The 66,632-nt window shown below is 36.8% G+C and overlaps 1 protein-coding gene across 1 annotated transcript; it reads right to left on the bottom strand.

Annotated features, from left to right (window-relative positions):
* Positions 1-7,875: 7,875 nt before the first annotated feature.
* LOC149831031 (Transducin/WD40 repeat-like superfamily protein) lies at positions 7,876-65,539 on the bottom strand. The gene is made up of 13 exons (XM_090013622.1): positions 65,391-65,539; positions 65,163-65,275; positions 63,975-64,127; positions 33,841-33,971; positions 31,498-31,722; positions 31,172-31,350; positions 14,440-14,540; positions 10,510-10,671; positions 9,505-9,554; positions 9,364-9,421; positions 8,482-8,602; positions 8,289-8,408; positions 7,876-8,171 (listed from the first exon to the last, which is right to left on the bottom strand). The coding sequence occupies exons 1-13, from the start codon at positions 65,398-65,400 to the stop codon at positions 8,059-8,061; spliced, it is 1,536 nt and encodes a 511-aa protein (XP_089869748.1). The 5' UTR covers positions 65,401-65,539; the 3' UTR covers positions 7,876-8,058.
* Between the last annotated feature and the right edge of the window lie 1,093 nt (positions 65,540-66,632).

Raw genomic sequence — 66,632 nt, 5'->3', positions numbered from 1 at the left:
AAGTCATGCACAGGATCTTGGAGACTTTTCCATTCCTTTTCATGAGATGAATCACGACTTTATGCGCAAGATTCAAAAGAAAGAAATTGCAGAAGCTTTAAAGAAAATGAAATCAATAAAGGTAGTTGGACCAGATGGTATACCTATCGAGGCTTGAAAATGCTTGGATGACAGTGGTTTAAAATGGTTGACAAATCTTTTTAACAAGATTTGACGGACAAATAAGATGCCTAACGAGTGGAGGAAGAGTACTTTGGTGCCTCTATATAAGAATAAGGGTGACATACAAGATTGCACAAACTATCGTGGTATAAAACTCATGAGTCATACTATGAAACTTTGGGAGAGGGTGATTGAGTCTAGGTTGAGGAAGGTTGTCATGATATCGGAGAATCAATTTAGTTTTATGCCTGGAAGATCAACTATGGAAGCTATACATCTTCTTAGACAACTTATTGAGAGAAATAGAGAGAGGAACAAAGATTTGTATATGGTTTTTATTGATTTGGAGAAGGCATATGATAGAGTACCTGGGGACGTTCTCTGGTGGACAATGATGAAGAAAGGTGTTTCTCTCAAGTACATTAGTATAATTAAGGATATGTATGAAGGAGTAGTAACCAATGTCCGCATTTGTGGAGGGGTGACAACCAATTTTCCTATAACGGTTGGGTTACATCAAGGATCTGCTTTAAGCCCTTTCCTATTTGCTATAGTGATGGATGAGCTTACGAGATCAATTCAAGAAAATGTGACGTGGTGTATGTTGTTTGCTGATGATATTGTTTTGATTGATGAGTCTAGAGCTGGGGTTAATGCTAAGTTAGAATTATGGAGACAGACATTGGAAGCAAAAGGTTTTAAGTTGAGTAAGAGTAAGACAGAATATATGAAATGTTGGTTTAGTAAGCAACGAAGTAGTGATGGGAGTGTAGTGAAGCTTGGTGAGCAAGAAATATCGGTGGATGACTATTTCAAATATTTGGGATCTATCATTCAAAAGGATGGAGAAATTGATGGAGATGTAAACCATAGGATAAAGGTTGGGTGGATGAAATGGAAAAGTGCAACTGGAGTGTTGTGCGATCGTAGAATGCCATTGCGGTTGAAGGGAAAGTTTTATAGGACGACAATTAGGCCCGCTTTACTATATGGTACGAAATGCTGGGCTGCAAAGAGACATCATATTCAAAAAATGACTGTAGCTGAGATGTGTATGCTTCGATGGATGTGTGGAAATACAATAAAAGATAAGATTCGAAACAAGGAGATACGTAAGAAGGTAGGTGTTGCATCCATTTAAAATAAGATGAGAGAAAATCGTTTACGGTGGTTTGGGCATATTCGGTGAAGGCCTAATGATGCTCCAGTTAGAAGGATGGAGAAATGGCAAAATATATTAGTTAAAAGAGGTCGGGGTAGGCCTAAGAAGACTTGGATGGAAATGATAGGAAAGGATATGAATGCTTTGAACCTCACCGAGGACATGGCATTGGATAGAAATGATTGGAGGAGAAGGATTCATGTGGAGGACCCAGAATGATTTTCTTTTTTCGTTAATATCGCCAACCCCAATTGTTTTGGGATGAAGGCGTAGTTGTTGTTGTATAATGCAGCCTGTCCTTACAGACAGGTCAATGGATTGGATTGAGGCATCGACTCATACACACAGGTCAATGGATTGGATTTTAGCCGATATCTGACCAAAACATGCTCCATTTAGCCAAATTTGGTAAGCCAAAACCATATCAGGTTTTTAATTGAATTTGATATCTGAATCCGAATACATGTAGAAAATCGGTTTTCCGAATTCTACTGCATGTAAAAAAAATCCGATTTATGAGCTTTTTTCTCGAGCCCTCTTAGCCAATATCTGATTAGTTGGATTTAGTATTGACTACATCTTACCCAAATATGAACTTTTACATCCATTTAGGGGAACAGAGAGAGAGAGAGAGAGAGAGAGAGACGAAAAGCGATCAACGTTACTTAAAAGTGAAACTCAACAAAGCGTTGAGACCCACAAGCACAAACACAACAGCATAACATGAGAACACCAATAACACACAAAAAAAATCAGAAAAAACCTGAACACAAAACAGAAAACTCATCCAGGACCCCAAACATCTATATGAGGATCGGTTGGTGGCAGAGGCAGGTCTTTGAGATATATGTGTAAGATAGCATACACATCAGCCAAGACCCTATGGGTCAAACGGTTAAGGTTGAACGCGACATCCCGAAAAGTAGCATCATTTCTGGTCATCCATATGAACCACCACACTGTAAATAACCAAACTCTCCAAATAGTCCTCTACTTCTTTTCCTCTCTAATTATAGCAGGGTCGAGGATAAGATCTAACGCAAAGCAGCCCTCCTACACAACAACTGATGGAGCCCTCCAAGTTTTAGAAAACAATTCTTGAAACACTTCACACGACCAAAAAAGATGTTGTGTAGTTTCTTCAGCCTGTCGACAAAGCACACACCAACTGGGAAACTGAAAACTCATCATCTTGATATTGTTATGGGTTTGTATCCGGTCATGAAGAATCAACCAAGCCAATACCTTGGTCCTCGGAGATGGTCCCTTCGCCCATAAAGCATTGTTGGGGATCCAGCCCTGACGTGGAGTTAAAAGAGAACGGTAGACCTTGTGGACTTGGAAAACTCCCGCATTCGAGACTGCCCATTGAAGCCAAGATCCGTCTACCCCCACGTCCAAATCCCTGTCAAGAAACAAACACAATGCCCTAAACCACATTTTCCTCAAATGTGATGTGTATAGTCCACGAGCCCCCCGACGAACAACAAGCGAATCGATTAGACCATATTTTAGCCGGAGAAAGTTTGCGCATGCATCCTGTGACGTATGAGCCAACCAACACTGCTTCATAGCTAATGCCACACTCCTTTTACGCAAAGCAAAAATTCCTAAGCCAGCCATAGTCCTTGGCATAACGATGGAGTCTCATCCCACCAAGTGCTTCTTATAAGGTCCATTTACACCACGCCACAAAAACCTTGACAGGACGCGCTTAAGCTGGTGCTCAACATTGACAGGCATGACACAGACCGACATGAAAAAATCAGGAATTGCTGACAAAACATGCCTGATCAAAGTAATTCTGCCAGCAAGAGACAAATATCTTGCACGCCAAGACTGGAGCTTAAGACACACCTTGTCAACAACCGGTGCCCATGATGTTTTAGAGGTTGACTTGACTTGTAGGGGGAGGCCCAAGTACTTGATCGGCAACGGCCCTAAAGCGCAGTTGAAAAATTTTTCCACCGTGTTTTGACTGGTCGGATCGCCATTCAGAAGCGTGACCGAACACTTATTTTCATTTAGCTTCATCCCAAACAAAGCTGCAAAAAACATAAGAATAAGCCTAACGCGAAGCATCTGCTATAGTGAAGCCCTTCCAAAAACTAGCATATCGTCTGCATATTGTATAATATGACCAGAAAAACCATGGATATCCAACGACTGTAAGAAGCCCCTTGTCTGCGCGCGTCTAAGAATCACCGCAAGTCCTTCTGCCACTGTATTAAACAAAAGCAGAGATAGCGAACATCCCTGCCGTAGGCCGCGCCGCAAAGAAAACTGCTCACCCTTTACCCCGTTAATGGACCCCATGGCTTGTGCATTGGTAATAAGCTCTGACACCCATATGGAAAAACGGCTACCGAATCCCATGTGATTCACCACTTGCGACAGAAAAAGCCAGTACACAGAATCATATGCTTTATTAAAATCAAGCTTCAACATGAAGTAAGGAGTACGACTCGCGTGCATGGAGTGAATGACCTCTTTAGCCAAAATATATGCTTGATGAACTCTTCTATTAGGAATAAAAGCAAACTGAAAAGCAGAAAAAAGATTAGACACCACCGATTTGAGTCTTGATGTTAAGACCTTTGCGACTATACGATACAAGGCTCCCATTATGGAAATGGGACAAAAGCGCATAATATCTGTGGCGGTGCTTTCTTTTGGAATAAGAGAGATTAATCCGACATGACACTGCCTAAGCAGTCTAGAGTTACGATGAAACTCATCAAGCACTGTACACAAATCACTCTTCACTACTCTCCAAAATACTTTGAAAAAATCTATAGGAAAACCATCTAGTCCCGGTGCCTTCCAACCCAACAAATCCTTAATTGCGTTCATGATTTCTGCTTCTGAAAACCTACGTTGCAAGGTTAAGACCTGATCCGGTTGAAGAGAAAGAAATAACTCATGCCCAATATTACCCTTTGTATTTGGCGGAATAGAATAAAGCTTCTTGAAATAATCAGAGACCGCTGACACAAGATTCTGCCCTTCCCACAACACCCCGTCAATTGTGATCGATTGAAGGATACTTTTTCTAAACCGATCAGAAGCAAATGAATGGAAAAAACGAGTATTTTCATCCCATGCCGCCAACCATTTTCATCATCTCTCTCTCTCTCTCTCTCTCTCTCTCTCTCTCTCTCTCTCTCTCTCTATATATATATATATATATATATATATATATATATATATATAAGTTAAAGGTTCTTTCTTAATTTCTCTCTTTCTCTAATATTCCCATATAATTCTCTCTTTTACTAAAATACTTTCAAATCCTAACAAATTTATTAAATAACAACAAAAAAACTATAACATTTACCATGTCATTTTTTGGAAGATGTTGCTTGACGTGGGTATATCCTATCAAAACAAAAGAAAAAGATAAACAATTTAATAAGCGACTTTCAACCCAAAACACTCCATTCTCATTTTTAAGTTGGTACGATACAACCAATTTTTGGTCATTTAATGCTCCTCATCCCTCCTTTATCAGTAGTATAAATAGAAAAATGCAACTGGACAAATCTGACTTAAAACACCAATCTGAATCCAACCCAAATCCAAAAGTAATCCGAATGAACAAATCCAAATTCGGCTAGAAAGCACATTTGGATTTTACTTAAAGAATTTAAATCTAGAAATAATATGTCAAACTCAAATCAGATATCCGACCGTTATTCAATCCATCTTGGAGCTCTAATCTAGTCCAGTGGCTGATGTATTGTAGCCTACTAGGCTGGATTTGGCATGACCGTAATGGATTGAGTTAGGCTGGTTTGGTTATGAAGCTAGTGGACTGTGTTAGACCTGTCAGACTATGCCCAAGGCATCTTGTGTTTAGGGATGTAATCGGTTCAGATTTGGTTTGGACGTAACCGATACCAGATCCGACTAATCAAATGTTGGTTAAAGAGAACAGGATTCGGTCCAATTTTTTACACATAATCGGATTCAAATATTTGTCAGATTCGATCACAGAAATTCAAAACTATATCTGCATCTGATTCTAATCGGATATTGTTGTGACACCAAATTTAATTAAATGGAGTTGGATTAGGTCGGATATTGGGGAAAATCCGATTCATTGACATCCGTACTTGTGTTTTTGGGTTTGATGGTGATTGGTGAGCCCCCAATAAGTGCTCTCTCTCTCTCTCTCTCTCTCTCTGCAATTGTTCATCCCCTACCCGACAGCAACATATATATACTAAACAAAATCCACTTTTTGAGCCCCCACTGGATGAAAGGAGGGTAGATTTTGGATTTCAACGTGAGTCTTGGTCGACAAGAAGTATTTTATAAACTCAAAAACTTGGGTCTTGTTATGTTATGATTAAGAAAAAGATTGCTATTTTCTAGCTAAACATGGGTTAGAAAAAAAAAACTGTACCATCCAGCATGAGTGATACCAAACATTTTTCAGCCGAGCCGTTTGGATGACAAGGTCCGAAATTTGGGTTTTCATCAACCCAAGTTTTGCCTTATCCAGGCTTTTGGTAAACCTGGTTTCCCAAAAACCAGCCTTGTTGGGCTGTCCGGTGACCAAAAACCTGGTTTTTAGGTTTTTGGTCACAAAAATCAAAAGAAAAAAGGTGGGCCATTTTCATGCCAACCACCAGCAGGGAAATGGTCTGGCCTGTGTTGCCGACCTTAGGAGTCACCAAGCAATCAATTTATCGGCGGGTGGCTGGCTGAAAAATTGTCCGCCTTCATTTTAAGGAAAAGCTCTAAAAGAAAAAGAAAAAAATAGCTGGCCAGCATTTCTTGATCGGTGATCGGTTGAAAAATGGTTGGCCAGCCATTTTTTTGAGAAAAACAAAACAAAAAGCAAAATGGCCGGGTATTTCCCAGTCACCCACCGGCCAGGATATGGCCGGATGAACATTTCTTCAAAAAAACAAAAAAGGACATTTTTGGCAAGCCACTGGTTGGAAAGTGGCCGACTCAAGTACGGTTGAAAAATGGAAGTGGTGGACAACGCTGGGGAGATGAATAGGAACACACTCCTCCAATAAACCAGGTTTGCAACCAGGGGGGTGGGTGTTTTTTTCACTTAGATAGGTTTTAATGAAAACCGGGCCAAGTAACACCAAGTTTTGGTATCCAAGCAAGCCAAAAACTAAAAACTTGGTTTTTCTATCTTAGATAGGTTTTCACCCAAATCCATATTAGAAGCTTGGTTTTGGGTATCATCAAAACGGTACCTTAAGCTTTTCCAACAAAGCCATAACACGCCATTAGTTGAAAAATGGTGGATTAGTACCCTGATGGTAACAACTTGGCCAATTTTGGACATATGACTAACCAAAATGGTTTAAAAATATGATAAAAAAAAATGACCACACAATACAACAAAAATGATGTGTTTCCCAAAATGTATCACAATTTTTGAATTCTCCTGTGTTCAAATTCACAACTTTTGAGTTTAAAAGAACCTTTTTACCTTTTGTATATGCAGATTTTCTCCTCCCGATATGCAAATTTCCTTCAAAATATATAAATATGCAAATTTTCTCCTAAATATATAAATCCTCTATCAAATATGTTATTTTTTTTAAAATATGAGAATATATAAAAAGGCTTTAACAATGCTTTTGATGCGTTACTAAAAGCTTTAATGACACTTTTGCAAATACCAAGCAAAAAACTCTTTGCGTGACATGTGACATTCATAAACATAAGTTGCAAAGGACATCAAAATGTGTGAACTATTAGAGTGTGAAGCCTGATTTATACCTTGATATAAATTCTTAATTTTATTCGGATCCAACTTCATGATAAGTTTGTGAGAGGTTGCGTAAGGGCAGCATTTAAAAAAAATGCATATTTTGGGTGACTTCGCAACTAATGGTTGCAAATGTCCCTAAAATGTGCAAGCCTCCTTTTAATAAAATCACATTAGGGCCACAAGCAAGAGAACATTTGCAAATATGTAGAAGAAAATTCACATATTTAAGAATAAATTCGCATATTTTGTTTGGATATTTGAGAGGAAGTTGGTATATCTAAAACAAATTGCTCGTGTGAAGGGTAAAAATATCTTTTTACAGTATTGTGAATTTGGATATCAAGTGGATTTCGAAAATTGTAAGACATTTAAAAAAATGCATCATTTTTGTTGTAAAATATGGTCAATTTTTTAATAAAAAATGTTCACCTTACCATTTGCATCAATTCGATAGATTTAAATAGATCAAGTTCCAACAGCCATGGCTCAGGACAAGAGGCAGTAATCTCTCTCTCTCTCTCTGAGATGTGCATGAGTGCGCACACAAGCATGTCCACACACGCTTATCAATCTCTTAACAGACCCTATTAAGAGTCCGAGTTCAGTTCGTTTAGAAAATAACCAAACTCAAAAGAAAAGTTATACTGAGCCAGAATCAAGTAGTTCGCTGACAACCCCCAGCATGTTGCATAGCCCTAGGTAATACTTGTGGATCTAAAACACATATACAAGGACATGATCACATGACAATTAACTTGTTTATTATCATCAAGCCCACTAACCGAGTGCATCAGCTAAATTTAATAAATCAAAATTGATTTCCTTTCATCAAAAAAAAAAAAAGATTTCCTTCTATACAGGTATACCGTGACATGGTAATGCCTAATACTCATTACCAATAATACATGATATACTATGTACAAGCACAAAATTGAGATTTATCAAACAGAAAATGACTACTCTACCTGTCAAACATCCTTATAATATATCACGAGCCATGAATGTAAAACAGTCCATCATGGGATCCAAGCCAAGCTGCCCAGCTATGAGATTGCTCCAAATAATCCATACAGAACTCTCCTTCGTTTGATGCAGGTAATTCTGCATAAAGGGACACATTTCTTTGTAGTAAAGAAATATATAACATCAAATCCAGGATTTAATCTGCAAATTCTGGAAAACTTTAAAATGAGGAAAGAAGAAAAAAAGAGGTGCTACCATGGGCATTTTGAAACAGTGGCCAGCACATTGTCACAACCGGAGAAGATGAAATTCTTGAGCCATAAAGAAGTTTCCCTGATTTTATACTCCAGATACGCATATAACAATCCTCTCCTCCTGAAACAATAACGCCTGATCAATTCTCCAAGGCAAGCAGACAACGTAAATAACTGCATTTGACAGAACTAACCAGACATAAAAAATGTTTCTGTTGGATCAACTCCAATCTGTAAACGGTTATGGGAATTCACATGGCCCTCATAACACTGGACAGCACCTCTTTCAAGAAGGCGACTGTCAAAAAGGCTGATCTGTGGATCACACAAGCATTTGTATAATCATCATCCAAATCAATTATCTTTAAAAGCATCTAGGCAAAAGAAAAACATACATAAAAAGATATAATTGAAAATATCCAATTTACAACTGCAAGCATTTCAACGAACCCTGATGAACATAACCAGAAGAGCAACAGAACCAAATCATGACGTCATTCAAGAATCTGAATTTTTAATAGATAGTCAAGTTTTGAGGAACTATACATAAAAAACTGAGCTAAGTCTGCAGGATATAAGTACAAGATAACAATGTGATGCAAATACAGGCAATCCTGTGTGCAAGCTTTGCAAAGGACATGGGGACACAGGTGATGCGTGGATTCCTACTATGATTACTATCACATGGCATATTTAGAAGGTGGTCATATCTGTTATTATCTAGAAATTGTCTCATGGAACAATGAATGACCAACAATGCGGATGTAGATTGTAGACTGAAATGAATTAATGAAGTTCAATATGCTGCAGTTTGAGAGTTGGTACCAATAAGTTATATGCAAAAACGCTGCAAGGAGCTATTGGATGGGACAATGAATTATAGCAAGTACTGTAAACAAGATTTTCACAAACAGCCAAATATGGTACTACTAATTATGTGTGCTGAATTAAACAGAGTACTAAACTTGAATAAGGAAACAAGTTCGAAAAAAAAAAAGGTTATGATAAACAGTACAAAAGATCAAACTGATCACATCCTTGAAAAGCTCACACAGTATTAGGCTAGAGAAACTAACCGATCCATCCATGGAGCTTGCCAAAAAGTGGTTACTGTAGGAATAAAGAACTGCCAAGCTGCAAAACATTGGCCTCCAATTAAAGCAGCAAAGGATGATTGAGAAACACCTAAAAATAAACACAAACAAAATGTCATTTACCTACAAACAGCTGAGGGCATGAACATTGCCCCAAGAGGATTTCCTTTAAGCTGCAAATTTTAGACTAATAAGTTATCATCAATTAAAAAAAACTTTTCACACTAATATGCATGCAATAGAGATCCATATGATATATATATATATATATATATATATATATATATATATATATATATATATATATATATATATATATATATATATATATATATATATACATATGCTAAGAGCTTTGCAAATTTTGATTATAACAATTGACACCTGATATTTTCATAGAAATAAGCAATTCCAGGTCAATAAGTGCTGTTGAGGAGCTAGGAATCACATGCTTGGGAAGGCTACTGCATGGATACTAGCTCCGCCGGTTTGGGTTACAACATGCAATCATGTCACACAACCTGGACCATGAATCTTGCACATTGTTCTCTATATGTGATGAGCCCTGTAGTCAGCTTCACACACATATAAAACCTAATTTTGCTCCTTCATTTTTAATGTTAAAAAAAATTGTGCAACTTATCTGATGGAACCTATGGTACCAATAAGACCACAATCTTGATAAGCTGTCTCAAACTACAGCTGACTCCAAATTTTCATGTCAACATTCAGCCAGAATTTAGCTGGTTTTCCAAACATATCTTGGGAACCAAAAGCACACCTAAATTTCATCCAAAATTGATTCATGAAAAAAAACTTGTACAAAGTTCTAGATAGAGTCCCCTTAAAAAGATCTCAACCTTATTAGGTCCAAATTCCATCTGATAAATAAAACTATAAAAGAAATGCTGCTAACGTTGATATTAAAGGGATGAAAGACAAATTAGCTCTTACACACATAAATGGCATACACACATATTCATGCGTATGTATGCAAATATATGCATGCATGAACTTATTATGTATGTGTGCATGTAACAATAAGATGCACTGCCACTAGGAAAGAACATACTTAAGACAAAAAAGACACGTGCATGTGCATGATTTTAATAATCCTACCCATCTTACCGAGGTCCTCAGGCACCTGGAAACTCCTAACCCAGGACCTGGCAACTTCTGACCCATCAATGACCATGATCTACTAGAGTTTCCAATAGGATTTTGATGCTTTTGGCGAATGTCCACATTTATAATTGCTCCATTTCTGAGACCACATAAAACAATGTTTCCCTGCAATAGGAGAAGCAAAAGATATCTGGCTAGCCATAGAAGAAAAAAAATCCATGTGCACTACCTGAACATATGTCAAATGGCAATCCTCATTTTCCACATGATGGAGAACTTGAGCTAAGCAATGGAAAATGAAAATACATTTTTGAGAAGTATTTTTGTTCCTCCAGTTGGAAAAGAAAAAGATTAGCTAACCACCAAAATGCTAGAAGGGGTAAAAAGATAACTTTTATTGAAATATGAGATGACAATGTTTATTGGACTTCAGTGTCCAATCATTTAGGACTATCTTTAAGCTACAAATAATTCTTGGAGTTATAATTGGTTGTATGACCATAGTTCTTAGTACTTACAGTTGTAATGAAACAACAAGTGCTAGATGCCCCTTATGAGCTTACAAACATACAAAGAATGCACAAACAAAGGACCAATTATGGGTCAATACAAAACACAATTACAAAGCAAGCCACTAAAGGGAAAGAACAAATCATAAAAAAAATAAGTCTTATTGAGATTAAGGTGCTTAAGAAAAGCATAACACAACAAGGGGATCAAACCCCTTTATATAGGCATTAGGGGCCAACAAGGAGCCGTTGGGAGTCCAACGACTATAATTATAGCCTATGCAACCATTCACACCATTTCAGTCGGCGTACCCATGTTGACGTGTGTCGACATGGGGGCGGGTACGCTGTGGGTCGGGTCCTGCACTGCACCGGGTCAGGTCCAACGCAGACCCGAACCTTTTGCTTAAAATCCCCCTTGGTCAAACAAAGGTCAAAGGGGTGGGGCCATTTTGATCCTCCCCCCCCCCCCCTCTGATCTCCCAAAACCATCCTCTCTCTCTCTCTCTCTCTCTCTCTCTCTCTCTCTCTCTCTCTCTCTCTCTCTCTCTCTCTCACACACACACACACACACACACACACATATCTTCCCCTTCTCTCTCCCTCTAGTCTCGGCTTCCCCCTTCTCTCTCTCTCTTGATTCACCTCTCTCATCTTTCTCCCTTCTCTCGATTTACCCTTTCTCTCTTTCTTTATTTGCCTCTTCACCCTCTCTGTCTCCCTCTCTCTCTCGATTCCCCTCTTCACCCTCTTTGTCTCCCTATCTCTCTCATCTTCTCCATCTCGTTTCCCTCCTTTCCCTCTCTCTCATCTTTCTCTCTCACGATTCACCTCTCTCATCTTTCTCTCCTTCTCTCGATTTACCCTTTCTCTCTTTCTTTATTTGCCTCTTCACCCTCTCTGTCTCCCTCTCTCTCTCGATTCCCCTCTTCACCCTCTCTGTCTCCCTATCTCTCTCATCTTCTCCATCTCGTTTCCCTCCTTTCCCTCTCTCTTATCTTTCTCTCTCACGATTCACCTCTCTCATCTTTCTCCCCTCTCTCGATTTATTTGCCTCTTCTCCCCCTCCCCCTCCCCCTCCCCCCCCCCCCCCTCTATTGATTCCCTTCTTCCCCCTCTCTGAAATTGTTAGGTATTACTATTATCTGAGATTGTTATTAGCTTGTTATAACTTGTTTCTTCATTTGTTAATTTATTAGTTGTAGCTTGTTGCTTCTCGGTTCTTAGTTGAATTTTGATTCTTTGAAAAAAACTTGTTAGCATAGTACTAGTTTAGTTGATTGTTAAATGTCAAATTAATTTATGAATTTGATTCTTTGAATTTATTTTGTATTTATATGATATTTAATATATATATATAGTTGTATCCCCGTATCGACATTTTTTGGAATTATCATGTCGTACCCTCTATACCCGTACCCAAGTGACATATCTTTTAGGTCTCCCAAAAATGGGCTCCTGTGTTCTACGAACTAGCTCAAGATTTGCTCTTCTTAGGCTCATTGGGTCTGTCTCACAAAGACTATGCCATACAAACACTTCACTTAGTAATTAGCATGCATGTCTTGGGGCTGTTGGGTACTGGACCCATCAGGGTATACCCAAATCCCCACCCATATAACAAATTGTCGGGTTTGGGTTCGGGATCGAATTCGGGTTTTACTGGGTCATGAAAATGGAATCCCAAACCCGGACCTGCATAATTTAAAAAATTTACTTATACAATTTCAGGTCAAGTTGGATTCGAGTCAACCCTAATATTATTCAGGTCGGCACTTTTTATGTACATACCCAGGAATTCGGGTTCGTGTACCCGATACAAACCCGACCCATTGACAACCCTAGCATGTCCCATGTCGACACGTCATGATGCCAAACACAACACTACAAACACGATGAAACTTCGGTCAAACCTTCGTTGGAAATTGTCAACATTGTATCCTTAACTTCATCCATTTTTTTCACAATTTGATTGTTTAATTATTTGTATTCTTTCTTTAAAAAATTGTCGCTAATTACACTCCATTTCAATTGTCAACTTAGGATTGAATTTTTAATGACTATAATCACAATGATTTAGAATTGTTCAAGAATTTGCACTTAAGATTGCATTTATGCTTTATTTTTTTTAGATTAAAAATGTTGAAATGTAGTGATCACTATGTCACACGGACTCGGCTAGGGAGGCGCCGCACCCGAGTCGACACGCCCCGACACGGGTGCGGACACGGGTGCGGCTTCGGACTCGGCCTGGACTCGGTCAACGCCGAGTCGGACTCGGTCAACGAGTCGAGGCCGAGTCCGTCCACTTTTTGGACTCGGTCAACTTTGACCGAGTCCAAAATTGTCCATTTTTATGGCAAAAAACAAAAAAATGATCTTTTTATATATTTTTTTAAAATATATATATATATATATATAGCATGAAAAAAGCTAATTATCATTTAATTCTCTCTCTCATAAGCCCCATAAAAAAATTATTCTTAAATATTATCATTTAATTCTCTCTCTCAATCTTAAAAGCTAATAAATTCTCATCCACGAGTACCAACACTTTTCATCCACCGAGTTCTCTCTCTTATAAAGGCTAATAAATTCTCATCCACGAGTACCAACAATTTTCATCCACCGAGATCATTTAATTCTCTCTCTTTTTCAAATCTAGCTTTGAAAAATTAAAAGTTGTTAATGCTTTTAATTAATGTTATAATTTTAGCAAAAGATGTTTAATGCATTTACCAGAACATGCTTTTAGTTAATGCTTTTAATTAATACCTTGATGATGTTTTATTCCCATGGTAGCTAAGACTCAGCCGAGTCAATGATAAACTCAGCCAAGTTTGGTTCTAACCCAGTTATACTACTATTTTAACTCGGTTAATTCAGGATCTGAGACAACTCGGAAGAGTCACGAGCCGAGTGTCCAAAATTTATATAGATATATGCACACACAGGATATATTATTATATATATATATATTTTTTAAAAAAATATTTATATATATAGCCGAGTCCCCGTGTCCAAAATTTTTAAAATTGTGCCGCACCCGTGTCGCACCCGCACCCGCACCCGCACCCGCACCCGCACCCATGTGACATAGGTCTGAAGTGACAGGTTCCCATGGAATGGAGAACATTTTTGGCAAAAAAAATTAACACATTCTAATCTTGAAAATGTTCTCTAGTGGGATACAAATTCAAGTGAATAAATATTTGGTTAATCCAAGGACAAATGGTGCATGTGGGACAAGTCAAAATCCTTTCAATGCTGCCAAACAATAGAAAACACCACTCTTTACCTCAAACCTCTTCATCTACCAATATATTACAAACACATGTATCAAGCCTACAAAGAGTAATGTAATGCATATAGATAAATGAATCAGGTTTGAAGTTTCAAATAGTTCATAAGCAATAGGAGATACCGAATGATCAAATTGCAGAGAGAGAATATCACTTTTACTTCGACAAACCCATGACAGCGCTCGTCTTTCAAGGTGAACAAGAGCAGCTCCTTGATTGGTCCCTATCCAATAAATCACAATGGAAATTCCCATAAAGATACAAAATCAATTGCTTAACGTTCACAACATAATATATTAATGCTTAATTCATGCATTAAAAAAATGGTCTTTTTTAGATTACTAAAATAACAACTAATTTTGAAATAGACATTAGCTACTGGACCTTCGGAAACTTAATAGTACAAGAACATGAAGAGGCATCCATGGTCACACCAAATAAACAAAGAAAACCAATTCAACTGAAATAAAAAGGTCAAATCAGAGCAAAAAGGCAGATCTGGAAGTAGGCTGGTCAAGTCAAAGGATGACATCAGCAATCATACTGTCACACCTGGCAGTTAGCTGCTAATCTGAGACCATTGACAGACTTGAGTATGGGAGAAGAGGAGGAGACAGAAAGGAAGGAAGAAAAGAACGAAGAAGAGAGGAAGGAAAAGCAAAGAAGCAAGGAAGAAAGAAAGAGGAGAGAAGAAAAGAAGAAAAATAAAAGAAAAAAAGAAGGAAAAAGAAGGGAAAGAAAAGAATACGAGAAAGATTAAACAATGTGGGACAAGATACTAATCCAGAAGTTTGTCCAACGCAATCAGTGGATGTGTATGACTCTGATACCATGTAAATCTAGTATTCCAGCTGAGAAGATGACCAGTAGCATGAACCCTTGTTTTCTTGCAAATGAGGGGTAAACATGTGCCCTTTATCAATTATGTAAAACCCTAAGGCCCTTTTTGGATGACAAGGACAATACCTGGTTTTTGGCAAACCAGGTTTTGCCCAAAAAAGCCAGCCTTTAATAGGGTAAGTTACAATGAGTATCAAGATTACATCAAGAATAACGGCCAATAAAAAAGTTATCACTAAGAATACATTACAATAAAGGATATAATAGAAAATAATATTACAAAGATACCTAAACTGGGTGGCTAGGCCAATTTACGAAAATGTACCTTGGGCAAAATGACCAAAATACCCTGGTCGACCTAACATTCTTAACATTTAATTGGTATAGAGGCCAAGATTTATGTTAGAAAAGAACATGCAAAATTTCATGTGATTCAGTTGGGTCATAGATGTAGAATTACTATAGAAATCCATACTATATGTTTTATAGGTGTTGCCAACACCACCTTATACTTCTGAAGACAGCCAATTAGGTGAAGACCCCAGTTTTAGGCCATTTTAAATCATAAAACTTTCTTGTGCAACAGCTCACATGCCAACTGACCAGTCTTATTTTCTTAAAATCTGTCATCACGATTCATCATTCATGATATAGCTTCTTGTAATGGTTTTGGAATACAGTTAGCAACAACGCTATAAGACCTAAACAAAGACATGCTAGGAAACAATATTGCATAGTGCAAGAGAGACACATAAAAGTTTTCCATTTTTTAAGCATAATCATAAGATCATACTTTTTGGCATAATTTTCCCACTGTGAGGGGGAGAGTTAGGTGATAAGGGAAGTTTCAACATTCTTTCTTTATCTAAATACATTTTATTAGCATTATTTCTAGGGAAATTCAGGTTATACTTAATTAATGTGCTAAAAAATATAACATTTCAGTGTAATAGTGTTCTCTTCTCGTCTATTTCCTCTCTACATTTCTCGCTTTTTCCACTTCTCATCTTTCTTTGCTAACTATCTAGTGCAAATAACCAGCAAGGAATAGAAATAATGGCTTTGATCCACAACGAAGGTGGTTGGCCTAAACTTTTAAATCCTCATCACACAAATATTGTTTATATATATATATATATTGAATGTTATGTAATAGGTAATGCTCTCTAAGGGCATTTTGGTCTTGTTATTTTCATGTAAATAGTATCTGTCCACTAGGGACAGTATTGTATTTTTGTTTTTTATTTTATTTTTGTCTTCATTGTTTAGTGTAGGAGTCTATATGACTGTTGGGACTGTTCCAACAGTCATATTTAAATATGACTGTTGGAACAGTGAATGCCTCTCTTAAATTCTCATCTTGGTTCTATATATATAGCTTTTCTCCTCTTTGTAAGATAATACTGTTAAAATGTACCTATTATATATATATATATATATATATATATATATATATATATAAATTCTGTATATTACATTAATACCCGATAGGGGTATTTTTGTAATTTCACATAGTTGTTTTAGAAAACAACTATTTTTGTTTTTTCATAAATGTAATTTTTATTTTTTATTTTTTCAAATTCTTTTTTATTATTTTTGAGGACCTAAAGGGGCTCCAACATAGAAGTCATTGGAGCCCCCAACGGTCACAAATGTGACCGTTGGGGGCTCCCAACGACTCTATGGGAGCCCCCTTTTGGCTCTCCTTTTGAGGCCCTTTTGGCCCTCCTTTTTCCTCCTCTTCCTCTTGTATAAATAGGGGTGAACCCCTTGTGTATTATCATCTTGGAGAGCTCCTCTCTCTTTTCAATAAGAGGCTTTGTATATTGTTGCCTTCTTAAAGGCTTGTGCTTGTTTTGTCCCTTCGTGGACTTGTGATATTGTCTCTTTTATTCATTGTTGTATGTGCTTGTGTGCACCCTTTATATTTCCGCAATATCTCGTTACATGGTATCAGAGCCACTCGACTCTTGAAGGAAAGGTGTGGTTCGTGTATCTCATATTTTAGTGAACATCTTCTCACTTCTTGGCAACATCATGGAAACAAAGATTGATCTTTCTTTCAAGCTCAATGGAAAGAATTATATGATGTGGGCATCGGCAATGGAGAATAATCTCAAAGGAAAGAAGCTTTGGGGATATGTCATGGGGACCGTTCCGGAACCCAAGCTTATGCTCACGAAGATGGAAGAAGATCAAGAAAAGGCTCTTGAGGGAGATGCTCGCCTCAAGGCCATTGAAAATCATCAAAAGGAAGTGGAAGATTGGGAAAGCAATCACGCAAAAATCCTTGCGTGGTTTATGAACAATGTGGAGCTTAAGGTATGTGCTAATATAGCTAAATTTCGTAGAGCCAATGAGGCTTGGTCCTTTATGAGGGGTATGTATACCCAAAAGGATCTTGCAAGAGCATACTTCTTGCAAGAAAAGATTAGAACCACCAAGCAAGGTGATTCTAGCATTCAAGATTACTATAGTGCCCTAAACCCACTATGGGATGAATTGGCTCTCTTAGAGCCAAAGTGGGTCTCTATGGAAGATATTGATTTAAGACAAAAACAAATGGAACAAGAGCGATTGTTTCAATTTCTTTTTGGGCTACGTCCCGAATTTGAGCAAGTGAGATCCTCACTTCTCCATAGATCTATTTTTCCTCCTATTGAGGATGCTATTGCCGAAATCACTCAAGAGGAGACAAGGCTTGGCATGAGTAAGCATGTTGATGAAGTCCTTGCCGTATCCAAACCGGGTAACAATGTTAGAACCTATAAGCCTCCTCATTTTGGGAAACAAGGGAACTACAATGGAGGAAGAAAAATGATTGTTTGTCATTATTGCAATGAGCCGGGTCACATTAGACCCGCTTGTCCAAAGCTTATGGGAACCTTCAAGCCTAAAGTAGCCTCTCTTGAAGAAACCACCAAAGAAGATGAAGGCAAGAACAATGACATTAAGGAAACTCTTGGACAAATATCTATGGCTCTCCAACAAATGCTAAAAGTTTCTTCCTCAACATCGGGTGCGGCTATTGCTTCAACATCATCACCCGGTACGTATTCTTGGATCCTTGATTCCGGAGCTTCTTTTCATATGACCCCGCATGAAAATGCACTTAGAGATGTTTACACCAATTCAAAGGACTCTTGTGTCTCAACGGCCGATGGAACTTTTTTGAAAATTTCAAGTATTGGCTCTTTTAAAGATTCACAAAATTTTTGTGTTCCAAAAGTAAGAGTTGTTCCCAAATTAAATTTAAACCTTTTTTCGGTTTCCCAAATTGCCGACCATGGATGTGAAATATCTTTCTCATCTAATGGTTGCTTTGTGCAGGATCTCCGGTCCGGGAAGCGGATTGGGCAAGGCCATAGAAAGGGAGACCTCTATTATATGGACCATCTTGATCTCCCTACAAATTTTTTTTGTTCTTATGTCCAAGAAAAAAATATGGAAACTTGGCATAAAAGACTTGGTCATCCAAGTTATTCCAAAATGTATCTCTTTCCTTTTGGAAACAAATTTTGTAAGGAAAAAGAAATTAATTGCAAAGATTGCATTTTTGGAAAAATGAAGTCTATTCCATTTCCAACTAGAACTTTTCTCTCATCAAGGCCTTTTGAATTGGTGCATTCGGATGTTTGGGGTCCTTCTCCGGTTATGTCTAAAGGGGGCTATTCATATTATGTTACGTTCATTGATGACTTTACTCGGTATGTTTGGATTTATTTCCTTAGTCATAAGTCGGAAGTATTTACTTTCTTTAAAGATTTTCATAAAAAGGTTCAAAATCAATTTCAAAGTAACATATCTATTTTAAGATCCGATTCCGGTGGTGAATACTTATCTCACGAATTCCAAAACTATTTAAAACAAAATGGCATTTGCCATCAAAAGTCATGTCCTAGGACTCCGCAACAAAATGGCCTAGCGGAAAGGAAACATAGGCACATTATAGAAACCGCTAGAACATTACTTGTATCTAGAAATATTCCAAAAAAATTTTGGGCGGAAGCCGTTCTTACCTCAACCTATCTAATCAATAGAATGCCCTCTTCTAAGTTAAAAAATGCTTCTCCCTATGAGAAACTCTTTAAGTTTTCACCCGATTTTAATCGACTTCGTATTTTTGGTTGCAAATGTTTTGTCCTACTACATAAAAGGGATAAGTTATCTCCAAAAGCAATTGAATGTGTATTTCTTGGATATGGTGAAAATCAAAAAGGGTATAGATGTTATGATTTTAAGAATGATAAACTATATGTTTCAAAAGATGTAACATTTCTAGAAGAAGAAAACGGTTTTGATAAAATAGAAGAGACAAATGAAATTGATTATATATTCCTACATGATCTTATTGATGACATACAAGAAGATTCTCTTGAAAACATAGATGACACTCATGAGGTATCCCCTCTTGACATAACACTCTCAAATGATAGTAATTCAAATACAAATGTTCATGATAGTGATACCAATATAAATGTTTACTCAAGAAGAAATCAAGAAAAACCTATTAGTGCCCTTGAAAAATACTCTCAAATTTCCGAATCCACTGAGGAACCACAAGTTAGGCACTCTTCTAGAACATCAATACCCCCAAATAGGTTTGTATCCTATGATTCTTTAACTCCCAACTATCGGGCATGTTTGATAACTCTACATTCTTATTTTGAACCGGCTCACTATAATCAAGCTAAATCTATACCTCATTGGGTTGAAGCAATGCAAGTTGAACTAAATGCTTTAAAAAAGGCCAATACCTGGGAAATAGTTGATCTACCCTCACACAAAAAACCTATTGGTTGCCGTTGGGTCTTCAAAGTTAAAACTAAAAGCGATGGCTCTTTAGAACGATATAAAGCCAGATTAGTTGCTAAGGGTTACTCCCAAGAATATGGTATTGACTACGAAGAAACATTCGCTCCCGTAGCTCGAATGACTAGTGTCTGAACCTTAATAGCTGTCGCATCAACCAAAAAATGGCCTATTTATCAACTTGATGTAAAAAATGCTTTTTTAAATGGAAGTTTAAGTGAAGAAGTTTATATGGATCCGCCACCCGGAATAAATATTAAGCAAGGTCAAACACTTCGGCTTTTGAAGGCATTATATGGTCTTAAACAAGCCCCTAAGGCTTGGTATGATCGTTTTAGTGATATCATGATAAAGTTAGGATTTCATTCTTGTTATACTGACACTGCTCTTTTTGTTAAAAATGCAGGTTCTAGTATCGTAATTTTGTTGCTTTATGTCGATGATATGATTATCACTGGGAATGATCAAAGTAGTATTATTAATGTTAAAAATATGTTGAAAGATAATTTTGATATGTCTGATTTAGGTTTTCTCAGATATTTTCTTGGAATTGAGGTTGCATATTCTCCTAGAGGATATATTTTGTCACAGATGAAGCTTGCTGCAGATATATGTTCTAAGTCTGGGATTTCTGATGATAAGAAGGTAGAGACTCCCGAGGTTATTAATGCCAAATTGCGGTTAGAGGATGGGGTTCTTCTGGAAGATCCCACACCTTACAGACAACTCATTGGGTCTCTTACATATTTGACCATCATCAGACCAGATATCACTCATGCGGTTCACTCAGTCAGTCAATTTCAGCATGCTCCTACAACCGTGCATATGAGTGCGGTTCTCCGAATCATCCGCTACATTCGGAATACCATCAATAAAGGGCTATTTCTATCCTCCTCTTCTTCTTTGAATCTTCTTGCTTATACTGATGCAGATTGGGGAGGTAATCCCAATGATCGCGTCTCAACTACTGGTTTTTGTGTCTTTTTAGGGGACTCGTTGATTGCCTGGCGATGCAAGAAGCAGCAGAAAGTTTCACTATCATCCACTGAAGCTGAGTACCGGGCGATGGCCACCACGACAATGGAACTTGTATGGCTTCGCAGTTTGCTTAAAGACATGGGAGTTGATATTACTGAAGCCTCAAAGCTATGTTGCGACAACAAGAGTGCCATCTATATTGCGAGCAATCATACTTTTCATGAACGTACGAAACATATCGAAATGGATTGCCACTATGTTCGTGACGAATTTTTACGAGGAACTATTGCTCTGCCATATGTCACTTCAGAATATCAGTTGGCGGACTTCTTCACTAAAGCTCTTCCGGCTCCTCGCTTCATGTTTCTTCTTGGCAAACTTTCCGTCATTCCCCCGTAAAGTTTGAGGGGGGGTGTTAAAATGTACCTATTATATATATATATATATATATATATATATATATATATATATATATATATATATATATATATATATATAAATTCTGTATATTACATTAATACCCGATAGGGGTATTTTTGTAATTTCACATAGTTGTTTTAGAAAACAACTATTTTTGTTTTTTCATAAATGTAATTTTTATTTTTTATTTTTTCAAATTCTTTTTTATTATTTTTGAGGACCTAAAGGGGCTCCAACATAGAAGTCGTTGGAGCCCCCAACGGTCACAAATGTGACCGTTGGGGGCTCCCAACGACTCTATGGGAGCCCCCTTTTGGCTCTCCTTTTGAGGCCCTTTTGGCCCTCCTTTTTCCTCCTCTTCCTCTTGTATAAATAGGGGTGAACCCCTTGTGTATTATCATCTTGGAGAGCTCCTCTCTCTTTTCAATAAGAGGCTTTGTATATTGTTGCCTTCTTAAAGGCTTGTGCTTGTTTTGTCCCTTCGTGGACTTGTGATATTGTCTCTTTTATTCATTGTTGTATGTGCTTGTGTGCACCCTTTATATTTCCGCAATATCTCGTTACAAATACTTCTCTTGAGCATTCATGCTCAATAAGATGAATACTTTTTATATTTTTGTGTTCGTCTCTTTAGTTCTTTGATGTCTTGAATGCACTTAGTGCTTGTGTAGTGTCTTTGTACTCTTGTATTGTCCCTTAGTTGGACTTGTGTATGTGCATGTGCATTTTGTGCTTATGATCTTATAAGCCCTTAGAGGCCCTTGTTTTGTATTTTCGCATATTTCATTACATGGTATTAGAACCAAGAAATTTTTCTTGGTATTTTGCCTTTTTTTGGGTCTTGAAATTATTTGGTTTGAGTTTGTGCTTCATAAAGGATTTGTAATCGTTGTGTGGTTTGGACTCAAGGGAAATCTTGACCCGGTATGTATCTTATATCTTTAGTGTTACTTGGGTCATTTATCTTATGCATTATGCATGAAAAAATACTCATTTTTCTTATTTTTGAAAAATTATTTATTATTTTTGTTAAAAATTAAAATCTTAATGTTTTTAAAAATATTTTTGGATTTATTTTTATTAAATGTTTTAGAAGGTTTATAATATTTGTTTGATCTTGTGAAATTATAAATGTGTATGCTTTTATGAGACCTAGTTTGAATCTTAGTTTCTCGAACTCACTTTATTTAATATGTACGTATATGATCTAGTATTCTTGAGCATGTATTATTGGCATTTAGAGAATTTATTTGAACACTTCATGGTTATAAATGTCAAATCATGTTTGTATTTATTATTGAACTTTGTTTTGTTTCTTTTTGAAAATTTGTAAAATATTTTAAAATAATTGAAAATGGTATTGTGTGTCATTCACAAGTATGATCTTATGATATCTTGCTTAACTTGTGTTTGATTTTTTTTTCTTTCTTTACTCTTGATGTATTCTTATGTGAAACCTAAAATAGATTATGAAGTATTGAAAATTATGTGGTTAAGATCTTAGTGATCATGGATATCTTGCTATTTTTTAATTTTGAATAAATAATTTTTATACTGATATATGATCCTTGTGCACTTGTGATTGTCTTACATGATGAATGAGATTATCTATTCGTGTATAAGGTATTAAACATGATTTCTTATGGGAACCATTCTGTTAAATTATGTAATCAAACTTGTAATTTCGTATATATATTTTATATATATAAGGTAATACATATACATATATATAATATATGTATATGTATTTACCAATTATATATATAAAATATATATAGTCATAGTAAGGGTAGTTTAGGAATTTTACACATATTCCTTTTCGAGAATATGTTTTTTGTATTTTCTTTTTTTTCTTTTTCTTTATTTATTTTTGCTTTTTGCATTTAATGCATTGTACATGCATTGGGAGGGGCCCAACCCACTAGTCGTTGGACCCCTCCAACGGTCACATTTGTGACCGTTGGAGGGGCTCCAACGACTATGTGGAGCCCCTCCCAAGGCCTCCTCCAAAGCCCTATATATATGGGCAGCTCCTCTTGTATTTCTTCAAGGGATTTGGGATTATAGCCCAACCTCTTTAGTGTTTATGAAACTTATGGGTGCAAGTGCACATTTGTGATTCGGTGTGTTGTGCTTGTTGTGCACAAGTGTTCTTGGGTGTGTATGTTCACACATTTATTCTTAAGGTTGTTGCGTTATCGACTAAAGTATCTTGTTGAAGATACTTTTACATGGTATCAGAGCAAGGTTGAAGAAGAATAATTGTGATTCGCCTTCTTTTGCATTCCTCGGGAAGCGTGCCTTCAAGTTTTTTGAAATCAAAGAGGAGCATCGTCTTCGAGCAATATTTTAGGAGCCTCTTTTGTCAAGAAAGACGCAAAAAGTAATTAAGGTACATACTATCTCTTGCATTCTTTCCTCTCTAATGGGCGAAAAAGACTCCCATTTCTCTCTTGGGTTTAAGCTTAATGGCTCAAACTATCATGTTTGGGCCGGTAATATGGAAGCCCATATTAAAGGAAAGGGGCTTTGGGGTTACGTTCATGGATCTATACCGGAACCGGAACCCAAAATTACCATTGTTGAAGGAGGGGATATTAAGATCCTTGAAGGGGATGAAAGACAAAAGGCCCTTGAAGAGTATTCTAAGAAACATGATGATTGGGAAATGAAGAACTTCAAGATCTTATCTTGGATTTTCTCATCCGTTGAGACCAAGATAAATGCCAACATCATCAAATTTAAAAGGGCTTCCGAAGCTTGGGTATATCTTTAGAAAATGTACACCTCAAGAGATCTATCCCACAAGTACTTTCTCCAAAAGAGGGCGTTGACTCTCCAACAAAATGACATGACCATTCGGGAGTACTTTGCCGAATTATCCTCTATTTGGGACGAGCTCGCAATCCTTGAACCTAAATGGAGTGGTGAGGCAATCGAATTAAGGCACAAACAACTTGAAGAAGACCGGTTCTTCAATTTTTTAAATGGCCTTAGACCCGAATTTGAACAAGTTCGGTCCTCTCTTCTCTCCGCCTTCACATCCCCCTCACTCGAAGATGTTATCACCAAGCTAAGTGGTGAAGAAACCCGTATGGGGATTGGCAAAAATAATCCTAGCATTCTTGTTACTTCCTCTACTCAAGAAGATGGTGAAATGGCTAATGCCGTGTCAAGACCGGGAAATAACATGAGGACCTATAGACCTCCTCATTTCAAGAATCAAAGTCAAGGAGGAAATGATCGGTATGGCAAAAGAAACTATAGCAAAGTAACTTGCTATCATTGTAAAGAACCCGGACATATCAAACCCTTGTGTCCTAAATGGAAGAAATTGATTGCAACGGCTATGGCATCTCAAGTTGAAGAACGACCCTCTTTATCAAGTGAGTCTCTTTCTCTTCAACAAATCGTGGAAGCCCTACAACCTCTTCTCAAGGGAGGTACTTCCGGAGCCGCTATGTCATCCTCTTCCCCCGGTAAGACATCTTGGCTTTTAGATTCCGGGGCATCCTTTCGCATGACCCCTAGTTATTGCACTCTTTCAAATTTTTCTAAAAATGCTTTTCCATCCTTTGTATCAACCGCGGACGGTACATCTCTTGAGATTAAAGGAATAGGTAATTTTGAAAAACAAGACTTCTTTGTTCCAAAAATTCGTTTTATCCCAAACCTCAACCTAAATCTTCTTTCCGTTTCCCAACTCTCGAACCATGGTTGCGATATAAAATTTTCTTCTAATAAATGTTGGATACAGGATCGCCAGTCCGGGAGATTGATTGGGGAAGGCTCTAGAAGAGGAGACCTCTACTACGTAGATTTTCTTCAAGTTCCCAAGAGTTAATTTTGCAACGTCGTCCAAAACAAAGACATTCATGTATGGCATAAGAGATTGGGTCATCCCAATATGGTTAAAATCTCGTATTTGCCTTTTGTTAAACATCTCTGTAAAAGTGACTTTTTGTGTAATGAATGCATTCTTGGGAAAATGAAATGTTTGCCTTTTCCTCAAAGATCCATGTTTACGACAAAACCATTTGAAATTGTCCATTCCGATGTATGGGGACCGGCTCCTGTAATATCAAAAGGAGGTTTTTCATATTATGTGATCTTTGTGGATGACTATACTAGGTTTTGTTGGATCTATTTCCTTAAACATAAACATGAAGTTTTTTCAACCTTTAAAAGTTTTCACATGATGATTTCAAATCAATTCAATGGATGTTTAAAAATCTTTAGGTCTGACTCTGGAGGAGAATACCTCTCAAATGAATTTAAGAGTTATCTTGAAAATTTTGGAATTCTTCACCAAAAATCATGTCCGAAAACCCCTCAACAAAATGGGTTAGCCGAACGAAAGCACAGGCACATCATTGAAACAACTAGGACTTTGCTCATTTCTCAAAACATTCCAAAAAATCTTTGGGCTGAGGCAGCCCTTACCTCTGTCTATCTCATAAACCGACTTCCATCGAAAAATTTAAACAAAATTTCTCCCTTTGAAAAACTGTATGATAAGGAACCTGATTATAGCAGGTTAAGGGTCTTTGGGTGTAAGTGTTTTGTTCTTACTGATAAGAATGACAAACTTTCTCCAAAAGCCATTCCTTGTGCCTTTCTTGGCTATTCTGAAACCCAAAAGGGGTTTCGTTGTTATGATATCAAAAGTGATAAACTGTATGTTTCCAGAAACGTGAGTTTTTTGGAAAATGTTAGTGGATTTGAAAGTTGTGACCCCCATAATGAAAATATGGATTATTCTTTTTTATTTGATTTATTGAATAAGGACGATGATACTAGTGATAATGAGTCAGATCAAAGTAACCCAAATGAACTTGAAACCGAGGAAAACATCTCCTTGTCTCCTTCGTCACATCAACCTATTGAATTAACTAGAGACCCTATCACCTACTCTCATAGAGATCAAAACAACTTTAGGAGTGCTCTTGACAGATATAATGATGCCAGTGCCTCTCAGAATGAAGTGATACCTCGTAGAACTGAGAGAAGTAGAAGGCCTCCTTCTAGGTTCATTTCCTATGACTCTTTCTCACCAAGATATAGAGCCTGCCTTAGTGCCATCCACTCTTATATAGAACCTAGAAATTTTGAGGAAGCACGTAAATGCCCTGAATGGATTAATGCCATGAACAATGAACTTGAGGCTCTGAGAAGAGCCAAAACCTGGGAATTCCAAAATCTTCCTAAAGGCAAGAAAACAATAGGGTGCAGATGGGTTTTCAAAGTAAAAACTAAAAGTGATGGATCCCTTGAAAGGTATAAAGCTCGCTTGGTTGCAAAAGGATATAGTCAAGAATATGGTATTGACTATGAAGAAACTTTTGCTCCTGTAGCTCGTATGGTCACTGTTCGATGTCTTATAACCGTTGCCTCTATCAACAAATGGAACATCTATCAAATGGATGTGAAAAATGCCTTTTTAAATGGCGATTTAAGCGAAGAAGTCTACATGGATGCTCCTCCTGGAATGGAGACTCCTAAGGGAAAGGTGCTTCGTCTTCAGAAAGCACTCTATGGCCTAAAACAAGTTCCCAAGGCTTGGTATGATAGATTTAACTCTGTTATGATTGAGAATGGTTTTTCCTCTTGTTTTACTGACACTGCTCTATTTGTTAGAAGATCCAATGCAGGGATTGTAATTTTACTTCTGTATGTTGATGACATGCTCATCACTGGGAGTGATGCTAACGGGGTTAAAAGTATAAAATCTATCTTAAAAGATAAATTTGAAATGTCTGACTTGGGTTTTTTAACTTATTTTTTGGGAATTGAAGTGGCATACTCTCTTAGAGGATATTTCTTATCTCAAACTAAGCTTGCTTCTGAGATCATTGACAGGTCAGGTATTACAGATGAGAAGCTTTGTGAAACTCCTGCGGTAGTAGGAGCAAAGATGAAAATTGATGATGGAGTTCCCCTGTTGGATCCTACACCCTACAGACAGCTTGTAGGATCTCTGATTTATCTGAGTATTACCAGACCAGATATATCCCATGCAGTCCATACTGCAAGTCAGTTTCAGCATGCGCCTACATCCGTTCACATGAGTGCCATCTTACGGGTCGTAAGATACATAAAGGGTACTCTAAATAAGGGAGTTTTTCTGTCCTCTTCCTCTGACTTAAAATTGATTGCTTATACTGACTCAGATTGGGGAGGTGACCCAAATAACCGTCACTCCACCACTGGTTTTTGTGTGTTCTTAGGAGACTCACTAATTTCGTGGAGATGCAAGAAGCAACAAAAGGTGTCGCTCTCCTCAACTGAAGCTGAATATCGTGCCATGGCCACTACTACCATGGAGATTGTTTGGATTCACCAACTGCTAGAAGACATGGGGATCAAAATTGAAGGACCCACCAAGCTATGCTGCGACAACAAAAGTGCAATCTACATTGCAAAGAACCACACCTTTCATGAGCGGACTAAACACATCGAAATGGACTGTCACTATGTTCGTGAAGCATATCTCCGAGGAGTTATCGATCTTCCTTATGTCACGTCCGAATATCAGTTGGCAGATTTCTTTATTAAAGCCTTATGCGCTCCGCGGTTCAACTTCCTTCTTGGCAAACTATCGGTCATCTTGCCCTAAGTTTGAGGGGGGGTGTTAAATTATGTAATCAAACTTGTAATTTCGTATATATATTTTATATATATAAGGTAATACATATACATATATATAATATATGTATATGTATTTACCAATTATATATATAAAATATATATAGTCATAGTAAGGGTAGTTTAGGAATTTTACACATATTCCTTTTCGAGAATATGTTTTTTGTATTTTCTTTTTTTTCTTTTTCTTTATTTATTTTTGCTTTTTGCATTTAATGCATTGTACATGCATTGGGAGGGGCCCAACCCACTAGTCGTTGGACCCCTCCAACGGTCACATTTGTGACCGTTGGAGGGGCTCCAACGACTATGTGGAGCCCCTCCCAAGGCCTCCTCCAAAGCCCTATATATATGGGCAGCTCCTCTTGTATTTCTTCAAGGGATTTGGGATTATAGCCCAACCTCTTTAGTGTTTATGAAACTTATGGGTGCAAGTGCACATTTGTGATTCGGTGTGTTGTGCTTGTTGTGCACAAGTGTTCTTGGGTGTGTATGTTCACACATTTATTCTTAAGGTTGTTGCGTTATCGACTAAAGTATCTTGTTGAAGATACTTTTACACATTCACCTTTATAAATTCCTTTTAAATATGTTCCTTAGTAGTTATGTTATTGGGTGTTTCTCTTGTTGGCCTTTGTGTAGTCCTTGTGATTATGTTATTTTCTTAGTTTCATGGCTTTTTAATGAACATTATCTTATATGTTTTGAATAGGATTTAAATATTATGTTTTTTGAGTACTTAGTTTTAATAAAATATTAATTTAAGAATTATGAGAACTTTCTTTGTGTTTGCCCTTTGTGGGTGTTAAAAGTGTTTCTTTCGTGGTTCACTTTAGTAATTGTCCATTATTGATAGACATGTTTGTTCGTAATTGAAGACTCTCATTGGTGGACATTTTATCTTGTCGTATGATTGCATGTTTTTACTAAAACTTATTTGCATCATGATACCTCACGAGTTTTAAGTGTTATGTTTCTATTGTATACTTATGATATTCAATAAAATATCATTTTTTTATATTGTGAGACTTCTTGTGTATCCCTTTGTGGGTTTTGTGAAAATGTTTGTTAGAGAACATTTTTTTTATCCACTTAATATTGGTGGACATCATGATTGAAGGTTTTATGATTGCATTACTTGAGGATTTCCTTGACTTGAATTTTTTTGTTTTATCAGTTTGTGTTCCTTGGAATGTGTATTTCAAGGTTTTTTATTATTTGGCTTTGTAAGTCCATCACTCTTTTTTTGATACATCTAATATTACTTGTTTGGCCATATCAAGGTGAGTTGTATGCACTTCTATGTTGTGAGACCATAGTTAGTTGTTGAGGTAAGTTATGTATGCAACTATTTCTTCTTGTCAATTTAGATTGTCAAATGATTTGGCTCCGATTGATGATTAATTGACCTTTGGTTCTATGATTGTATTGTATCGCTCATTTGTTTCTTGTACACCTCAATGTTGTGGAGTCAGAGTTAGCTGTTGATGTGAGTTATATGTACATCTCATGTCATTTTAAAAGTCTAGATTCTCAAGGGTTATGAATGAAGTGTTGTCAATTGCCTTGGGTTTGATTGATGGTTGTTTGGCCTCTGAACTCATTGTTATTAAAAATCTGAGTTAATCGTGGGATGAGTTGTGTGCATCTCATGTCATCTTGTTAGTATAAGTATGTATCTAACTGGTAGGTGATTGACCTTGGTTTCTATGAATGTGTTTTCCCACTCGTTTGTTTGTGTGTCCATTGTTATGGAATTTGATGCTTTATATCTTGATTTTGTTATGATGGTAGTTATGTTTTTGGAACCATGGAGTTTTCAAAGATTGTTAAAATAGCTATTCTTATTCTTTTTTATGGCATTAGTTTGTTTTCATTACAAGCTCTCTTTTTCTTCTTCGCACCTTTTGCGCCTCAAGTCATGAAGACTTTCAAAGACTTGTATTTACTTAAGACCTTTGAGGACTTGTAGTTTCAAACTTTCGGTTATCACACCATAAGTTTGAAGGGAGTGTTAATATATATATATATATATATATATATATATATATATATATATATATATTGCATGTTATGTAATAGGTAATGCTCTCTAAGGGCATTTTGGTCTTGTTATTTTCATGTAAATAGTGTCTGTCCACCAGGGACAATATTTGTATTTTTGTTCTTTATTTTATTTTTATCTTTATTGTATAGTGTAGGGGGTCTATATGACTGTTGGAACAGTCCAACTATCTGTTGGACTGTTGGGATTGTTCCAACAATCATAAATACCGTGATTGCCTATGGGACTGTTACAACAGTCATATTGCCTATGGGACTGCAGTGAATGCCTCTCTTAAATGCCTATCTTGGCTCTATATATAGACCTTTTCTCCTTTTTGTAAGATAATGTTTCTCTTAAGCATTCGTGCTCAATAAGATGAATATTTTTTATATTTTTTGTGTCCTCTTTAGTTCTTTGATGTCTTGAATGCACTTAGTGCTTGTGTAGTGTCTTTGTGCTCATGTATTGTCCCTTAGTTGGACTTGTGTATGTGCATGTGCAGTTTGTGTTTATGATCTTATAAGCCCTTAGAGGCCCTAGTTTTGTATTTCTGCATATTCTGTTACAAATATACACGATGTTATCACATTTTCCTAGGTACACTTAATACCATGGGAACCACTTGACTTCAACTATCTAACTCAAATCTGCCTTGCAACATAATCTATCATGATTATATAAACCTGTCCAAGGTGTCAAACCATTCCATATGGGTTCAATCCCATGTGGACCAGCCCCCATACTTGGACTGTAAAACCCTGGGATTGCTTCCTTTACCAATAGGAGGATGGCTCTCAATGCTTTAACACGGGCACACATGGGAAATCAATCATGGGATGCCGAGGAGAAAACACACAATCATGCATCACCCTAATTGTGTCAGTGAGCCTGTGGTGGGCTATAAAGATTTACAAAAACCTATTTAAAAATTTCAATTATAAGATTCTTCACAACTAAAAGAAACAAAAAAAGTTGGAGGAGCAGCAACTGCCAACTCAAGCAAATACTGATCACTGTTATCACTAAACAAAAAAACTGCTACTCGATTATGCTACAAATATATGATTCAGACCCAACCCAGTGTCATACTAAAGAACAAAATTGTTGCATACCAATTATTGCTCTTGTACCATCATAATTGCTATCAGCAGACCAAATTGTACAATTTGTAGAAGCAACCTCAAGTAATCTTCTCCGAAGTGACAGAACATCTTGATAAAGATCTAATGGCTGAACCAAGTCAAGGATATAGATAGATCCACCAGATCCTCCAGATCCAAGACTAGACACCCTTTCATCAAAGTCAAAGTGTAACAAATGCATATAACTTGAAAGAAAAAAAGGATGTATGCATATAGAACTGTGAGAAAAATGGAGAAGCAAATATATCAGCCAAAATAGAAGCAATTGGAAAAATAAACCAAGTCATATCAGATACAATGCACGTGGATAATTAGATGAAAATTGATGATCTGCAGAAGAAAGCTTTTTCCTCATGCTCTTTATGCAAGATACACTGGATAATAATGGAATTGCATATTCTGCAGAGTCTCTTATATACTCAGGCCCTGCACCATCCTCAAGAGTTCTACGAGGCCTCAAGCAAACCGGTGTACGTGCTATTCCAGAATCAAGATGTTCAAATTTACCCACTTCAAAAAGACTGCAAAAATATTAACAAAAAACTTGCAATCTTATGCTCCAGGAGGCTATAAACAAGCAAAAGGGTTCAGAAAAGCTTAACAGCATCATGACAGTAGCTCATAATGCACAAAGTTTAACAAACTTAACACATATTTTGTGAGCACATAAAATGTCAAATTTTCACATACATTTATTCACTTAGAGAACATAACATTAACACATGATTCAAGTTTAACAAGATAGATAATGTAATGCATATTTGAACAGATCCTTATTTACAAATAAGTTAAACAAGCAAAATCATACGGGCTTCTCATGCCATTAAACAGAATGAGTAACACAAAATTCTCCTTCTTGGAGCAGTTTAATTAACTTAAAGTGGCCAATGATGTATCCCTTCAAGTGAATAGATAACAAAATACAAATTCAAGCAGAGATCAAGCATTATGTATATCACCAATTTAAAGTAGAAATAACTGAAAAATCCATGACGCAAATAATTCCATAAAATAATTATTAATTTTTAAGTCATTTTGATAGGACATGTTGATAAGTCCTGAGTCCTGACATTTCAGAAAGAAGTAGCCTGGTTTTGGGAGGACAGACTTTAAACAAATAGTGAACGAACCAGAGAAAATTGGCAGAAGTTATATGGAAGGAGATGGGCACAGAAGCATATCAGTGTTATGGATGTGTGTGTGTAGTGATGCATATGCTTGTTCATGTATAATATAGTAAAGGGACTCTATTGTCATTTTGTATATTTTTTTAACCATTTTTCACAGGTCATAATTGTCTTTTATCCTTTTTTTAGACCTGCCAATTGTAATGAAATGGAATATGCTTTACCATTGACAGAAATAGCGCATGAGATATCTCTTACGTACTGTACAATGATGAAATTCATCTATTTGCATAAATACTGATCTGTTCCTGCACCAACACAAAATGACTGAAATGCACTTGATGTGGAAAATAACAAAAATCACCTTGCATGTTATCTATCACAGATTAAGTATCATCTACCACTTCTTCAAGCTTAGACTTAGATACACTTTATTCCTCTTCAGGTTGGTAAAATAGTCTCAACAACATAACGTCATATGACAAACAATGTGATCTTTCTAACCAATTGTAAATCTCATCACATATCTTTTGAATTGCAATTGGAGGTATCATGTCAATATCCACAGTTATTTCCATAATTTATTCATCTAGCCATAGTAAGTTGAATCACAGAAGTAAATCATGTACCCTTTTTTAACACAATCATGATTTTGGCTGGTCAAATAAGCCATCATAACTATGGTTTATGTACAAGATCAATTGTCTGGGTGGAAGACTGGAATTAGCTATAGAAGATCAGTTACTTGACTCACTAGATATCGGGACTCAAGGATCTGCCAATTTCGGTTGTGAAGAAATAGCTTTGACCCAGTCCATGTTGTGGCAGCAACAAATTGTTCGTGTCAAGTTCTAAGCTTACAGTGCTACTAATGGAACATGTTAAAGATTGTGGAAGTTGTAAGTCAGCGAAAATTCACGGACCACCTTTTGGTTACTCTAGGCAGCGCCATTGAACATAATTATCTAGTTCATTTTGTTGTTTAAGGCCCTTCCATGTTGTCCCGAAAGGTGAACAACATATTTTGTTACTCTCATAGATGCAGATACTCAATATAGATAGACTTATTTGGGGTGATGTTTGCTATCCTCGTGGGTAAAAAACCCCATAGTGAAAAATTGTAAATTTTTTTTTTGCACATCTGACCCTTCATATGTGATTTACATATTATGTTGAGTAGAAACTGAACATATAAGTCAGATTTTACGAGGGTTAAAAAATCAACGGCCTACAATCTACCAAATTTTCAAACATCAAAAAACATATTTTTACAGTGAAAAAAGATGATCTAAGGGCTGATTACTACTATTTTGACCATGCAGAACACATTAATGAACTTAGATTTGATCAAAAAACCTCCTCATGTGAGTTCCAACTAGGGGGTTCCTTACCCACGATGGTGGCAAATTCTATACCAACTTATTTTATGAAAAATAGGATGAATTGTTTAACATGCATACAAAATTTTCAAGCACAAAACACATATACAAGTAAGCATGAGCCATTACTCACCTAATGGAACCAGTCATACTGCCCATAGTCAGTATTTCTGTTCTCTTTTGACCTTGTGGTGTTTGAACGCAAGCAACAAAGTGCTCCAAAGAACTGTCTGCAATGCAACCAGTATTCTGATACTTCCATACCTGCAAGCATTGATGTATTAAAACTGTTACACAACTTAAACCAGAAAAGACAAGTGGAAGTTAGTAACAATTTAAAAAAGAAATTAAACAAAAAGCCCTAAAAGTTAAAATAACACTGATAGATGCAAGCAAAATAGCTACAGACCAAACAGAGAGGAATCCATTTTCATGAACAATCAAGTGAAACATACTTGCAGAAACTTCAGAACAATCTTCTATGCCTAATTTAAAGGAAATTAACAAATCCATGATACAATTCTTCTTCTTACATAAAAGAAATCTGTACTAAGAAAAATGATATCAAAACTAATCATACAAATGAAACAAACTGACATGAATCACATATGATTAGGTTCTCCCCCATTTATAGTCTAGCCACTGAAAGCTCCGTCAACATATTAACAAGAATTGAAAAAATATGCTGAATAAGAAGATACAAACACTAGTATAAGGAAGTTCGAGTTAAACCTTTCCATAAAGAAATTGAGAGGCTTAATATGTAAAGTATTTCTGATTCAATCCCACACAAGATCTCATAGGGACGTGAAGCAACCAATACGGATCTAATGATTGGTCCAAAGATTCGAAGGCTTTATCCATCAAAATATTGGATGAGAAAAAAAATGTATTCTATTGGTTTAATAAATGAGGCCACAGTTCAAGAACATCTACGCCATTGTGTATAAAGTAAATGTTTTTTAATTGGTTGTGTATAAAGTAAATGTTTTTTTAATTGGGCTATTTCAATTAAGGATGACCATCGGGCCGGGCTGCCCGTCAGGCTTCAGGTACTCAGCCCGAATAAAGTCAAACCAGACCCAGACCGATTTGATAATCGGGCCAAGCCCATGCCCAAAATGCATAGGGCTCAATAAGCCCAACCCATTAACTAGGTCGGGCTTAAAGGGCCTGGACTGCTTGTAACCGGTCGGGCCGGGCTCAGGCATCAATACGGGTATGGCTTGTCAGTCCCTAATTGGGCCTATCCCAGTTCAATGTCCACCCCTAATTTCAATATGCTTCGTTTTGTCTTGTTCTTCAAAAGCAATAGGCTCACACCTCAATGCCTACAACTCACTAGCACATGGCAATGATTCAAGTTCTTCATGACTGGCATATTTGATCATATAGTCCACATAGAGGAGCAAGATAACTATACCTGCAGCCTATGTCACAAGGATTCGGCTAGCAGGGTGCTGCACCCGCGTCGACGTGACTCGACGCGGGTGCGGGTGCGGCACCGGATGCGGTCAACCCGATCCTGGGTGTGTTGACCGCACCCAAGGTCATTTTGGTCCATTTTTGTTTGGATTTTTAAAAAAAAAAAAATTTGCCCTACGAAATGGGCTGCGGAATTTAAAAAAAAAAAATCTGCTGACAGCTGCTTGCTGCTGCTGCTCTTGTTTTATAAAGGGGCACTTGTGTCCACAACATCTGACGAGCTTTGTTGGCATCCCATGCTATTCCTGCCTCCAAACAATTAATTCACAGCGTTGGAAAATATACTGTTAACTTGGAAATGATGATCCATCTTCCTCAAAAATTAAAACCAAAATTCAAGAGCCTTTTGAAGTCTTTATGCTTCAACCATCCAGATCCTTTTTCGTCAAGGATTTTCTCTCTCCATAATAAATGATAATGGTGGTGGTAGAGCCTTGGTGGCTATTAGTATTCACTTTTCTCTTGACGAGATGGGTGCTCTAGCCGTAGCCTTGTGTAGACCTCTCTTTTCCACATGTCAAATCCAATAAATTTCTTTTAGCTGTCATCTGTGTGCAACTGTATATAAAATGAAATTTGAAGAACCCTAGGCAGTGGCGTGGCAGTGTAGGCCTCGTGAAGACTCTCTCTCCAACAAACCACGTCAAACCTTTCGCTTATATTTTTTTTCGTGAAGACCAGGGAGTTTCGGACATGATTGAATCATGATAGTCAGCAGAACGCAGCAGGCTGGGTCGATAAGATTGCCAATCCTTTCGGTTCATCAATTTTGTCCCGTTGAGCTAAAGTACACAACAAGCAGAACGTGGGTAACAAGTCTTCAAACAAACACACCAGCAAAAAAAAACTGGACCCCGACCCGCGGCGAGGGAACCCCCGACCCCCTTCTCTCTCTCTCTCTCTCTCTCTCTCTCTATATATATATATATATATATATATATATATATATATATATATATATATATATATTTACATTTTTTGCCCCTACCGCACCCCCACACCCGGGTTTTTTGAAAGTGCCGAATCCCCGCACCCGCACCCGCACCCATGTGACATAGCCTGTAGCAGAGGACTTAACAAACAAGACAGTATCAGTATAACAAAATCTAAATCCTAGTTGAACTATCAAAACACTAAAACAATCATACAAAGCCCTACGAGCTTGTTTTAAGCCATACAAAGCTTTTTGTAATCAAAAAACTTTTTCATGTGTCAAACCTAACCTCGGGTGGGGGTTCTATGTAGACATCTTCATTAAGAGTTATATTAAAAAAAAAATAACGTTTATTTGAAAGATAGGTCATTTTTTAATAAGTGTTATAATGATAAGAGTTTGAACTGTGGTCATCCTAGCCACTGGGGCAAAGGATTCATCATAATCTATTCCATATTCTTGATTATGCCCTTTAGCAACTAGCCTAGCTTTGTACCTTTTTAGTGTTCCATTACTTTTGGTTTTAAATTTATAGACTCGTCTACATCCTATGAATTTCTTTCCTATAGGTAATGATTGAATCTCCCAAGCAGTGTTATCAAAAATGTGCCTTAAGGTGCAAAAGGCATGCCTCACCTTGAGATGTGGTCCTTTGTACCTCAAGGTGTAAGCCTGAGACGTGAGACACAAAAAAAAATTGTACAACAAGATTTCTTAACTTATTTTTTGGGTATTGAGGTAGCATACTCTCATAGAGGATATTTTTTGTCTCAAACTAAGCTGACATCTGAGATTATTGACAGGTCAGGTATTACGGACGATAAAATTTGTGAAACTCCTGCTATAGTAGGAGCTAAAATGAAGATTGATGATGGTGTTCCTCTCTCCGATCCTACTCCCTACAGGCAACTAGTAGGATCGTTGATGTACCTAAGTATCACCAGACCAGATATCTCACATGCGGTGCATACGGCAAGTCAGTTTCAGCATGCACCAACTTCTGTTCACATGGGTGCTATCTTACGTGTCGTGAGATACCTAAAGCACACTATTAATAAGGGAGTTTTTCTGTCTTCCTCTTCTGAGTTAAAATTAATTGCTTATACTGACTCTGATTGGGGAGGTGACCCAAATAACCGTCACTCAACCACTGGTTTTTATGTATTCTTAGGAGACTCATTGATCTCATGGAGATGCAAGAAGCAGCAAAAGGTGTCTCTACCATCAACTGAAGCTGAATATCGTGCCATGGCGACTACTACCATGGAAATTGTTTGGATTCATCAGTTGCTGGAAGACATGGGAATCACAATTGAAGGGCCTACCAAGCTATGCTGTGACAACAAAAGTGCGATTTATATTGCTAAAAATCACACTTTTCATGAGCGGACCAAACATATAGAGATGGATTGTCACTATGTTCGGGAGGCGTACCTCCAAGGAATCATTGACCTTCCATATGTCACGTCAGAGTATCAGTTGGCAGATTTCTTCACTAAAGCCTTGTGTGCTCCGCGTTTCAACTTCCTTCTTAGCAAACTCTCGGTGATCCTGCCCTAAGTTTGAGGAGGGGTGTTAAATTATGTACATAATCATATAATGTAATATATATATATTTTATATATATATGGTAATACATATACATATATTAATATATATGTATATGTATCTACTTATTATATATATAATATATATTTCTATTTGTTTAGCCGTAGGGGTAGTTTAGTCTTTTCCTCTGTTTTACGCACATTCACTTTATGGATGTGATTGTAAATTTATTTTTATTTTCTTTCTTTTTGTTTTTTTTATTTCTTTTATGTAAAGTACCAAAAGGTACCTTGGGGGGCCCACTAACATAGACGTTGGGCCCTCTCCAACGGTCACATTTGTGACCATTGGAGGGGCTCCAACGTCTATGAGTGGAGCCCCTCCAAGGCCCCTCTTGTGTTGTTATAAATAGGGGTTCTCCCCTTTGTATTTAGACATGGCTTTGAGTCAAAGCCCAAGTGCTCAATAAATTGATTCCATTATTTTTATGCCTTTGCGCATTTGTGAGTTATTTGTGAGTTGTGCTTTTGTGCACAAGTGTTCTAAAGTGTTCTTATTGTGCATTCGTGCCGGGTTTATTATCAAGAATATTAAGGTCTTGATCTTAGTATCTTATTGGAGATACTTTTACATCAACATCATTACTTTCTCCAATATTATGTTCATTCATTAGATCAAACAAAAAAGAGCACTCACATGGTTTTTTAGACTCAATTTTTCCAAAGCATTTTCATTTTCAAGAAAAATTACATTTCTTGAGACAGTTTTTTTTTTTCAATATCATAACACCTAAATCCTTTTTTGTTTTCGAAATAGCCTAAGAAAACACAAGGAATGGCCTTAGCGAAAAGTCTAACAACTTTTTTGGAAAGAACAAAACATTTACAACCAAAGAATATTAATCTTGAATAATTAGGAGAAATTTTAAATAGTTTTTCAATAGGAAAAGTCTTTTTGAGAATAGTAGGAGGCATTCTATTGATTAAGTAAACCGCTGTAAAGACAACTTCGGCCCAAAAACTTTTTGGAACATTTTTGGATATTAGGTTTCAATAATGTGTCGATGCTTTCTTTCGGTGAACCCATTTTGTTGTGGGATGTAAGGACAAGATTTTTTGTGGGTAATCCCTTGTTGATCAAGAAAGCTTTTAAAATCTTTTGACAAAAATTCTCATCCGGAATCAGATCTAAATATTTTAATAGATGTTTTGAATTGATTTTTAACATATCTATGAAAATTTTGAAAACATTCAAATACTTCGGATTTGAGTTTAAGAAAGTATATTCATGTGTGCCTACTATAGTCATCCACAAAATTTACATGATAAGAAACTCCTTTAGACATAACCGGTGTCGATCCCCGTATATCCGAATCTATTAACTCAAAAGGTTGTTTAGATACAAATTGACTATTTTTAAAATATAGAGATTTCATTTTTCCAAGTATACAATGTTCACAAGTCTTAACTTTTTCATTACAATTTTTAAGAAAAGGGAAAAAATACATTTTTGACATACTTGGATGTCCTAATCGCTTATGCCAATATTAAATACTTTTTTTTTCAACAAAACTACAAAAATTTCAATTTGTCCATGTAGTAGAGGTCTCCTCTTTTATGGCCTCGCCCAATCAGCTTCTCGGATTTGAGATTTTGTACCAAGCAATCATTAGATAAAAAGGTGACCTCACACTCATGGTCGGTAACTTGAGAAACAAATAAGAGATTTAAGTTAAGTTTGGGTACTACTCTAATGTTTGAGACATAAAAATTTTGATTCTTTTTAGAAAAACTTTTAAAAGGTGTGGGTGCGGGTGCAGATGCAGTGATGTGACACTATAAAAAAGCTTGGGTGCAGGGTGCGGGGAGGGTGTATATATATATATAGAGAGAGAGAGAGATGAGAATACATATTAAGCCCTCTTTTCTCATTCTGCCCCGTTAGGCCGCATAGTTTGAAGTGTTTTATGATAGATCTGAATTGTTAGATGTGTTTAACATGCTTGATTTAGTGGGAATCAGCTCTTGGATCATGTTTTATAGATGAAAATATGTATTTTTATGAGCTGAGAAAAATAATGCCTTCAAAGCCATTGATTTTGGATCAATGAAAAAACTTTAATGTAGGTTAGATTCCGGTGATCCAGAAGTCGGTTTCCACTAAGCAAAACCAATAGATCACATCTATGGTGTTAGATGTGAGAAAAAATACCAAAAACTATGATTTTTGAATGGGCCTTACGGAGAAGGATGCCTGCATTACTCTCTTTATATAATATATATAAATATATATATACATAATTGGACTTGGTCAGGGTTAACAGAATCTACTTTTGGACAAAAATGGACCTCAGTGTGGTTGACTTCACCTCACATAAAGGAAGTCATTTTCAAGTGTCGCACCCATGAGGGTGTGACGCGGTTGTGGTGCCCTGTTAGAAGAGTCGTTGATACATAGCACATGGATGTTCAGAATTACCACTCCTGGAATACTGGATACAAACTTGATCATTGTGAGATTATTCTTCACACATCACATCACTTTTAACTTCTTGATCTTCATCAACATCACAATCACCGATCTTTGGAATTAAATCCAACAGAAAAGAATACTCATATATTTTCTTAGTTTTCTCAATTTCAAAAAAAAAAAATCTTTTTTTAAAAATGATACATTCCTTGAAACATATATCTTTTTAGTTTTAAACTCAAAACATGTATAACCTTTTTTATTATTTGCATATCCTAAAAAGATACAAGGAATAGCTCGAGTAGAGAGTTTGTCATTTTTGTTAGTAAAAACAAAATACTTACATCCAAAAACTCTCAATCTATAGTAATCTAAGATTTGTTTGAAAAGTTTTTTCATAGGAGATATATTTTTCAAAAAAGAATATGGCATTTTGTTAATAAGATAAACTGCAGTTAATGTAGCTTCAGCCCAACATTCTTTAAGTAAGCAAAGTTGTTTTTTCTATAATATGCATATGCTTCCTTTCAACTAAACCATTTTTTTAGGAGTGTAAGGACGATAATGAAATAGGCGGAAATACAAATAACAAGTGATAACACTTGAAGGTGAAATAATGGACAAGAAAACACAAGACACAAACCCACAAAGGGGAAATTACAAGCACATAAAAGTGCAAATATATAAACCCACAAAGGAGTAATGCCAAAAGGCAAAAATGAATGATTTTATTGATAGAATGTAAGAGAACCACACATAATATGAGGGGGGTTCACCCCTTTATATATAAAGTAAAAGGGATAAGAGAGGGAGCATTGGGGCTCCCCACAAAGTAGTCGTTGGGGAGCCCCAACGGTCATACCCCAATTATCCAAAAGGGAAAAATAAAATAAAAGAAAACCTAAAAATAAGTTGGGTTAAACCAACTTATATTATATGTGAAAAGACCCAAATACCCCTATCAGGTATTTTGGATAAAACAAATATGTATATATATATATATATATATATATTGTAAGTTTTCCTTCTTGTTCCTGTTTTGAGAAAGAGAAGAGAGAGAGAAAGGGAGAGAGAGATCGATTGCGGCTATCACGATTTCTGTAAAAGAAATCGTGACCTAAATGTATATTTAAGGTTACATTATACTATGGATCCGGGTCTGGTATATCCAGACCCGATAACAAAATACATTAACAAAATACATGATCTTCGGGTCGGATCCTGCAGATCCTGCACCTTTTTCACAGGTTACATTATACTATGGATCCGGGTCTGGTATATCCAGACCCGATAACAAAATACATTAACAAAATACATGATCTTTGGGTCGGATCCTGCAGATCCTGCACCTTTTTCACCCCCCTTCAAGTTGATCATGGTTTTGGACCATGAACAACTTGCTTTTAAGCATCCAAAAGCGATCCTTGGTTAACCCTTTGGTAAATATGTCTGCAACCTGTCTTTCAGTACTGACAAACTCAGGCTCAATCTCTTTTTCTTCAACCTTCTGTCTCACAAAGTGTTGGTCGATCTCAATGTGCTTGGCACGACTGTGATGTACTGGATTGAATGACATATTGATAGCACTTTGATTGTCACAGAGCAAGGTAGTGTGGGAGATCTTTTCTCCTACTTCAGTTAGAAGATGCCTGATCCATGTGACTTCGGCAGTGGCAGCAACCATGGATCTATATTCAGCCTCAGTGCTTGATCTAGCGATAGCTTTTTGTTTTCTACTGCTCCAAGAGACTAAATTTCTTCCAATGAAGGCACAATATCCTGATGTAGATCTCCTTTCGTCGGGATCTCCTGCCCAGTCTGCATCACAATATACAGTAATTTCGTGCTCGTTTTGGCCATAGGACTGTGGTAAGTATATCGATCCATCCCCAATAGTCCCTTTCAGATATCTAAGGATCCTCTTGACCGCTTCCATATGTCCAGTGCGTGGCGCATGCATAAATTGAAACACTTGATTGACTGAATAAACAATATCAGGTCTAGTGAATGTGAGGTATTGTAACATTCCTATTATGCTGCGATACCTGGTGGGGTCATCACACAGATCTCCATCATGAGCGCTAAGTTTTTGATGAAGTACACTCGGAGTTCCTAGAGGTTTGCAGTCTTTCATGCCTGCCTTGCTGAGAACATCTACAGTGTACTTGTGTTGAGTGAGTGTCAATCCATGAGCCTGGTTATCAACTTCTACACCTAGGAAATAGCGTAGAATTCCAAGGTCTTTCATTTTGAACCTTTGACCTAATAAGTCTTTTATTTCTTGGATGTGGTCCGCAGAGTTTCCTGTGATGATAATATCATCGACATAAATTAATAATAGAGTAGTCACAGACTGGCTTTTAAAGATAAATAATGAGTGGTCCAGCATGGAATGTGAAAATCCATGTTTCTGAATCTCTGATGAGAAGCTATCAAACCAAGAGCTAGATGCTTGCATCAGGCCGTAGATGGCTCTTTTTAGCCTGCATACATGGGTTTTACAATTTTGTTCTTGATATCCAGGGGGTTGTTCCATGTATACCTCCTCCTTCAAATCCCCATGTAAGAATGCATTTTTTACATCAAGCTGACTCAACTTCCATCCATGTTCAACAGCCAGGGAAATGATAATTCGAATCGTTCCCATTCTTACAACCGGACTAAAAGTCTCATCATAGTCTTGCCCTGCTTCTTGAGTGAATCCTTTTGCTACAAGCCTTGCTTTATATCGTTCAATGGTTCCATCTGGCTTGTACTTGATTTTGTAGACCCATTTGCATCCGACAACATTTTTGTCAGGTGGTCTGGGAACAACTTCCCATGTTCCACATTCATGCAAGGCTTGCATTTCATCATTCATGGCTTCTACCCATTTCATAGAAGTTGCTGCCTGGTAATACAAGATGGGCTCTTCGTCCTTATTGATGGCAGTTAAAAACAGTTGAAAATCCAAGGAGAAGTTGTTATAACTAACCCACCTGTAAATAGGATGTCGTATGCAGTTTGATTTTCTGACTGCAAGGGTATGAGAAAGAGTAGAATTAGCGACTGAGGCATGATCTGAATGGCTTGATGTTGTCGGTCTCTGTCTGGAATAGACAATGCCTTTGTATCTGCCCGGTACTTCCTCTACATTCTGTGACCCCGACGCCCCAGTGTTCTCAAATACCTCTTCTTCTTGTTGCACGCAATCTGAGGAACATGTTTCATTGGAGCCAGCAAAAAGTTCTGAGCTTAGCCAAGGATAGTAAATTTCTGGTGACATATTCGTTGTGTCAGCTCCGTGATCAAAATTCTGTTCATCAAATACAACATTTCTTGAGGTTCTGATACGTTTGTTGGTGGGATCATAACACCTATATCCTTTGTAGTCATCTGCATATCCCACAAATCTGCACTTTTGGGCCTTGTCTTGAAACTTGTTTCTCAGGGACTGATCAATGTGCACATAGCAAACACATCCAAAAACACGCAGATCATAATAACTAGGATAAGTTCCAAAAAGACAGTGATAAGGAGACTTATTTTCCAGAATAACCATAGGCAATCTATTTATCACATGCACGGCAGAATGGAAAGCTTTTGTCCATAGGTTGATGGGAAGATTGCTGTCATGAAGCATACTCATGGCACTTTCAACGATATGCCTGTGTTTTCGTTCAGCAATTCCATTTTGTTGAGGGGTATGAGGACAGGACACCCTTCTTCCTATTCCGTTATTTTGAAGAAAAGAGATAAAATCACGGGATGAGAATTCCCCACCTCCATCACATTGGAAAAATTGAATGGACTCAGAAAATTGATTTTTGACAAGGGAAAGAAAATTTTGAAACAAAGAAAAGACTTCCGACTTATTTTTTATGAAATATATCCAAGTGTATCGAGTATAGCTATCAACAAAGATTAGATAGTATTTGCTCCCAGATCCAGAGGCAACTGGGGCGGGTCCCCATACATCAGTACAGATTATCTCAAAAGGTTTTGAAGCTCTCTTATTAATGGAATGAAAAGGCAATACATGACTCTTGCATGAAAGACAACTGGAACATTTGTGACTATTCTCATCCCTATTTAGACTTTCTTTTGGAATGAGATTATTAGATACAAGTTTCTCAATGAAATGACCTCCACAATGACCTAATCGAATATGCCATAAGAATGGCTTATTACATTCAGCAATACTAAAAACATTAGCAGAAGAGGATGAACACGACTTTAATGAAGGCTTTGAATTCAGGTGGACAGGACGAACAGCATGACAAGGAGCTTCTTCAAAGACATACATATTGCCTCGTCTCTTTCCTTCACCGAATGTTTCCCTCGTGCGTAGGTCCTTGACCTGCACAGAGAAGGGAGTGAATTCAACTGAAGCATTATTATCATCAATAAGTTTGGAAACAGAGACAATATTTTTCTTAATGTCAGGAGCATGAAGAACGTCAGAAAGAGTAAGAGTGGAATGTGACATGGGAATGACAGTTTTTCCAACATGAGAAACAGGATGGTGGGATCCATCTCCAGTGACAATCTTACTTTTTCCAAAATAGGAAATGGGATTAGAAATCTTACCTGCATCACCTGTTACATGAGTCGCTGCCCCTGAGTCGACAAACCAGGTGCCTTCATCACTCTGCTTCAATTTCAACTCTGACAAGGCAGATATCAACAGATCTTTAATCTCTCCACTACTTGAGAACTTCTTTTTGTTTTCTGTCTGTGGACCCTTTCCTTTATTCTCTGGATTATGCCAACAATTCGCCTTGATATGCCCCTTTTTGTTACAAAGGAAGCAGGTAGGAATGGATCTTGACCCCTGCGCATGAGTTAACATATTTGGAGTGGGAAGCAGACCACGCCCTCCGTGTCCACTTCGCCCTTGTCCTCCTCGTCCTCGTCCTCTACCATAAGACACCCCTGTGGCAAAAACTTCCTGAGAATTTGTGTGGACGTGAGATTCCTCAGAGAACCCTTTCAGAGTCACCTCATACTGAATTAATTTTGCTCGCAACTCATCAAAGGTAGGAAGGGCAGGGAGACACAATAGGGAAGTGACGATCATGTTGTAGTCGGATCCCAATCCACTCAGAGTCTGTTGTACCATATCGTTGTCGCTCACCGCGCATCCTATAACTGCAAGTTGGTCTGTGATAGTCTTCATCTTGTTCAGATATTCCATGATGGTCATGGAATCTTTTCTCAACATCTGAAATTCCCTCTTGAGAAAAACCATTCTCGCCTGCGAAACTTGTGAATATGTTTGAACCAATTTTCCCCAAAGTTACAAAGCAGTGCAGTTGTCGGGAATTGCAACAAGAACCTCTTGGGACAAGGTGGAAGTGATGTATGCAACCACTGACTGATCTTTCCTTTCCCAGTTGAGGTACTCAACATTCTTGACATACACAATTGAACTTACTCCTTTGTCGTCTTTTTCTTCTCTCGTAACAAATTCGATTGGGGCGGGAGAGGTTCCATCAAGGTGACCTAAGAGACCTTGACTCCTTATAAAAGGAATGATTTGTCTCTTCCAAATCAAGAAATTTGAGGTATTCAACTTTTCAGAAACGAGTTGATTGAGAAAGCTTGAAGAAAGATTCGATTGAGAAGAATAAGGATCCATTGAGAAATAAAATTCAACAAAGAGTGTTCACGAAGTGCTCAGTCTCTCTCTTTTTTTTTCTTTTTCTTTTTTAAATAAACAAGAGACCGCAGGCTGTCAGATTCAGAAAAATATTGAGGCTAAACATTGAACTTTTCTTTACACTCTTGAAAAAATTTTGAGATTGACGTGATGAAAAGAAAATTTCACACGTTAAATATGTTTTCAGGTAAATATAGAAAATGAAAGTCAGGGAAGAGGAACGTACAGCAAAAACTAGTATATCTGGATATGCAAAACAGATACAAAAGAGAAGATCGGACAAAGAGAACAAATCAAGTGATACCAAACAAAGGCGGATCTGAAATAGGTATCGATTTGGTGTTTCACGTGAATCGATTTCAGTGATTCACGTGAAAAAAGAATCTACCCTTTTTGCACAGTCTGAATTCACGTAAAGAGGGTTTACGTGAATCTCAGATTACCACAAAGAGATCAAGCCCACGTGAGATGTGGGTCAGGTGTACAGAAAATTTCAGGAAGAAGGAAGAAATGAGCCACGTGAATCTCAAGCCCACGTGAGATGTGGGTCGGGTGCACAGAAAATTTCAGAGAACAGAAATAAAAATGAAAAGAAGGAGAAAGGAAGAAAAGTAGAAGGGGAGGAACGAAAAACCTCAAATCTCCGATCGTCGCACCTGTTGGAAACCTTCTTCAGCCCTCAGATGGATCTCCGCTCTGATACCATGTAAGTTTTCCTTCTTATTCCTGTTTTGAGAAAGAGAAGAGAGAGAGAGAGGGAGAGAGAGATCGATTGCGGCTGTCACGATTTCTGTAAAAGAAATCGTGACCTAAATGTATATTTAAGGTTACATTATACTATGGATCCGGGTCTGGTATATCCAGACCCGATAACAAAATACATTAACAAAATGCATGATCTTCGGGTCGGATCCTGCAGATCCTGCACCTTTTTCACATATATATATATATATATATTTAACACGCACCTCAAACTTTATGGGAAAATGGCAAAAAGTTTGGAAATAGAAAAGGCAGAACTCCAAATCTTCAAGTGTCTTTAATTGAAATCGCCATCTTTTTAACATATCAAAGGACTTTACAAATGTCAGCCTTCGATTCTCTTTAATGGTGATCATCCCCTAGGCACTTTCATTGACTATCTCCATGATGTATCAAAGGTACTCTTATATCTCATCTTTAAGAACCTGTGGAACAAACCAGAGAGCTCCAAGTATACAAGAAAAATAACTTTGTCAAATATAACTTAAAAATAAGAATAAAATATTGAATCAACTCATTTTTCAAGAAACCATAACATTGATCAAGAGAAAATTTGATTATTAAATAACATATGATTTATCAAAAAAGATAATAAAAAATATTCTACGGATTTCAATCAAGCACCATGAGAAAATATCGTTAAGAGGATCAAGCTCAAAGACAACTTGATAAACTCACTATATTCTTAAATAAAGATGTGCACAAAGGCACAAGAGATTGCTCACAAACGAGAAAACATGTACACAAACATAGAAAGAAATTCTTTATTGAAAGAGAGTAAACATTACAAAAGATTTAGGAAGAGCCAATTAACTTTATGCATACAATTATGTGAACACATATATGCATCATGCAATTAAAGCATTTTTAATGTATATGAAACAATAATAAAAAGATAAGTATTTTTATTAATAAAATGCATATAACAAGCATGAATCTAATCTAAAAAATCAAGTACCTTTAGTTATGAACCAACGTCCCTATCATAACAATACTTAAGTATTTATTTAAGGGACATAAAAAAAAAACCTCAAGGGGGTACACAAGAAAGCTCATAATATGAGTATGTGAAAAAGTTTTATCTATAAACATCTTTCACAAAAGATTTAGAAGTTTCAAAGAGAGATTTAAAAAGACTTATATAAGGAAGGAGAAATGAAATTTGCAAATCAACACCAATTTATGAAAAAATATATTCTCACGAATATCAAGAAGTAATATTTTGCAAACCTCAACAATGCAATGCAAGATGCATGAAATTATTTTAATCAATCATTTAGACAACTTTTGAAAAAGCTTAAAAAATCTCAAACATTTGAATGAGTAAATTAAAGCATTGGTTTAACCATCACAAGCAATCACCTCCTAGTCCTCCAAACCTCAAATATCAAGTGCATCAGCGACTAGACCAAGAGCATAAACAACATGCCACTAAAAGACCAAAGACACACACGAAGGTGTGTAAAAACACATATTGTCTACGTATAATGACGCTTGAAACGAGTGTATCAGCGACTAGAACAAGAGCACAAAGCCAACAATGGGCTAAAAATCACATACGAAAGTGTGAATAAAGATCTCTTGTCTACATATAGTGATACTCAAAATCAAGTGTATCAGCGACTAGGTGTGAACACCCCAAATTTTTCAAAGTTTTATAAAAATGACCATTTTGCCCCTAACCCCGTTTTCTGAGAAAATCAAAGCAATTTCAAAGCTAAATTTCAGTCATTCTTCATATTTTCTTAATTAAATTCCATATTGATATATTCAAATCCGAATCCAGTGCTTTAAATCCGTATTCCCTCAAAATCCGGATCCAAATGTATTTCCTCAAGAAATTTCTCAAAAATCGCCTTGAATTCTCAGAAAAATCCCCTTTTGTAAATATTTTTACAAAAACACAAAAATTAGTTTTAATCTTTAGTTTCTCGTCAAACTTTGGGATTTTACTCTAAAAATACAAAAAAAATGAAAGATAACGCAAAAACCAAAAAAATTGGAAAAACTACGAGAAAAAGCAAATGATTTTGAGTCTTTTTGAAAATTAATTTTGCTAAAAACCTCGGGACCCCTTTTTTTTGAAAATCGCAGGGGGGTCTTTTGCAAAATTTCTTTTTAGGGTTTTCGAAAAACCTTCGTAAGGAAGGAAAAAGACAGCCGCCCCCCCCTCCATTCTCTCTTCACTCTCTCTCTCCCGATTCTCTCCCTCGCAAACCCTCCATTGCCGACCAAGGAGTCTTCCTCCCTCTCGCTTGGACCCTCCGATCATCGTCCCTCCATTTTACCCCCTCGATCCCTAACCGCTCAGCCTCCATTCGGGAACCTTCTTCCACCTTCTTAAAAGGGCACTCGAGGGAACCCTAAAGGGATCCAGCTTCTACCTCTCCATGTGCTTCTTCTCCTTCAACGACCGTTTTTCACCCCATTCACGCCTCTTCTTCTTTCCCTCATCACTCTGTTTCTTCTTCTTCTTCGCTTTTTCTCACGATCCATTATCCATCCATTTCTTTGTCTCACGCATTGGTTTTCTCTGGAAGCATCCATTAATCCCCACAATCGGACATCCATCTTCTTCCTCCAGCAGCCATCATTGATCTAGTTCTTCATATCTAGCAGCCATCATCTCAAGCCGAAGAAAGTAGGCTACCCCTGCAAGGATCTCAAGCAATCGCTCCTTCTCCAGCAACCGGCGAATAAGTCTTCAGCCGATTGAATCAAGGAGGAGTTTTCCCCTTCAAAATCCCTGCAAGCAAGAGGATCTCTTCCCACTCCACTGAAGGAGCATCATCTCTCTCCTGTCCAGATTTTCGCAGAGACCCGGTAAATCCCTTTTCCTTCCCCTTCTTTTTTTTTATTTTCTGATTTTTTAGTTTCCCTTATTAATCGCCTCCGATTGGAACACCCATGTAATATCAGTTTGTTTATAGCAAAACTGATCTACATACGTGTAACATTAACAGAATGTTCATATTCTGACATCATATTTTTTTTACCCATTCCTGAGTTTTCTTGATTCCTCTTTGTGTGTTTTGCCTAAATCGCAATTTTTTTATTTCCTTGCGATATTCTTTTTTTTTTACTTTCATTTCAGCGATTCAATGTTTAGATTCAAATTTTGTATATGACCTTTTGATCAAGGTTCCTGGTTTAATCCGCCTTTGTATTTCATTTCATTGATTTCCATGCTACTTCCTCTGCCTTTACTTCCCTCATCATTCATTGTAATTTTGACCCACGCACATCTTTGATTCTTATCCTAATGATACATTGGTTTCATTTTTGTTTGAATGATTTGAGCTTAATTTTACTTTCAGCCACATATATTGATTTGGATTGATTATTTTGGTCACAGCATCTGTTAGATTAATAATATCTATCATTCTGGCATTTTTTTTTTGCATTTGCATGTTTTGATTCAGTGTGATATCACCCTGCATCTAACCCTCCTGGGCATCATCTTTTTTTTTTATACCTAATATTCATTTTCAGTGTGATATGTTACCTCTGTTTTATTAGGATTCTCGGTTGCTCTGTATGCTGTTGTTCCATCGATCTGATTGGCAGCTCCACTATCATTTGTAACCTACTCATATTATGTTTACAGAACTTCCTCATGAATGGCTGTTTTCATTAAACTCCATGTGTATCATGAGTTTTCACTAATCCTCCACAGTGGCATTTACCCATACACATATGCACAACACTCACCTCTTCACGCTTACTCCTTGCATCATCCATTTTATCATGATTATGAAAGTTGCTGAAAAATCTCGGTCCCCTAGCACTACTGGTCATATCAGCCAAATTGTCAATGTTGATTCTCTTGAGGATCTGATCAACAGTACTAAAAGAATCAGGCAGTGCCGATCGGAGCTGATATGTCTGGATTTCTCGTTCCAATTCATGCAAAGGCCATGGCAATCGCAACAGTTCCCTTGTTGATTCTTCTGCAAAACTCCCATGTTCTTCAGAGATATCCAAGAAGCAGCAGAAGCTAATCTTACAGTTCCAACTTCAAGGTTGACGCTGGAAATGGTTATCTTCTGACAGCTTGTAGGATCTATTATCTTGGTGTTATCACAGAGACAACAACAGCTTTCTCCCTGGATGAAGTGATTGGAAAGTTACTACCTCCCCCTGTCAAACTTGCAAGATTACCCATAGTTACAGGAGCTGACTATAGCAATTCATGTATTATGCCTTAAGATAACATCTGCAGGTGTTCTTTGTTTGGAAATCATGATGGCCTTCCACTCATGTTGAAGGTATCTGCACATGCTCTCACCCACAATGACACCATTCACTGGAATTTCCCCTTTCGCTATCACCTGCTGTTCCTCCACAGAGCCTCCTTTTGTGTAGTTTCATTCATGCCACTTGAATTTCTTCTTTGAAGCATAATGCCTTAATGCACATGAGAAAGGCACTGTTGAAGGATTGTCAATATGCAATACTTCTCCCTGGAGAGCTTTTATCAAATCAACAGTTCAACAGTTTTATATGAGCAATTGACTGCCTATTAGCATTTTATTTCTATGTTGTGCTGACTTTTTTTTACTCTGAACATAGCATTTCATATGCACTTTCCTTCATCTTCTGATATCAGAGGAGACATATGCTCTGAACACTGGTACGTCTCTTCCTAGGGTATGCTAATGCTTGTATTGTCCTTTAACCATCAAATTTATTTCATTCATATCTGTTTCTATCTTTCTTGCACAATTGCTTGAACAAATGTATATAAATCATGCAGTTTGCTCAATCGTTGTATATGTAAGCATATCAAACCATTCATATATCATTCTTTTTTTTTTAGTTTCTAGTGGGTTTACTATTTCCAGTCTCTTGATTATATATTATACTTCTTATGGATTTACTTATATAATATAAGCATTATATTTAGATAGATACATTCACATTTTTGGATATGACCATATGCTTGTTAGTTTTCTAAAAGTGATGCCGCTTCATTGTAAACTGTCGGCTCTCCAGGTAAGTTTCCTCTCGCATAGAATTACTTACAGAATCAAAGGATTGTTACTTAAGTTTAAAATTTTGTCTTATTTCTGCTCCTTCTGTTTATTTCCCTTTTTATGTTAGCAGGATCAAGTGTTTCTTGACTACTTGCTGTATAGTCTAATTGATGTTTTTTTTAAAACCAAGATCAAGTATTCAAGTTTCTCCTGTATACCATTTGGCATGTATTCATTTTCAGCATTCACAGCAATGCACACCCCTGTTACTGCTACACCCACCTTTACTTGCCATGTGATGTATGAAATTTCCAAACAGGTTTTAAGCTTTTTGCTGAGAATACATTAAAATATTGGTTTAAAAACCAGGTTAGGAAACAATATGAGATGTGTTTCACTGACTAAATCTCGTTTTAATATTACATGCTCTGCATATTCGTTTTATGTTGTATATCAGTTTTTCCAGTTCTATGGTAGGTGAATAGTTAGAAAGTGATATTAGGAAAAACAAAGTGCAAGTGAATTCGATTTTTGTATAAATATGTCTGCAATGTCTATCAATGGCCGCCTGTTATATTGCACCAGCATCATCACCATCCCATATATCACCCACTCTTCACTTCATTAAATCATACCTTCCTCTTGAAGCCAGTTATTTTTTTTATTATTCAGCCACAGCAGTGCTGGGCATTGTAGTCAGTCCACCACCTCCGCAATACAGCCAACAACTGCTGTGATAATTTTCTGCATTACTGTAGCTTCATGCTTGCTACAGCAATTCAATTGGCTACAGTAGGCTGTCCATCGATCCATTACACAGTTGTGTCTCTTTTGAACAGCTGCCTCCATCAGCTGGCTGCTATCAATATTTCTTACACTCTTCCATACCCTTACAGTCAGGCTTAGTGCTTAAAGCACTGCTGTCTAGTCATTTCGAGGATAGAATGGCCTCTTGAGGGACCATTTGTGATAGTGCTGAATATTGCTACAGCATTGTTGCCCATCACCACCTCCATTACACTCTTTTCACCACTTCACTAAGTCACCACAGCACCTACCTTGCTGCCATCGCTTTGCAGAAAATCTGTCATGCACATTTCCAATAGTAGAATCTTGTGTTGGTTGTCGCCACCTTGGTGGCATCCTTGTGTTGGTACCTTATACATGTGTGTACAGGTGTAACACCCATACTACCTCCAAATTCTCCCCTTTCTTGTTTCATAAAGAATGATATATGTCATATACACATATGTATATATACACCTATATGTATATACATATATATCAACACAGGTATGTATATAGATATACATCATCTTTTACTTTTTCCATCATAAATATTTTGAGCACCTCGCATTTGGCTCATTTGAAATATGCAATTCTCTTTTGCTTCCATGCTAACCCAGTTGTTTTGCAGGGAATATATGGAAAGGGTTATTCTTTGGAGTTGTAAGTTTGATTTTATATAATGTAAATAGCTAGATTTGAATGAAAATTTATTTTCGATCTTAGGTAGAATGAATGAGCATTGCAAATATCATGAATTGTTTGTTCTCATGCATTTTTTTTTTGTCATTATTTCTTAAATTCTCACAATGGTGAAACACGAATGGCACGTGCACCATTTCGTAAGAGGTAATTAATCCTAAGTTGATGACTTACATCAACGGCCATAGTCGGGATGTAAACAAGACTTAGTGTTTTTACCTTTTATGAAATAACACTGGATCCACACTGGATCCCTCTTTTTCAAAATCATCATATTTTCTTTAAATATTTTCCTCTTTTATGAGAATTTAATATGAAAATATTAATGTTTATACCCGAAGAGAACAAGAAAGGCCTATTAGTGTCTTGGAGAAATTTTCCCAACTTACTGAATCTTTAGAAGAAACCCCTGTTAAGAGATCTTCTAGAGAATCAATTTCACCCAATAGGTTTGTGTCATATGAGTCCCTTACGCCTAATTATCGGGGTTGTCTGATAACACTGCATTCATATTATGAACGTGTTCACTATAATCAAGCCAAAACTATACCACATTGGGTCGAAGCCATGAAGATAGAAATAAATGCCTTGAAAAGGCCAATACTTGGAAAATAGTCAAACTACCTTCACATAAAAAACCTATTGGATGTCGATGGGTCTTTAAGGTTAAAACCAAAAGTGATGAATCCTTAGAAAGATATAAAGTCAGATTAGTGGCCAAGGGATATTCGCAAGAATATAGAGTTGACTACGAGGAAACATTCGCTCTTGTAGCTAGAATGACAAGTGTTAGAATCTTAATAGTTGTTGCATCAACCAAAAAATGGCATATATATCAACTCGATGTGAAAAATGTTTTTTTAAATGAAAATTTAAATGAAGAAGTATATATGGATCCGCCACCCGGAGTTAACATTGGACAAAGTCAAACCCTTAAACTTTTAAAAGCTAAGCTTTATATGGTCTTAAGCAAGCCCCCAAGGCTTGGTATGATCGATTTAATGATATCATGATTAAATTGAAATTTCGTTCATGTTATACTGACACTGATCTTTTTGTGAAAAATATTAGAACGAATATTGTTATCTTATTACTTTATATTGATGACATGATTATCACAGGAAATGATCAAAATAGTATTGTTAATGTTAAAAATATACTAAAAGAGAGCATTAAAAATTATCAATTATGTGACTTCAGAATACCAGTTGGCAGACTTTTTCACCAAGGCGTTGTGTTCCCCCAGATTTTATTTTCTTCTTGGCAAACTTTCGGTCATCACGCCCTAAGGTTGAGGGGGGGTGTTAAATTATATCATGTATTCATATATTTATATATATAGAGGGATACATATGCATATATTATATATATATATATTTGCCCCGAGGGCATTTCTGTTATTTCCCATTTTACGCATATTCACCCTTGTGAATGTGTATGTATTTTTTCTTTATTTTCTTTCATTTTTCCTTTTCCTTTTCCTTTTTCTTTTTCTCCTTTCTTTTTTCCTTTTTCTCTTTTTCCTTTTTCACCTTTTTGACTAAAAGTCAAAGGAGGGGGAGACGTTGGACCCCACCTCCAACGGTTAGATTTCTAACCGTTGGAGCGGCTCCAACGTTTAGTAGGAGCCCCTCCTTTTGGTCTCCTTTTGTATTATAAATAGGGGTGTGACCCCTCTAATTGTATTCATTCTTTTGGGAGCCTTTGTGCTCACCTTTGCTCAATAGATTCAATCTTTTGCATTTCAAGTGTTCTTTTTGTACCTTTGTGTACATTTGATTCAAGTATTCTTGGTGTGTCTTTGTACACATATCCCTTCGTGGAGCTTATGCTTGTAGTACACATCTTTGAAGATATTTTTACAACATATACAAATACGTATGTGTACATATACGTACATCTTAACACCCCCCCCTCAAACTCATGGTCCAACAACCGAGAGTTTGCCGAGTAAGAAGTGGAATCTAGGTGATGGTAGCGCTTTGATGAAGAAATCCGCTAGTTGATATTCAGATGAAACATAAGGCAAGATGATAGTCTTCCGCAGGAATTCTTCACGAACATAGTGGCAATCCATCTCAATGTGTTTCGTCCTCTCGTGAAATGTATGATTGCTTGCAATGTATATAGCACTTTTGTTGTCACAACACAATTTTGAAGGTTCTGCAATGTTAACCCCCATGTCTTCAAGAAGTTGTCTCAACCATACTAATTCAGACGTAGTAGTTGCCATGGCACGATACTCAGCTTCAGTGGAGGAGAGTGACACGTTCTGTTGCTTTTTGCATCGCCATGAAATTAGAGAGTCACTTACAAATACACATAACCCAGTGGTTGAGCGTCTATCATTGACATCCCCTCCCCAATCAGAATCAGAATAGGCAATGACTTCTAATGAAGATGATGAGGATAAAAATAGGCCAAGATTAATAGATTTTTTAATATATCTAACAATTCTCATGCACTCATATGCACTGTAGTGGGAGCATGCTGAAATTGACTAGCAAAATGAATATCATGAGATATATCAAGACAAGTAATGGAAAGATAAGACAAAGCATCAATCATCTGTCTGTAGGGCATTGGATCTTGCAAGGGTTCTCCATCATCTATCTTCATTTTGGCATTTATGACTTCCAGAGTATCGACCAATTTTTCATCTGAGAGTCCTGATCTTTCAATGATCTCTGTTGCATATTTAGTCTGTGACAAAAAATAACCACGATGTGAGTAAGCAACTTCTATTCCAAGAAAATATCGTAAAAAACCAAGATCTGTCATATCAAAGTTGGCTTTAAGCACATCTTTGATGCTTATCGTCTCCTGTGATTATCATATCGCCTACTTATAGTAGTAAAATCACCATTCTTATATTAGAAGACTTAACAAATAATGCAGTATCAGTAAAGCAAGATTTAAAATAAAGTTGTGTCATCACATCATTGAACCTAGCATACCAAGCTTTTGGAGCTTGCTTTAAGTCATACAAGGCCTTACGAAATCGGAGAGTTTTTCCATGTGCTAAAGACAAACCAGGAGGGGGATTCATGTACACTTCTTCATCTAGGTTGCCATTTAAAAAGGCATTCTTAACATCCATTTAAAATATAGGTCATTTCCTAATCGATGCTATAGCAATGAGAGTTCTAACAATAGTCATGCGAGCAACTGAGGCAAATGTTTCATCATAGTCAATCCCATATTCTTGACTATATCCCTTGGCTACTAACCTAGCCTTATATCTTTCTAATGTTCCGTCGTACTTGGTTTTTACCTTGTAAACCCATTTGCATCCTATAGTTTTTCTTTCTTTAGATAATGTTTGGATCTCTCAAGTTTTTGCTCTTTCTAACGCTTCCAACTCGTCATTCATGGCCTTAATCCATTCATGACGATGTTTAGCCTCAGGATATGATTGAGGTTCGGAATACGAGTGAATGGCCATTAGGCAAGATCTAAAGTTTGGTTCAAAAGAATCATATGATACAAATCCACTAGGGGCTTTCGAAATTCTTATGGATTTTCTAAGGCTAGAAGGATCTTCTTCTTGGTTTTAGGAATATCTCTCTAGAGCACATGGTGGGTGACCTTCAGTACGTCAAGCATAGGTTTGTAAATTATCGTGAGATAGGCCTATATTGTCAAAACTTCTACTCACATTCTCATTTCCCTCGTGTATGTTTTGGTTCTCATGAATATTTTCACTCTTATCATTGACTAGGTCAAAGAGGAACGAATAATCACAACTCTCTTAGATATTAGCTTTGGTAAACCCGTTTTCTTTTTCAAGAAATGTAACATTTCTAGAAACATATAATTTGTTTTTTTCAATGTCATAACACCTATATCCTTTTTTGTTTTCGCCATAGCCCAAAACCACACAAGAAATGGCTTCAGGGGAGTGTTTATCATTTTTGTTGGTAAGAACAAAACATTTGCTCCCGAAAACCCTCAACCTTTTATAATCGGAAGACATTTTACAAAGTTTTTCAATAGAAGAAATGTTTTCAATATTTTTTGAAGGCATTCTATTTATCAAATAGACTGCCATAAGGGCGGCTTCGGCCCAAAAATGTTTAAGAACATTTTTAGATACTAGAAGTGTTCTAGTGGTTTCAATAATGTGTTTATGCTTTCTTTCGGCAAGACCATTTTGTTGGGGGTATATGGACAGAGCTTTTAATGTACAATCACATTTAAGTCAAGATAATTTTTAAATTCTTTTGACACAAATTCTCCCCCAGAATCAGTTCTAAAAATTTGAATATTGGTCTTAAATTGATTTTGTATATAACTATGAAATTTTTTAAAACAATCAAATATTTTCGATTTGTGTTTTAAAAAAAATATTCAACAGTGTCTACTATAATCGTCCACAAACACAACATAATAAGAAACGCCTCTTTTGGATATGACTGGTGTGGGTCCTCATACATCCGAATGCACTAGTTCAAATGGATTCTTAGTTATAAGATGTCTTATTCCAAAAGGTAAAGACTTCATTTTGCCAAGAATGCAATCTTTACATACAAAATTTTCCCTTTTACAATTTGAAAGAAATGAAAATAATTGTAATTTGGTCACACTAGGATGTCCTAGTCTTTTATGCCAAATTTCTAGATCTTTCTTTTTCACAAAATTACAAAAAAAGTTTTTTGGCAATTCAAGATTGTCCATAACATAGAGGTCTCCTCTTCTATGGCCTTGCCCAATCGGCTTCTCATATTGGAGATCCTGTATTAGACAATCATTAGATGAGAAAACTATTTTGCAACCATAGTCCGCAATTTGAGAAACTGATAGGAGGTTTAAATTTAATTTTGGTACTACTCTAATATTTGGTATGTGAAATATAGGAGGTCTTTTATAAACACAAAAACTATTGATTTTCAAAGAGGTGCCATCGGCAGTTGAGACACATGAATCATTTGAGTTAAACTTACATTCGGACAACATGGACTCATTAGGGGTCATATGAAATGAAGCACCGGAATCTAAGATCCAAGAGGTCTTACCATAGTTGTTGCTTGTCGATATGGCCGCTCCCGAATAAGAAGATTGAGCTTTAAACATAGGTTGCAATGCCTCCATCAATTGAGCTAAGGAGAGCGAACCGATGCATTTGGAGTCGTTCACTTCACTCCTTTCAACCGAAATCACTCTTTTGTCTTCTTTATAATCATCCTTCTTTCTTTGGGGACAAAAAGGTTTGATGTGTCCCGGTTCATAGCAATGGTAGCAAATAATTTTTCCACCTTTCTTTGGCTCATGATCACCCCCCCCCCTCTTTTCATAGTTGTTGGGGTTTTTACCATTCTCATTTCTTACAAAATAAGGTGGTTTATAACTTCTCGTATGATTTTCGGGCTTTGACATAGCAAGCACGGATTTTTCATCCTTAGAAGTGGACGGTCTTTTCAATCTAGTATCTTTCATAGTTAATTCTTCAAGTGTCTCCACTATGAAAGGGACTCCTCCTCTATGAAGAAGAGCGGATTTAGTTCCTTCAAATTCGGGCCTAACCCATTTATGAATTGATAAAAATGCTCCGCTTTGATTTGATTTTCGCGAAGCTCAACATCTTGTGGGCAATGCCACTTTGGCTCAAGAAGAGTCAATCCATCCCAAAGAAGAGAGAGAGTGCATTGTAGTACTCTCTTATGTTCATCTCTCCTTGAGTCATTATCCTCACTTTATTTTGGACATTACATATATGCACAATATCCTTAAGACTACACATGTCTTTAAGATATTTTCATGCATCGCTAGCGAAGTCAAATTTCGCCAAACTAGAACATTTGTGAATGTCCACACTATTGATGAGCCATCCAATAATTTTAGAATCTATCCTTCATTCCTTCCATTTTTTCTCATATTTGGAAACGGCTTTAGCCATTTCCTCTCCTTGAAGCGCAACTTTTTTTCCATTCTCCAACTTTGTAAGAATGAGTTTAGGCTCCTTGTCGGTGCCGTCAACCAATCCCCAAAGCCATTTTTCCCATATTTTATGTTTTACTATGGATGCCCACATCACATAGTTGGTGTCATTTAGGCATATGAGAATAAAGACATTCACTTCTCTTTCATTATCCATTTACAAGAGGAAGTAAAAAACAAAAGAAGACGAGAAAGAGAGAAAAAGAATGTGATACAAGGCCTTTTTGAAGATGGTCTGCTTCCCGATGCAACAACTGAAATTTTGCCAAGTCTAAGATCCTCTTTTTTATCACGATCTTTCTTTCAACAATCACCCTTTGGAACACCAAAGCTCTGATACCATGTAATGAAATGGATAGAATCCAAAACACATGTAAGAACACTCCTTCAATCAAGTGAAATGCTTGATTGAATCATTGAACCACCCATAGAAGGGTCTTAACAAATGTTGTTATTGCATATAATCACTCATAAGAGTGTTGAAGAATACATGGCCACTAGTGGCCTATTTCCACAAGGGGAGGCAGCCCAAAGTGGCTCTTGGGCTGCTCCCAACCGTTAGAATTATAACCGTTGGGAGCAGCTCCAACAGCTACTTTGGAGCTGCTCCCAAAAAACAGAAAAAACTACAGAAAAAAGCTGCAAAAAGAAACAGTAAAAAAAAGACAGAAAAAAATAGGTTGTCAGCCCCTAGTGGGCTGACACCTATTACATTGAAAAGACCGAAATACCCTCTATGGGTATTTCAATTTACAGAAATTTATATATATGTACACGTATATGTATATGTGTACATATACGTACATCTTAACAAACTTCACCTCCTCAAATTTTGAATGACATGCTTCCCAAAGCACCAGAAAGAATAGCTTGATCACTATCGGGCTCTGATACCATGTAAAGAAATAGGCAAAAATACAAATAACAAGGGATAACACTTGAATGTTCAATAATGAACAAGAAAACAGAAGCACATAAAGAGCAAATACACAAACCAATAAAGGGAAAATTACAAGCACATAAAAGTGCAAATATATAAACCCACAACGGGGTAATGCCAAAAGGCAAAAATGAATGATTTTATTGATAGAACGTAAGAGAACCACACGTAATATGAGGGGGGTTCACCCCTTTATATACAAAGTAAAAGGGAAGAGAGAAAGAGCATTGAGGCTCCCCATAAAGGAGTCATTGGGGAGCCCCAACGACTCCCTTTGTGGGATCCCCAATGATCCAAAAGGGAAAAATAAAAGAAAAGAAAAGTTAAAATAAAAGAAAACCTAAAAATAAGTTGTGTTAAACCAACTTATATTACATGTGAAAAGACCAAAATAACCCTATCGAGTATTTTGGATAAAACTGAATATATATATAATGCATATGTATTTTTAACAAGGACAAGATTTTTTATGTGTGATACCGTATAGATCTAGGTAATCTTTAAATTCTTTTGACAAAAACTCTCCCCCCTAAATCAATGTGAAAGATGAAATATCATTCTTGAATTGGGTTTTGATCAAATTGTGAAATATTTGAAAATGTGAGAAAGCTTTAGACTTGTGTTTAAAGAAATAAATTCAAGTGTGTCTCGTAAAATCATCTACAAAAATTACATAATACATAAAACCACCGTTTGATATAAAAGGTGATGGGCCCCACGCAACCAAATGCATTAACTAAAGTGGTCGAGAATAAACAAATGTTCTTTCTTGAAATGGTAATATCTTCATTTTGCCAAGAGTATAATTTTCACATGTAAAATTTTCAAAATTACAAAAAAAAACATCTTTGAAAAAAATTGAATCTTGGATATACTAAGATGGCCAAGTTTCTTACACGGTACATCCAAATCCAATTTCTTAACATTGTAACAAAATGAATTCTCGGGTATTTCAAAAAATTCATGTAGTAGAAGTTGCCTTCTCTATAGCCTTCCCCAATCAACTTTCCTGACTCGTGATCTTGCACTCGACAACCACGAGAGGAGAAAGAAACATTACATCTATTTTATGTTATGAGAAACAGATAAAAGATTTAAGTTCAATTTAGAAATATATCTAATTTTTAGAATAGAAAATCTTTTTGAATTTTGAGAAATGTTTTCAAAATTTTCTATTCCTTTTATCTCAAAAGATGTTCCATCAGCAGTGAAAACATTTTACCCACTTGAGTTATGACATTCGGATAATATATCACCATTTTGTGTCATATGAAAAGAAGCACTTGAATCAAGAAGCTAAAGAGATTTACTGAGATCAGAGAAGCCAAAGGAAGAGACTACGGCTCCAATGAATGAGGATGCTTCTTTGAGTAGAGGTTGAAGAGCCTCCACTAATTGTGTCAAGGATTATGTTTCCAATAGATGGATCTTGTGTGATTTTTACATCACTTGACTCTTGCGGAGGCCAAGAGAGGCAACCTTCTTCTCATAAGATTTCTTCAATTTATGAAAATATGTTTTCGCATGTCCCGATTCATGACAATAATAGCAAATAACTTTCTTTCATTCATATTTATTGCCTTGCTTCTCATCATTTGGCCTTCCAATGTCCCGATTCACGACAATAGTAGCAAATAACTTTCTTTTTTTCATACTTATTGCCTTGCTTCTCATCATTTGACCTTCCATAGTATGGTGGTTTGTAGGTACGAACATAGTTTTTCGGTCTAGATATGGCAAAAACCGAATCATCATCTGAGTCATCATCACTATAGTGTCTTCTATCGAAAGCACTTTTCCCCGATGAAGAAGAGCTTATTTGGTGGATTCAAACTCTGATCTCAACCCATTAATAAATTGATAAAAGTGTTCTGTGTCTATTTGATTTTGGCGGAGTTCTATGTTTTCCGGACAATGTCACTTTGGTTCAAAAAGAGTCAACTCTTCTTATAGTTCGGACAAACCATTATAGTATTCTATAATGTTTTTGTCTTCTTGAACCATATTGTGTATCATATCGTATAAATTGCACACATGTGAAATATCCTTAAGAGAATACATTCTCTTAAGATAATCTCATGCATTGTTTGCATGTTCGAATTTAGCAAGATTTGAACAATTCTTAATATCAACGTTACTAATGAGCCAAGACATAATCTTGGCATGTCTCATTCTCCCTTCCTTGCACTTTTTCTCATAAGTGGGCATTGCCTTATTTTTCTCAATGAAACTTTTTCACACCTACTTTGGTAAGGATTAGTTTGGGTTCCGAATCGGTCTCATTCACTAATTCTCATAACTCTTTTCCCCATAAGAGATGCTTCATAATTGAAGCTTATGTTACATAGTTTAAATCATTGAGCTTGAAGGGTTTATGGTGACATTTTCATTGTCATCCATTTTACAAGGGTAAAGACAAATAAAAAAAAAACTAGAGATAAGGAGAGAAAGTATAGAGGAGAGAACAAGAGCATAGGTGAAAATCACGAGCACTCCACCACCAGGTAAACGCCATTGATCAAGGGCACAAACACTCCTTTTCCACGCAAGCACCACCAATCTATTACTTAAAAAAAATCATGATCTCACTAGCACTGGAATATGAATTGCAAGAGAGCTTCAACACTTTCAAATTTGGAGTGGCACATTTCCCAATGTACCAAAAACTATTTCAGCTTGATCACCAAGCTATGATACCATGTAAGAAAATGAGTTTCTTCAAAGATGTTCACTCAATCACCAAGAGTGGACACTCAAAAGAGTTCCACCAAAATACCAAAATGAACACACAAAGAACCACAAATGGGTTCACTCATAAAAACCCACTAAAGGAAAATAAACACAAGAGATAAAAAATAATGATTTTATTTATCTCAACATATGCAAGATGCATTACATTATAGTGGGGTTTTGCCCCATATTTATACACAATTGAAGGAGGTCGTAGAGAGTTGTTGGGACCTCAATGGTTCCCTATGTTGACTAGTCAACATGTGTTGACTAGTTCATGTTCAACCAAAAAAATAAAGAAACTAAAAAAACTATTCCTAGTTACATTATATATTATATATATATATGTACATTTTTAACACAATATTCTTATATTGGACTTGAAAACTTCAATTGCTTGATTTTCTTGAGTCTTCATAGTTATTTATGTCACACAATATACTTATTGCTCTATTTCTTAACACTAAATGTAGATTGTTGCTTAGCTTAATATTAGTTAACTTATTTCTTGATAATAAAAGCATTCATGCCAGCATGCATACTATTTCTATATAAGTTTAGAAGTTAACAAAACCTGAGGAGTCATTGAGTTGACCCAAAGAAATTGAGTCCCTAGTCACCAGGTTTTCGAATTACAGTTTTCATGACCTCATGTCTCATGACTACATTAAAGTTAGATTGACCATAAAATTGTTTATGAATACTTATTGCATTCAAGGTAGAGAAATGCACACCTGTCAAATAGTGGTTCACCTTAATTCCTTCTTACTTTTCATTTTCCTTTGAGTGAGTTGCAAGAATGAAAAGCTGATGCTAGGAGACGGTTAAACACTACTTTGTATCAAAATAGAGTAAATCAAAGTTTGCCACCTACGTACTTTTAGTATTTTTTTCCTAACACCAATCCAAACATGTCATTTGATGTATGATTAACATTGCAACTCAAAGAAAATTTTAATTTTTAAATAAAATTTCTTAGAAGATCATAAAAATTTGAAAACTAATATTAAATTATCACTTCATGCTTTATTAACATTTTGCTTTTATTTATCTCTCCTCCAAGAGCTTCCTTGGAGCCTACCTTTCAACTAGGCAATGGCTACGCAATCAGTCACTCCCCCGGATACCTACATCACCTAGGCAACACCTAGCCATGCATTTAACCATATATATATCAAGCCCAACAGGCTTCCGACAAAAAGAGAGTGACCTAACACCAGGTTACATTTTTATAACAGACATCAACCCAGCAACCTCTAATTGGACTGGGATTCAAAGGCCAGTTGCTTGGTTAAAGATGATGCTAATATACATATATAGCAGTTCATCAAAGGGAAAGCTGTTGAAGAAAACATACAGTCGGGTTGGAAGCCTGTGATATCTGGAACTGTTGCTGAAAATTGAGCTTCTTTGATTGATTGGTAGGAAACTTTCCATGCAACTCTCTACCCTCAAGTAGCTTCATAGTATTAACACAATTTCTACAGAATATTTCATTCTCATAATTTGGCTGCAAAAGGAAAAATAAATAAATAAAATAAGAACTAAACCAAAAGGATGTCGAGCAATATACACATCATTTTGATCAGAGCTGAGGTCAATATCAACTGTTGCTTAATATTAGGGCTGGTAAACAAGCCGAACAAACCTAGCAAATGATGTTCTAACTTGGCTTGTTGTTGTGGCGAATCTAGCTGAGATTGAGTTCAGGCTAGCTTGAGTTAAACTGATAGGGCTCGAGCTGGATCATTTAAATAATAATAATAATAATACATTTTTAAAAGTTGAAAATAATAGAATTTGGACTCTAAGCTCAAAGTGGTTCATTTATAAAATAAATACATTGTTTTAAAGTTGTAAGCAATAGGATTTGAACTCTACACACTTCAACCATCTTATATTCTATGATATAAAATACATGTAAAATATATTTATTGCTAGTTAATTATCCTATACGAGCTGAGCGGAGTGAACATCTGTTGTTCATGTTTGGCTCGCTGAGCCTATTTCACAAGTTCAAATGAGCTCTTTACGAGACAAACACAAGCCAAGTCGTGAGCGGCTCATCTTGTTTTCCAGCGCTACTTAATATGATGGAAATCGCTCCAGAATTTGGTGCACGAATCATGAGCAAATTGAACTAAACAATCCTAAATGACAGCTAGAAACCACTATGTGACAGGGTAACTTGATTTAAGGAAATACAAGAATTTAACAGCTAAAAAATCCCATATTTCACAATTCATGGAGTCCGCTACAACTACCCTTTTCTATCATTTCAACTAAATTACACGAAACTTCCGCGAATATCAAGCTTTCCTCGAATTCTAATCCATATATTTGAACAAAATGACTCATAAAAGTTTAGGCTTAAGCCTATCCACTAGGGCAAGACGTTCGATTAGTGCTTTAGAAAAGGAAAAAATAACTCAGAAGCTAGTGCAGAGGGAAAAGCGAAAAGCGAAATTTCAAAAGAAAGAAAGATTCTGACGAAAGCCCTAATTGTTAGTTAGTAAGGGAGCGAAAAGCGAGCATCGGACTATACCTGAGGATCGTTAGAACGTGGAGGAGTGGGAGATGAAGGAGGGCGGCCGCCGCCGCGAGCGTTTACGGGGAAGTACCGATTCTTCGTGGGATCGTAATAGAAACCAGTAAGATCTGAAATCACACGATGTAAGACACAAGCAGAGGAGAGAACGATGAACAGGAAAGGAATCGGTAGCGTTGTGCAAGAGTGGCAGACGAAGAAGAAGAAGATAGAAGATCGGCCCACCTCGCGGCATCTTCGCTTGGGAGGTGCGAAGGCAGCCACCAGACCGACTGCTCCCTCCCTCTGCGCGTGTTCGAAACCGCACCGCGGCCGCTTCCCTTTTTCTCGCTTCCCTTACTCGCAGCGCTAAACCTTGCCGGTGGTGGGTTGGCCTTTGCCCTTTGGTGAGCGACGCTTTTAACGCTTGCACGGCGTTGGGGACGAATATTTAAACTTTGAAAGAATTTGAAAACGGGTCGGACACGGGTGACTACGGATATCATTCGAGATGCAGAACCGGGTTGAGTTTCGATCAGGCCACCCGTCAGGGGTCCATCTGATGCCGTTCATCCATTTTATCAACGGCATTTCATTTGTCGTGGTTTTAACCAAGGTTGTCAGAAAGGGATACGAGGTTTTTCAGGTGCATGTCAAACGAAAAATGAGAAACGAACAGGATCGGGAAACGATTGGGAAATGCATGGGAAGACGTTTAACAAAAAAGAAGAGCCTTAGAGAGCGTTTGCATGTCACGGAAGAGGGTGTCGTTCCGTGGAAATGCCGGAAACTAGATCGAACCCCCCCTCCCACGGAATCGTTTCCGCAAAAAACCCAGAGGCAGAGTGTATTTTGGCACACTTACGTCCAGGGTTTTTCGCAAAAACAGCAGTTTTTGCTGTTTGATTCATCACTGTGGGGCTTTGCGGAAATGCATGCCTGTCAATGTGTTTCCACGGAAAACACCCATTTTCAGTGACACACAAACGTACCTTTAATGACATAATAAATGAATGAAACAACACATAGGAAACATGTATCCCATGACAAGGTAACACTTGAGAAACGTGCAAAAAGTGCAAGAAAAGCGTTTTTCCAAAATATGATAAACATGTTTTCAGTAGTATAGGAAGTGTGTTTCCGAGAGTGAAAACCATGTTGCCCTTATGTCAAGTTTGGAAGCGAGAAAAACTCTCATAGAACAGAAAGTTTTGCCTATAAGAGTTTTTTTTATGTAAGAAGTTTTCCAAAAAAAAACTTTTTGATTGTTTGTGTAGCATGAGAAAAACTCACCACCACAGAGTCGCTGATTCAGGTCGAAAAGCTTTTTTGCTCGTATGACCACTGCCAAAACTTTAATAACTTTCATTAGAAAATAGCCTATTTTTCAAATGGATATCAAAAATGTGTTTTTAAATAGTAATCTAATTGAAGAAGTATATATAGAAGCTTCGCCTGGTATTAGTATCCTTAAGGGTAAAGCTATTC

Source organism: Nuphar pumila, chromosome 7, assembly GCF_984573655.1.
Source record: "Nuphar pumila chromosome 7, dmNupPumi1.hap1.1, whole genome shotgun sequence".
In the NCBI taxonomy this organism is placed as follows: Eukaryota; Viridiplantae; Streptophyta; class Magnoliopsida; order Nymphaeales; family Nymphaeaceae; genus Nuphar; species Nuphar pumila.
Note: the sequence above shows the minus strand (reverse complement) of the source record. Positions and strands in the feature narration are given on the sequence as shown.

Coding starts and splice junctions, on each gene's coding strand:
- LOC149831031 (XM_090013622.1), bottom strand. Junction 10,672..14,439: donor CTCTGCAATTTGATCATTCG/GTATCTCCTATT, acceptor CTCCTATTGCAG/GGAAACATTGTTTTATGTGG. Junction 9,422..9,504: donor ATGCCCTCAGCTGTTTGTAG/GTAAATGACATT, acceptor AATGTTTTGCAG/CTTGGCAGTTCTTTATTCCT.